Raw genomic sequence first — 58406 nt, 5'->3', positions numbered from 1 at the left:
CAGCTCGAGAACAGCAGTCTGGACGCGACCCAGAGCTGCCAGCGCGCAGGACCCGCACTCTTCCACTTCGCTCCACGCCCCTCCCCTCCCCCGCCCCCCTCGCTCTTCCGCCCCTCCCTCGCCTCCCTCCGGGGTGGCGGCCGAGCCACGTGGTGGGCCGGGAAACGGCGGCTGCCGAGCGCCCGGGCGGCTGCCCCAGCTGGGCAGTGCTGCACCGCGCCGCGCTCGGTGCCTGCGGGGGCCGCTGCGCGCTGGCCGGCGCCGCGGGCGGGAGGTGTGCCGACGGCCGGCCGCAGACAAAGGAGGCGCGGCGGAGCCCGCGCGGACCGGGCGCACCATGCACTCGGGGTGCGGCCGGCCGGCCGCGGCTCTGGGGACCCGGCCCTAGTCGCCGGCCCCGCCGCCCCGGGGCGCCATCGGGACGACGCGGCCCCGCGCGGCGCGAGGAGGAGCCATGGGCAAGTGCAGCGGGCGCTGCACGCTGGTCGCCTTCTGTTGCCTGCAGCTGGTGAGTCGCGCGGAGCGGGGTGGGGCAGCGGCGGTGCGTGGGCGCCACCCGGGGTGCGGGGTGGCCGGGCGGAGCCTGCCCCGCGCGGGCTGGCTTGTCCCTTTGTGTGCGCTCCTCGCCTCAGCCCCGCGCTCGCGCGCACGGTCCAACGCTCCCGGGCTGCACGCGTCCGTTCGCACTGTGTGCGTGAGCTCCCGCTGGGGGCTGCGCCCCGGGACTGTGGCTCCCTTGGGGCTGGGGGTGTGTCCGAGGCTGGTCTGTGCACTCGGCGAGGTCCCTGCCCGCATATTCCCCTCCAGATCTCTGGTTCCATGGGTACCTCATCCCTCTGGGCTCCGCCCCTGCGAGCGAGCGTCTCACATAAAGTCTCTTTCTGCCCCTGTGTATGTCTCTGGAATGTTTTTAGATCTCTGACCATTTCTGCTTCACGTTTGGGTGGTGGGACCTGAGACTCTTGAGAACCATCAGCCGTCCTTTGTGCTGCTTTCTTGCCTCCCAGAACCCTCCTGACCGGGTGGCCTGGGATGGAGAGCTACCTCCTTGAAGAGGGTAACTAGGAATTGATGTATCTTGGGTCAGCTTGAGCTGGCAGGCACCGGACCCACTCTGTAGCTTTAGTCTGGCTGCCGAGTCCTCCAGCGTCCCATGAGCCATCTGTTCTAGCAGCAGTGGGGTGGGGTCAGGTAAAGAGTTCTCTGGTCCCATTGGATGAGTGTCCTGGGAAGAATCAGAGCATCTGGGGGCTCTGCGCTGGCCCCAGTTTGAAGAAAATGAGGTCTTTGACTGGAGGGCAGCAGAGTGAATCCGGAGGCTAAGAGTAACTGGGGTCCTGGCCTATGTATTGGGAGGAGGGTGATAGAGGAAAGACAGGGAGGTCTCCTACCTCCCTTAGAACTGTGGTCCAACATGGCTTTGCTTCTCTAGACAGCGTTGAGTAGGAACCGCAAACAGCATGAAGTCTGAGGAGGAGCCTGGGGCACTTGGGCCTCACTCCTGTGGATCCCATGATCTGGATCTGCCTTCCGGCCTGCACTTGCCAACTGCTCCTCCCCACAGGGACAGAGGGTGGTGGGGAAGCTTTGAGTGGAGCAGGTGGCCTCTGTCCTCCCACCCTTCCTTGAGCCACCAGCCCCACGCCTGCTAGCCACAGCATTGTCCTCTTGGGCCACACCAGAACCTCCTCTCCCCCCGATATTGGTATCCTGGTGATTTCCCCCTCACAAGGCCACCTGGTCTGTCAGGCATCATTCTCAAGGACGGTAGAGGGGCTTAACCACCAGGTAGGATGAAAACACCAGAAGGGCAGAGGTAACTCATTTTGTTCCTGCTAAATCTCCAGCAGCTGGACAGTGCTTGACACCTCATTAATATCTGTAAACTAAACAAGAACCCGTTATTTGGCAGATCTGGGCTCATCGTAGAAATAGTCTCCTTTATCTATTTTCAGGACCGTAAAATGCCAAGAAATCTTTAAACTTTTTAGAGAATTCCTCTTCTTTATTCTTTTTTAATGTATTTTTTTTTTTTAATCTTGTTGCATCTGTCTGCATGTGTGAGTGCAGGTGCCCAAGGCATCCTGAAGAGCCATCCTGCCCGCTGCAGCTGGGGTTACTTACAGGTGCTGTGGGCTGAGACTCAAACTCAGGACCTCTGCGAGAGCAGAGAGCCTTCTTAACTGCTGAGCCGTCTCTCCAGCCCCCAGGATGTCTCCCTGTTTTTTGTTTGCTTGTTGTGTTTATTGTTCTCGCTTGTTTCAGACACGTTCTAATTCTTCGGTCCAGGCTGGCTTTGAACCTTCAGCCATCTTCCTGCCTCAGCCCCCCTGGGTGCTGGCTGGAATTACAGGAGGTCTAGCTTAACTTTGAAACTACATGTTTTTGTTTGTTTGTTTGTTTGTTTGTTTGTTTTATTTTGTTTCAAGACAAGGTCTCTCACTGTGTAGCCCTGGCTATCCTGAAGTTCATTCTGTAGACCAGGCTGGCTTCCAACTCACAGAGCTTTACCTGCCTTTGCCTCCCAAGTGCTGGAATTAAAGGCGTGCACCTCTACACCCAGCTTAAACTTCATTTTTTCTTTCTTTTTTTTTTGAACTTTCAAAACGAAGAGAGTGTGTTATGAAGTGAATGAGTACTCAGAGAATGGAGAATGGTGAGTTTTCTGCTCTCTGTGCCTGTAAGCAGTTTGTCCCTGGTTCACTCTCGAGTGCTGTTACTAATTCACTGGGTGCCAGCTACTCTTGGGAGTGCTTTTCCCTGAGTTAACTCATTTAACCTTCATTGTGACCCAGTGATGTAACTTGCTCAAAGGGATCCAGGAACTGAGAATCAGGCATGGGACCAGCCAGCCTCCTCTGTTGCCTTAGCTACAGCCTAAGTTGCTCTGGCCTTGGTACACTGGGGCCGGTAGGGAGATGCTCACCCACCTTGGGAAGCTGAAGTGGTACAGGGGGCTCTCCCAGCCTCTAAGCATTCCCAGCCAAGCGATGGCAGCTCTTCCACAGCACAGAGCTAGCTAGCTTAGGCAGAACCTGGGTGGGATTCCACTTCTCCCACTCTTTGCCTGGGTGGCTTGGGCAGCTTGTGCAGGCTACATGAGACAATTTAGGAAGTGCTGGGGGCAGGGGGGGGCTTGAAAATTGGTCTCTTGGCTCTGTTGCTCTGTCTGAGCTGATGGCAGAGAGGGTCCTTCCAGCTGTCACTAGTCCCCTAGAGCCCCCTGCAGCCTGGCAGCTTCCAGAATGCGCTCTCAGGATGGTGAATGTGCCAGCCTGAGGGGAGAAGGAGGCTCAGTGTTCTTACCCAAAGGGCTGAGGTATTAAGGAGGCAGTTAGATATTTTTCAGCTGAAAGCGTTAAGAGAAAGGATCGTTTTCGTTTTCTGATGGAGTTTAGGCATTGCGACGAAGCAAGCCAGTTGCAAGCCCTTCCGTACTGGGGTAGACTTGTTTGGGGCAGAGGGTAGAACACGGGGGATGGAGCATTGGAGGGAGTTGATCAGGACTGTGCCACTGATGTGCACAAGTACGGGGGAGTAATTGAGGCTCTGGGGTTTGAGCAAAGCCACCTGGGTTCCAGACCCCTCTGTCACCTAGTCACTTCCTGGCTGTGTGATCATGCATAAGTGTCTCTCTCTCTTTCTTGCTTGGTGTTGTTTTTTAATTGGTTTATTTAGTGTATGTGTGCAGACGCCACGGCATGCACGTGGAAGTTAAAGGACGACTTAGGGGAGTCGGTTCTTTCCTTCCACAGATCAAACTCAAGTTGTCAAGCTTAACAGCAAACACCCTTAGCCTTCGAGCCATCCCGTCGGCCTGTCCTTGGGGTTTTTTGGGTTTTGTTTTTGTTTACTTTGTCTCAGCGTTCCTCTGTGTAGCCCTGGCCATCCTGGACCAGGCTGGCCTCCAACTCAAGAGATCCCCCTGCCTCTGCCTCCAGAGTGCTGGTATTCCAGGCCTGTGCCACCACCACCACTCTGCTGCTTCCCTTCTCCAAAGCATAGCTTTGTTATCTGTCATGAACAGTTCCTGTGTGTGTGTGTGTGTGTGTGTGTGTATACGTACATAAGAGTGCACGTGTGTATGTACTATAAAGGCCAGTTGATGATCTCAGTGCACCCCTAGCCCCGTCCACATTTTCTATCTCATGGTGTCTCTCATTGACCCTAGATCTCACTGTATTGCTAACCCAGCAGGCCAGCAAGCCCCAGAGATGGCCCCGTCCCTGCCTCACACACACAGCTTCCCCTAGATTTTTCTTTCTTTTTTCTTTTTTTAAAGAATTATTTATTTTATGTATAGGAATACACTGTCGCTGTCTTCAGACACACCAGAGGAGGGCATCAGATCCCATTACAGATGGTTGTAGTTGCTGGGAATTGAACTCAGAACCTCTGGAAGAACAGTCAGTGCTCTTAACTGCTGAGCTCTCTCTCCAGCCCCAGATTTTTTTATGTGGGTATTGAGGGTTCAAATCCTGTCCTTTCACATTTGTGGCAAGCAATCACTGTATTAGCTGAGCTGTCTCCTGGCCTCCAAGTTCCTGATTCTTGGGGTTACTTATAGGGGCTGCCACACTGGAACTATGCCTCAAGCATTGCAGGGGTCGTGTGCGCCTTTTGCAGGAAGTGGCAGGTACTGGGACCATGAGCTGAGGGGCAGGAGGATTGGGTTCTAGCCCAGCTCTGACCTTGACGTTGGGGTGTCTGTGCATCACCCCTCCGCCGTGTCTCCTGCTCTGTTAAGTTTTTGTGTTTTCCCCATCTGTGAGGTGTGAAGAACTTGAAGCTTGGCTCCTGGGCTCCCAGCTCTGCCTGACTGGGGGACCTGAGAGGACATCTGAGCAGGTGTGAAGGTTTTGTTCTCGGAACCTCCCAGGACCTTTGGCTTCCTGGGTTCTAATCACTGTAGCTCGATGACCTTATTAATACAGCTCACTCCCGGATTCTCGCTCATTTGCATATTTCTTCTCCCTACTCTCCTCCTTCCCGGGCTCCCATGGCCACTCGGTTCTTCCGGTAAGGGAATGGGATGACCGGGGACGTTTGCCCCGGAGACTCAGTCATCGGTTTCTTCATCATCATCATTACGGTTGCCGTTTCAGGAGGCCTGTGCTAACCACTTCGTATGCATTACCTCATTTAAGCAAATGAGCTTACATATGTAAAGTGCTTGGCAGAGTGCCTGGTACATGTTAAACGATCAATAAACGCTAGCCATTTCCCTGCCTCTACCCTTCGCATTATCGTAATTCCGCGCCGTGGGATGGATGGCTTCATTATCCCCTTTTCCAGATAAGGATATTGAGGTGCCCAGGGGTGAGGAGGTTTGCCCGGGGTCACCAAGCTAGTGACAGAACTTGAAGGCCAGCCTTCTTCTGCCTCTTGGGAAAAGCTCACTATGTCTACAGTCCCAGTGCTCTGTTTCCTCGTCTTGAATGAGGTGTTCCCGTGGTCTCCAGCATAGCGCCCCACGGTGTGCTAACAACAGCTTCCTACTGCGGTGGTTCTTGTCCCAACCCTGTGTGACCTTGGACTGATGCGCTCTCCATGGGCCCCAGCCTCTAAGTCTCCTTCCCACCTCACAGAGTGGTAGAAAGGCTTTTGATTCCAGATGCCAGACACACAGTAGGTACTCAGAAAAATATTGGGACCATCCTTCCCCCTCCCCCTTCTGGAAAGCCATTCACTTTCCAGAAGGTGCTGGGTGGGTGAGGGGAAATAACTCGGCTTCCAGCTGAGCCGAGAGTAATGGTGTGAAACACGGTCCAGCTGATGGATGTCGTCATTAGCGGTAGTGATGGTGAGGATGGGGGGAGGCGGCTCTGGGGGCCTGGGCTCCACCACAGCAGCAGCTGTGAGCTCTTGGCTCCTTCTAAGGAGCCGACTCTTTGCCTGAGGCTTGAGGTCCTTGAGCTGGCTTCCGAGTTGGGGGTGTGAAATTGTCCGGGTCACTTCTGTTCTTTAGTCCCTCGTGGACGGAATGGAAGTTTTGGGAGATAGAGATGGGAGATGTACTCCCTTGAGCAGATGGATAAACTGAGGCCCTCCCTTCGAGGGGTAGGAATGGCAGGAGGCGGGAACCAGGCAAGTGTTGCTGCCACCCTCTCACCTATAAAGTGGTTAGGACAGCACTCTACAGCGTGGCAGTCTGGGGATGTGGTGACGGGATGTGGTGACAGTGTCCTGTGCGAACCTGGCGGGAAAGCGCACTGTGCACTCTGATGCTATTTAGCAGGTCACTTGGCTCCATCTCTGCCCAGATCCAAGGTTTTAGTAACCAAGGTCATTCCCATAAACAATCCATGTTTATCCAAGTTTGTCACGGTCCTCAACAGCTCTCTTTTCCTTTTTTTCTGGGGGGGGAGGGAGAGGGGAGGAAGGGTTGAGACCAGGTTTCTCTGTGTAGCCCTGGCTGTCCTGGAACAAGCTTTACAGAGACCAGGCTGGCCTCGAGCTCAGAGTGCTGGGATTAAAGCCACCGCTGGCCGCTCAGGTTCCTCCCTTTTACCTTTTAAAAGATTTATTTTTAATTCTGTGTATGTGTGAGTGCAGGTGCCCTCAGAGGTCAGAGGGGTCAGATCTGCCTAGGCTGGAGCTCAAGGATGTTGGGAGCCACCTCCTGTAGATGCTGGGAATCTAATTCAGATCCTCTGGGAGAATAACAAGTGTTCTTAACCACTGAATCATCTCTCCAGCTCTCCTCCCCCTCCTCCTCCCCCTCCCCCTCCTCTTCTTCCTCTTCCTCCTCCTCCTCCTCCTCTTCTCCTCCTCTTCCCCCTCTTCCTCCCCCCTCCCTCCTCCCCCTCCTCCCCCTCCCCTTCCTCGTTCTCCCCCTCCTCTTCTTCCTCCCCCCTCTTCTTCCTCCTCTTCCCCGTCCTCTTCCTCCTTCCCTCCTCCTCCATCCCCTCCTCCTTTCCTCCTTCCCTCCTCCTCCTACCCCCTCCTCCTCTTCTTCCTCCTCCTCCTCTTCTTCCTCTTCCTCCTCCTCCTCTTCCTCCCCCTCCTCCTCCTCTTCCTCTCCCTCCCCCTCCCCCACCTCCTCTTTCTGTGGTTGTTTGTTTGTTTGTTTGTTTTAATTTGGTTTAGTTTGGTTTTTTTGGTTTTTCAAGACAGGATTTCTTTATGTAGCTTTGGCTGTCTTGGAACTCACAAGCTGGCCTCAAACTCACAGAGATCCTCCTGCCTCTGCCTTCCAAGTGCTGGGAGGGTGTTTGTTGGTTTTAAGACAGGATCTCATGCATCCCAGGCGGACCTCAAGCTCTGATCCTCTTCTTTCCCTGTCCCAAACGTTGGCGTTATAGGCACGCACCATGCCCAAGTTGATTTCCTTATGTGGAGTCTGTGGGACTGGGTGGGGGAATAATTCTATGTGGTGTCTGCCCTGAGTCTGAGTCTGGCATTGTGTTAGATGCCTTCCCTTGGCGTTATCTGGTGTATTCACGACTATGCCAGTAGATACGTGATAGGTCACGACTATAAACTAGCACTCAAGAGGCTGGGACAGGAGGATTGTTGAGAGTTTTAAGCCAGTCTGCTCCATATCATAAATTCCAGGCCAGCATGGGCTATGGAGTAAGATCCTGCCTTAAAACAAACAAACATGGGGGCTGGAGAGATGGCTCAGCGGTTAAGAGCACTGACTGCTCTTCCAGAGGTCCTGAGTTCAAATCCCAGCAACCACATGGTGGCTCACAACCATCTGTAATGGGATCTGATGCCCTCTTCTGGTGTATCTGAAGAGAACTACAGTGTACTAACATATAAATAAAATAGGGGTTGGGGATTTAGCTCAGTGGTAGAGCGCTTGCCTAGGAAGCACAAGGCCCTGGGTTCGATCCCCAGCTCCGAAAAAAAAAAAAAAAAGAACCATAAATAAAATAAATAAATTAAAAACAAACAAACAAACATACGCACGCGCATGCGCCAGGTGTAATGACACCTGCCCTTAATCAGCACTTGGGAGGCAGAAGCAAGAGGCTGAGTCTGAGGCTACAGAGTGAGTTCCCGGATAGACAGAGCTACACAACAAGACCCTGCCTCAGAAAGCACCAAGCAAAACTCGACTTGATGGTACATATCTCTAATCTGAGCATTCTAGGAGACAGAGGCAGGAGGATCTCTGCGAGTCTGTAGCATAGCCAGCCTGGTCTACCAAGTGAGTCTTGTGGCTCTATAGCGAGACCCTATTTCAAAACGAAAACAAGACGACTATAGAAGAGGCCAATACGATGCCTCAGCTGGCAAAAGATCCCCAGTAACCACATAGGGGTGTAGAGAGAGAAATTAATTCCACAAAGTTGTCCTGACTGTCATTTGTCCCCCATGGCACATATGCCTCTCCCATCACATACACACACTCACACACACACACACACACAAATATTATTTTATTCTGTGTGTATCGGTGTTCTACCTACCTGTATGTATGTCTGTGAACCATGTGTGTGCTTGGTAACCACAGAAGCCAGAGGATGGCTTCAGACTCCTGGAACTGGAGTTATAGGTAGTTGTGAGCCAACACGTGGGCCCTGGGAGTTGAACCCACATCCTCCGGAAAAGCAGCCAGTGCTCTTAACCGCTAAGCCATTTCTCCATCTCCTACAATAATAGTATTTCTCACCAGGGACCAGTGAAACGGATCGTCTGGTAAAGGCATGTGCTACCAAGCCCACTGTCCTGTGCACATGAAGCCTTGGGTTCGGGCCCAGCACCATATAAACTGAATGTGATATGCTTTGCACACTTCAGGAAGTTAAGGTAGAAGAATCAGAAGCCAAGGTTATCCTTGACTGCCTCTGAGGCCAGCCGAGGAGGAGGAGGAGGAGGAGGAGGAGGAGGAGGAGGAGGAGGAGGAGGAGGAGGAGGAGGAGGAAGAGGAAGTGAGGAGGAAATGGAAGCTCCGAGTCATGGAGTATCAATGAGTGCCTGACTTCCCGGCCCGGACCTAGAGAGCAACGGGGCAGTATTCAGAGACTGATCCAGCGAGCCTCAGTACACACCTGCTCTCTGGGGACACTCACTTCTTCCAGCAGGTGGGAGTTTGAACACAGACAGAGGCTTGGAATGAGCTGATGGCCATGGGTGTGAGTTTCTGTCTCCTGGTCCAGCATCTCAAAGCTTGTGGATGTAAGGGGACCGGTATGGATTCGGGGAACACCGGCTTGAGGTCAGTCTGGGCTCTGAGTTCCAGTCTTGTCTTTCTGTAACCAAGGGCAAGACGATCTCCAAGCTTCCTCCTGTACTGTTCTAAACTGAGGTAATCATGACGTGGCCTCTGTGTCCTAAGGAAACCCCTTTGAGTGCAGAGAATCAGAGGCAAAAGGTTCTGCTAGTCTGAGGTGCCGTGGGGCAGGAAAAGCCTGTGCCCTTCCTTGACGGTGGAGGAGCAGGATGGAGGAATGGCTCTATTTGATCAAGTGGACTTGCCGAGGCGCTGCCTCCTAGGACTGCAGGACGAGTGGGACCTGAAGTGGGAAGTGCATCCTCAGCTGGGACCTGGAGTCCCGGTCTGTGAGATGGAAAATTGGAAGAGGGTATTGGACTTCATAAGTGTTTTGAGATTCAACAGAAGCCCCGCTGGAGTGGAGAACTGTGGGTTCAAGGGCAGCCTGGGCTACCTAGACCCTACCTCAACCTCATCCTGTGCTCTTCCCAAAAGAAGCCATCGGCCATCTGGGTTGGGGCTGGTAACCAGTTGGTGAATAACTTGTCTACAGTGGTGATTGAGAATTTGTGTGCAGAATGGGTAACTTCCTGGAGATATATATGTATATATGTATATATGTGTATATATATATATATATATATATATATATATATATATATATACACACACACACACATACTATTGTTTTTCCAAGACAAGATTTATCTATGTATTCCTGGCTATCCTGGAACTCACTCTGTAGACCAGGCTAGTCTCAAACTCAGAGATCCACCTGCCTCTGCCTCCCAAATGCTGGGATTAAAGGTGTACGCCACCATTACCTGGCCTGATATATATTTTATATATATTGGATATTGGATATGTAAAAAAAAAATCTAAAGATGACTCAGATTTCTGGAACCACCAGATGTTGGGTCTCGAGAGGACAGTACCAAGTAGCATAAAATGCTGTAAGAAATAGTGAGAAGTACATTCTTCGGTCCCTGAAGCCGTTTCTTCCTGACCCCTCTCTAACTCGGGGCCTGGTGGAGCTCTGGACTGTGGAATCAGAAGTGTGGACTTTTTCCCTTCTGCCTGAGAAGAGGGAACCCGGAGGTTCTCGGAGTCAGGTTAGCTCCTAAGTCTTCTTTGCTTTGGGGAGGGGGACATGTTCTGCAGCCCCAGCCTGAACCAGAGATGTGGGTTTTCAATTACACAATTAAATGCACAATTAGGCATAATTACCAGTGCTCCGAGCCCGAGACTGCTCATAACAGGCGTGTAATCTACTGCAGCCTCTGTTTATACTACGCCGCGCGCTCCCTAATGATGCTGAGATGCCTTCACACCGCACTGTTGCCATGGAGATGAGCCTGCCGCCACCAGGCAAAGCTGACAAATGGTACTGTAGTCCCGGACCCCTGGATGGTTTCCACAGCCTCTGCAGCCACCTTGGAAGTGCAAGGGCTAGCTAGGGGGGGGTCAGGAGGGTAGGTCAACTCTTCCTGTCCTCTAACAGTCCTCCCTGTACAATCGAGCATTGGATCCGTCAGGAGATCTCCAGTGGCCCTGAGCCACTAGGGAACTTCAGATCCCCTCCAGTCCTCCAGCCATGAGCAGGATGATCCAATCCTGTGGAAATCGGCTCTGGCATCTCTGAGTCATTGAGAGGCCAAGGTCTGGACAATCCTGATGTCGTGGGCTTTCAGATTATCTGGCTCTGTGAACTTAGACAACCCCCTACCCTTTCCCTGGGGCTCTGTTCCCCCACATAGGAAATGAACCACAGGGTCTCTCTGTAGAAGTTTACCAGGCATTTAGGACACACCGTGAGCTGTAAGTGCACTAACTGTTCTAGCCCATGGATCTACAGTGCCATGCACGGTGCACAGCTGTCATCCGAGGACTACTGCAGCCACACCAGGCAGCAGCAGGGCTGGGATCCAAGGCCAAGGCCTCGGGCTTCACCAGGGCCATGTCAAGTCGTTACTGCAGCTTTGTTTTCCCAGATCAGAATTCTATGAATGGGCAGAAGCACAGAGTCGCATCTGCCTGTGCCCAAAGCGGGGGTTCCACATGGTGGTTTCTTCTTTTTTTAAAAAGATTTATTTATTTATTATATGTGAGTACACTGTAGCTGTCTTCAGACACACCAGAAGAGGACATCGGATCCCATTACAGATGGTTGTGAGCCACCATATGGTTGCTGGGATTTGAACTCAGGACCTCTGGAAGAGCAGTCAGTGCTCTTAACCGCTGAGCCATCTCTCCAGCCCCACATCGTGGTTTCTTAAAAAAACCACCAAAAACAAACCACATGGGTATGAGCGTTTTACCTTTGTGCACCACATGCATGCAGCATCTGCAGAAGCCACAAAGAGGAGTCGGATCCTCTGGAACTGGAGTTACAGATGGTTGTAAACCCCTATGTGGGTGCCGGGAACGGACTCGAGTCCTCTGGAAGAGTAGCTCTTGCTCTTGACATCTGAGCCATCCCCCCAGCCCCTTATACTGTGTCTCTTAGCAGAAGTAAGAATAGGTTTGAAAGATTTCCTTCCATTACCGTGCGCCGAGGATCCCCTGGCCCAGCTGCTGAGAAGGTGAGACACCCAGCACTGTGCAGTGGTCATGGAAAAGAAAGTGGATGTGGTTATCCTCCCAGCCTGCCCTGCCGAGGTCACTAGAAGCAGAGCCTCTTTGTCTTTGTTGAGACCGAGTCTCCTGTAGCCTAGGTAGCCGAGGGTGACTTTGAACTCCTGATCGGCCGCCTCCTGCTCCCGCCTCCTAAGTGCTGGGATTACAGGTGTGTGCCACCACACCTGGCTTTTCCTTTGGGTTTTGCGTTCGAAGCATTATGATATATTTATTGTTATTGCATGTGCGTGTGTGACGTGTGTACACGTGTGCCACAGTGCACGTGGGTGGAGGTCAGAGGACAACTTTGTGGACAACTGGTTCTCTCCTTCCACCTTTGTGTGGCTTCAAACTCAGGTCACCAGACTTTTCCTGCAAGCACCTCTTCCTGCTATGCCATTCACTGGTTCAGGAACGTGTGTGTGTGTGTGTGTGTGTGTGTGTGTGTGTGTGTGTGTGTTAGCCTGCCTGAGTATATGAGTACCACATGCATCGAAGGAAACTGGGAGAAAGCATCTAATCCCCTGGAACTGAAATCACAGGTGGTTGTGTGCCAAACCGAAATCAAGTGCTCGTGTTAAAAGCTAGCTCTCGGGTTGGGGATTTAGCTCAGTGGTAGAGCGCTTGCCTAGCAAGTGCAAGGCCCTGAGTTCGGTCCCCAGCTCGAAAAAAAAAAAAAAAAAAAAAAAAAAAAAAAGCTAGCTCTCCAGCCTCCTCCCCACTCATAATATTATCTGTGAGCACCTACTAGGTGCTAGCTCCGAGGAACACAGAAGGGTTAGACAAAGTAGGTCACTTAATTCACGGTGTCGTATTGATCAGAGCCTTGAATCTGTGTAACTTGGATAGGGTATTGTTCGTTTGTTTTGCTCTGGGTTTGGTTTTGTTTGTTTTTTTCTTTTGTGCTGATCACTGAGGTAGACCCTGGCTCTACCTGAGAGCCACTCTCCCAGCCCTGCCCCTTAGTGGCCTGGTCAGTAAAGCAGACAGCAGTTTGTTGCTTGCACGGTGCTGGGTGTTAGCAATCCTATCTGGCGCTGGGTGCTGGGTGCTAGAGTGAGGCTTTCCTGCCCTTCTCTCAAACCTTCTCCACACATCCAGTCATTCCCACTCAATAGATGGAGCAGCTTGTGGCCCAGAGGCTTAAGCACTCTGTTCAGGGCCTCATAGCCCCTGAGGGGCAGAGCAGAGCAGACATCCAGTGACCATGTCTCTCACTCCACCAAGGCGCCATTTCTCAGGAACATCCTGTCAGCTTCCCCAGAGAACACAGCGTTTGGTTGGAGGGTCAGTTGCCCACCTGGCAAAGATCAGGACTGTTCTAAATTTACAAGTCCCTAATAGGAACATGAAAAACTGATCTCCCTCCCTCCCTCCCTCCCTCCCTCCCTCACTTCCTTCCTTCCTTTCCTTATTTATTTTGGAGTGGCCAAAACTCCATCCTGGTGCTAAGCAGGAAAACCAAAGCCTAGAGATGATTCGTGGTCTGCCCAAGATTGCCTTCTAAGTTAGGGGTAGCACTGAAACTGGAACCCAAAGTAACACTAGGACACTTGTCTGAGCCGTCCTCATAAGCCCTTCCGGTTTGCTATAAGATGAGGAGGATCTGTTGTTTGAGATGTAATGTTCTGTAGCCCAACCTCAAACTCGGATGACCTTGAACTCTCCATCCTCCAGCCTCAGCCTCCAGAGTGCTGGGATCGCTGGTACAGCCACCAGTCTATTACAGGGAAAGAGGAGTCTGTCACAGGGAAAGAGGAGTCTGTCAGTGGTCTATGTGTGTGTTTGTACACACGCCAAGCTGCCCAGGACTGCAGACTGAAGCATTCGTAGGGCAGACTCTGGCACGGAGAGATTTGTGGATCAATAAACATCCTTTTTTTGCTTCCTCCTTCTTCATTTATTCATGAACTCTGAACTCCCAGGCTCCCAAGAAACTGCCTGGAAGAAAGCAATTAGGACGGAATTAGAGCCACTCCTATGGCCAGCAGGGGTGGGGCGGCCCTGGGAGTTCCCTGCAGCCCGTGCAGTGCAGGCTCAGCTTCAGCTCACCCAAAGAGAGGAAACACCCTCGGCAGGGACAAGGACTGCTCTCAGAGGAACTAAAGCACTCAAGTGCTGCTCTGGGCTCGGGAGGAGGGCTCTCTGCATTGCTGTGCATCTCCGATGAGGAGTCTCCCAACGGTCTGTGTGCTGAGCTCCTGGGCTCACCCTATCAGGGATCCCCAGCCATACATTGCAAGGAAATGTAAAAGCCCCTTAGCGCCTACTTTCCAGCAAGCCCGCTTAGCACGCCATAGCGGATGAGGACTGCCAGGATGGCAGGACATTATGAATCGCCTGGAGGGAGCCATCTACCAGCCAAGGCTCCATTCACTGCCAAATGATTAATATTAATAATAAGCCGTGTGTGATGGTGTAAGCCTATAATCCCAGATCTCCGGGGACCAGGGCATGAGGATGGAGAGGTTGAGGCAGGTCTAAGCCATATAGAAAGACCTCGTCTCAAAACCCAACAGAGGAAGAGCTTGGGAGGTGGGAGCAGGAAGACCACAAGGCAAATGCCAGCCTCAGCTACGTAGAAAGTGTGAGGCCATCCTGGGCTACATAAGACCCCGTCTCTAAAGCAAACAGTTATAATTATAAATTGGCCAACACTTACTGAGCTTTTTGTTGTTGTTATTGTTTTGTTTTGAGATAATGTCTGGTGCTAGAGAGATGGCTCAGCGGTTGAGAGCACCGACTGCTCTTCCAGAGGTCCTGAGTTCAATTCCCAGCACCCACATGGTGGCTCACAAACATCTTTAATGGGACCCAATGCCCTCTTCTGCTGTGTCTGAAGGCAGCTACAGTGTACTCAAATAAATAAATAAGTAAATAAATAAATCTTTAAAAAAAAGATTGTGTCTCACTGCTTAGTGATGGCTGGCCTAGAACTTGATATATAGACATGGTGGCTTCAAACTCCCAGGGATCTGCCTGTCTCTGCCTCCCTAGTGCTGGAACTAAAGACATTGCATACCATGCCCAGCTTCTGAGACATTTCTGAGTTGAAACATTTCAGCTTCTAGGACATTTCATCTGCTTGTCACCTACACGGTGGCCCATTGGCGAGGAGAAGCCACCAGGATTCCATGCACCCACTCTGTGAGGAACAGAAGGACAAAGACAGAGCTGGCTGGCAGGACCCTTCACACTGGCTCCATTTTCTCACTTTTCTGGTAACCTTGGGTGATAGCACCATTGTGTAGACATTGACTCCCATAGACAGATGGGGAAACTGAGGTTCAGGACATGACAAAAACTGACGGAGGTTGGAACCCGAGCTTCCTTGCTGAGGGCCTTGGACACTGTTTAGTGTGCCCTTCCTTGGGACTGGCACATCCCTGTTCCACTTTCAATGCCCGGTGCCCCACCTCTGGCTTGAGTCACCATCCCCAGGCTGGCCGCTACCCTGACCCCAGCACTCTTGGCAAAGGAAGGCCAAGGCCTAGAGGATGAGAGGCCCTGGCCTCTTGAGGGGTGGTCACCATGACTACCAAGGTTGTAGCCATGGAGATAGCCCCCCTAGCCCATGGTCGGAGACCAAGAGGTTATTGCTTCCTGATGGGGAGAGAAAGGAGCCACCTGGGACCTAGATGGACAGCGCAGGTAATGAGCTGGATGGACTCGGGCTGGTAGTTAGTGGATTTCCTTTTGCAAATGGAAGGCTATGTTGGGGCACCTGGAGACAAGTAGCCTTTCTTCTCCCCTTTCCCTTACCTACCTTAGGGGAAATTGCCATGACAACCAGCTTCCCATCATTGACCTCTCTGCGAGACCCTGCCCCTTTTCTCTGAGTGACAGGTAGTCACCCTGGCAACAGGCCTTATGCCCAGCAGGGGCTGTGACTTGCCTTGGCCCCTCCCTTTCAAGTAGAGAGCTACATTGTGTAGCTGGACATGGCTCCAGCCAACAGGAGGTGGGTCCTCTACAGCTTACCTGCCCCCTCACTGTCAACCCCGGACCCAGCTGATACATCTTCACCAGCTCCTGGGGGATCTTAACGGATACCATATTGATCCTGTCCCCCTCTACCTAAGACCTTCCCTGCCTCCTCCTTGACTTCCTGCCTTCCAGGTAGCCTAAAGCTACCTTCTCAAGTCTGAGCGGGCATCAGGATTGCCCAGAGGGCTTGCAACTTTCTGAGAGGTGGGGTGGCGGTATAGGTCTGTAATCCCACATCTGGAGACAGGGCAGGACAATCTCCAGATGGCTAGCCTGGGCTACATAGAGTTCCAGGCCAGCCAGGGCTACATAGTGAGATCTTGTCTCAAACAAAAGATTTCTAGATCCTATCCCCTAGAGTTCCTGGTTTAGTAGGTCTGGAGTGGGACCCTTCCATCTGCACTTCTAATGATTTCCCAGGAGGCAGTGCTGAGGCTGGTGTCCAGGTACTAAGCAGAATCAGGAGTCTGGACTGTGGTCCACCCGGGCTGTCCCGCTGAGCCTTCTTCTCCGTTTACTTAGTCTGAACATGCTGGGGTGTGTTTGTGTGTCTAAGCTAATGTGTGCTCTCCGTGGCTCTGCTTGTGGAGGTCAGAGGACAACTTTAGCCAGTTGCTTCTCCAAGCATGTGGGTTTCAGGGATCCAACTCAGGCCGTCAGTCATTCTGTCCCGACAGCACGTGTCAGTCTATCTCACACCAAGCCATCTCCCTGGCCCTGGACTCCAGTCTGCACCTCCCACCATATCCCTGTCAGCTGTGCTCATCTGACCACAAGGTCATCTTGCCTTCGCCATCCCTCGATGTCCCCTCCTCATCGGCTAGGCCAGCCAATCCGTCTTTTTCTCCTCGACTCCCTGTTCCTACCTCCTCCCCAGGTTTAAATGGGATCCTTTCCCAGAGCCTTGGCACCAAGCATAGCCCGCTGAGTGCCTTTGATGATGATGGGGTCTGTGAGTGAAGGGCTTCATGGATCGTTTGGCTGGTGACTGACACACTGGCTGGTCACACTCTGTGCCAGGTGCCGGGGCTCAGAGGTGCCAATGGTAATGTGGAGATACCCTGAGTGCTGGACCAGGAGAGAGAGGGATGCAGGACAGGGAATGTAGCTCAGGCAGGAAGGTGCTTGCTTAGAGGATAGCTCAGCGTAGCATCAGTGGTAATCCTAGCTCTCAAGTGGGGGAGGCAAGAGGTTCAGGAGCTCGGGGTCATCCTCAGCTGCAACCCAGTGAGTTCAGAGCCAGCCTGGGCTTTGTGAGACTGCGTCACAAAACAAAACAAAGGGCAGGCAAGATGGCTCAGTGGGTAAAGATACTTGCCGAGAAATTTTGTCGTCCCCCCCCTGTAGTTAGGTTCCTGGAACCCAAGTACAGGTGTAAAGAGAGAGCCGATTTTACAAAGCTGTCCCCTGACTTCCACATGTGTGCCGTGTCACACGCAGGTGCCCTTCTACAATTTCGAAGGGAGAAAAAATGGAAATGAGAAGGGCTTCTTAGATGCTCAGGGTGGTCATCGTGGGACCGAGAAGTCTGTATGGAAGGAGGGCATAGACCCTCTCAGGCCATTGTATTCAATCCTTGGACCAACCACAGAGCCCACTAGACCATACAGGAGTTCTCTGGGCTGTACCTGTTCTGGGGAGGAGCTGAAATTTGAACTTGGTATTCTTGATGCTGAGCCCCAAGCTCTTCAAACCCTGCACTGCCCCCATGTAACCTGAGACTCTCCCCTGAAAGTGTCTCTGTGCTCATGGCAGACATCACAGTCCTTACAGGGGACCTGGGCGTTACTAGGAGACCTCCTCTGGCCATGCCCCTTGCTGTTCGACTAGAGCCTACTCACTCAACAGCAGAGCCAGCTCAGTAGAGGCAAGCCAGCTGCTAGGGGGTGGGGCAAGTCACTGTTGCTGACAGTTGCCCTGTGTATAAGGCTCTTTCCAGAAATGGCAAGGCTGCCTGAGACTGTCCTTCCCTAATATCCAGAGATGCCTCTTCCCCTGGGGCAGGACTTTACAGCTAGAGAAGTGGAGACTGGGCCTGGCTTTCACACAGTCTGTTGTCTTAATTCGTTACTTTTATTTCGGGTGTTTTATTAGAAAAGAGTCTTGCTATGTAACCCAGGCTGGGCAGGAACTTAGAATGAGGCTGGTCTCACACCTGCAGCGATCGTCTAGCCTATGCCTTCAGAGTCCCAGGATCACCGGCATGGTCCATTCCACCCCGCAGTTTGTAACTTAAACGTTCAGATACAAATAAATGTGTGGGCCTCTGTTGCTAGTCTTCCCCGAGATGTCAGGGAAGGGCTGGACTTGGGGGTACGGTGCAGGCATAGGCTCTCCCAGGGGCTTGATCAACCTCAGGCACTGCCAGCTGCTCAGCCTGTCACTGCCTGTCTGCTGGCCAATGGCCCTATAAGCCTCTGAGTGGACTGCTGTCCCCGAGCTGCCACAAGCTGTCATCCCCAAGACAGGCCACCAGGGACAGACATCCTCTGCTGAAGTGAGGAGCTGTCTGAGGCTGTGCTTGTGGGAGCCTGGGTTCATCCAACAGGAAGTGGGCATAGCAGGGGTGGAGAGGCATGGTCTAGGAAGGCTCACTAAGGTCCAGTGCTGGATGAGGGACCCACATGTGCCCCTTCCCCTGCCCAGCTTTTGCTCCCCCCCTCCTCCATGAGTGGCAGTCTTTGTTCAGCCTGTCTGAGCCAGTCCCTTGTCCATCAAGTGGAGGGGCTGATTAGCCACACCTGACATCTAGGTTTGTTTGTTTTTGTTTTTGTTTTTGTGTTTTTGTTTTTGTTTTGTTTTGTTTTGTTTTGTTTTGGGCTGGGGACCGAACCCAGGGCCTTGCGCTTGCTAGGCAAGTGCTCTACCACTGAGCTAAATCCCCAACCCCCGACACCTAGGTTTTGTCTTTTTGATTCAGTGGTTTTTGACTTTTATATTTATTTGTTTGCTTGCTTGCTTGCTTGTTTCGTATTGTTTTCAGTTAGGGTTACTGTTGCTGTAGTAAAACGCCATGACTGGGGAGGAAAGGGTTTATTTGGCTTACACTTCTACACCACTGTTCATCACCAAAGGAAGTCAGGACAGGAACTCAAGAAAGGCAGGAACCTGAAGGCAGGAACTGATGCAGAAGTCACAGAGGAGTGCTGCTTACTGGTTTCCTTATAGAGCCCAGCTCCACCAGCCCAGGGTTACACTGCCCAGAGTGGTCTAAGCCCTTCACCAGCAATCACTAACCAAGAAAATACTCCAAGGTTTGCCTACAGCCAGATCTTTTCCTCTTTAACTTTTTATTGATTATTTGTGACTTTCACATCTTGCACCCCAATCTCACTCATCTCCCCGTCCCTTCATATTCACCCTCTGCCCTCAGAGTGCCCCCCAAAAAAACGACAGGAAAAAAATCTCATTATGAAGCTGAAGTGTGTCACAGTGTGTCCCACAGAATACCCTTTTATCCACGCTTTTTTACTTGCAAATCTTATTGCAGTGACTCCTTGGTCTGGAGAGCCTGTGGCTTTGGGTTTGTAAGACAGGCCCTTGCACATGCTCCAACAGATGGATAGATGTTGGGTGGACCACCTCAGAGCCCTGGATCTGGGTCTAGGTGTCAGCTGAGGTCAGCCCACCAGCTCTCCTGCACCCGCACCACCAGGGGGAGCTCTCCAGCACTGCCCTGGTTAGCTCACCCAGTGCTGCAGCTGGCAAGGGACAGGGGCAGCTCTCTCACTCTCATGCCCTCAGGGCTGGCTCACCCACACCCACACCCACACCACCCGGGGTCAACTCTACTGTGTTGCCCAAGCAAGGTGGAGGGCCCACTCCCCTCACCACTGTAGGTGGCCAGGGGCAGACCCAGCTCTCCCTCACCTCAGGGGCCAGCCCTCCCATCTGCTGCCTGACTACCGCAGGTTGGGGTGGGGCATCTCTCCCACACCACAGCACAGCAGAGGAGAGAAGGCCATCTCACCAGCACCCCTGCCACCAGGGCCAGCTCCACTGTGCTATCTGGGGGAGGTGCAACTACATAGCCAGGTGTTGTGGAGGCATTTTCTCTGTTGAGTTTCCTTCTTCCTCTCAGATGACTATAGTGTCAAGTTCTCTCTCTCTCTCTCTCTCTCTGTGTGTGTGTGTGTGTGTGTGTGTGTGTGTGTGTGTGTGTAAGAGAAAAGGAATGTGTCATACATGTCATGGTGCGTATGTGGAAGGAAGGTCAGAGACAACTTGTACACATTGATTCCTCCTCCATGAAGGACCTGGGGATTGAACTCGGATCGTCAACCTTGGCAGCAGACGCTGCCATTTCTGAGCCATTTCTCGGGATGGAATTCTGTAGCCCAGGCTGACCTCTTGCCTCAGCCTCCTACGTGTTGGGTTATAGATGTGAGTTACCACGCCCAGCTGGCATTTAACTAAGGCTTTGCAAACAGTGCCTAGAGTAATCTTGGCCTTAATACACCACCACCACCAGGCTCTCCGAGGGATACAAGACAGCATCCCTGTAGCACAGGCCCAGAGAAGGGGACAAGATCCACCTTTCTCCTTTCCTCATTACTCCAGGGATGATGAGGGCCCTGGCATCAGGGGTCCCTTAAGGACTGTCCTAGAAAGTTCATGCCATTTCTTTTTTTTTTTTTTTTTTTTTTTTTCGGAGCTGGGGACCAACTCAGGGCCTTGCACTTGCTAGGCAAGCGCTCTACCACTGAGCTAAATCCCCAACCCCTGTTCATGCCATTTCTATTGAGATCCAGTTAAGAACACAAATTCAGACAATGACCTGAACAGTGGAAGCTCTTCTGGACGACTGGGCAAGAGTCTGCTATTCAACCTTACTCTGTGGTCTTGGTGCTCCTGGGAGGGTGCGTGGGGAAGGGCAGGTGGTCCACAGCCAGGAAGTCTGACGAAGAAGTCACAGGATCATAGATATTCCAGGGATGGAGGGCTCCAACCCACTGACACCTACGAACCCAGGAAGGGATTCCTGCAGGGAGAGAAGCTGGAACAGCTCACAGGGCAGTGAGTGTGATAAGAGCTGGGACTTCCAGCCAGAGACCCTGGTGGAAATCCTCAGAGCCCTGTGACCTTAACTGGTGACTCTGTGCTTCAGTTTTCCCAAGTGCAAAAGATCGGAGTCTGCCCCGCATGCCTGCGAGAGTTAAACGGACCAAGGCTTTCTAGAACCAGGAAAACATGGCATAGGGTGTTGGCTGTTACTGCCTCTTGGCATTCCGCAGCTGTAGTACAGTGCCTCGTGCAATGAGCCCTACTCAGTGTTAGCACACAATAGGCTCATGAAGTAGGCCTCCCTTACCTGCCTCCCTTTGGCCTCCTGTATAGCCAGCTACTTCCCCACCTCCAAATAGCATTCTGGCTCAGGGTCAGGAACTGATTGCAAGAGGTGGCTGGGCTTTGTCCTGTTTGCCCCTCTGGCACTCCTCATCAATCTCCAGGCCTGCCCAGGGCAGATTGTAGGCGTCTGGTTAAGAGCTTGGGCTCCGGGCACACCACCTGGCTGGCTGAAGATTGCCTCTCTTAGCCCTGAGATCTCAGGCTAGAGCCTGCCCTCCGTTGAAGGGTGGGGTGACGACCCTTCGTTTGTAGTTGTGCGGGCTGAACCAGACAGATAGGGTATGCATGCGCTTGGCACAAAGCCTGATTCCGGCAGCGCGTGCAGAATCTTAGCCTCTGTCATTACGCCGTGTTCAAGTTCAAAGCGGAAATCTGTCAAGCCTTCTCAGTGGGATATCCCCTTGGGATGCCCTGTGCCGCCCTCCCTTCTCCCGCAGCCGCATCTCACACTCGTGCACACAGACCCCAAATAACTTTTCACAGGGCCAGACTGGAGTGAAGCACCCCACCCCTCTGGCAGGTAGATAACCAGGGAAAGTCGCTGTGCGTGTGGGGGACACTCCCTCCGTTTATTCATGATTGAGTCCTTAATGCTAATGACTCGAACACCTATGCAAATAAGTCTTCAGCCTGTGGAGGGTAAGGGCTGTGCAAAAGAAAAGGTGCCAAGAGATTAGGCTCCCTCATCCCTTCAAGCCTCGATGCCGCTGTCGTCCATCCCACAGGGCTAATACTAACGTGTCCCAGAGCATCGGAACCTACAGTCTGCACCTTCAGGGCTGTCCAGATGTAGGTGTCTGCTGGGATCCCAGCCGGAGCTGAAACCATTACTTTGGAATCCTAGGGTGGAGGGACTTTTGTGTACCTTTGCCTGCCGGCTCCTGACACCCAGTGCTGTTGCTGGGCAGAATTCCCCACCTGGCTCTTAGGCAGAAGTGGTTGCTGTTGCCATAGCAGTGAGGCTGGTTTTCATCAGCATCTCCTTCCTGGGAGCCTCTAGACAGGAGGGCCACTGAGTCAGCCAGGGATAGGGCGCTTTGTTTCCCTGCTCAGGTCATGGGAAGTGTGGCATCAGCCAGGAGGGGTGACCCCACACCAGGTGACTGATGTTTCCAGAGTGGCATTTAGCCCCAGACCCAGGCTGCTTCCGGGCTCTGCCAGGCTGGTCCTCCAGACACAATAGCCCTTCCCATTGTGTGTGTTCTCTATGCCCCCCGGCTCTACCCAGATGGGTGTGTTCCAGGCTCTCCCCAGGACCTCAGTGTTAATCCATTGCCACCTCACTCAGGCAAGCCGGCCTTCCTGACCACGCCCACTGCAGCTCTCTTCCTGGACTCTTCCTTCGGAGCACTGAGCAGAGTCATTTTGCTCACGAGGGGTGTGTGTGTGTGTGTGTGTGTGTGTGTCCCGTGTGTGTCTGAATCTGTGATGAGTCAGGATATTTCTTTGTGTAGCCCTGATTACTCAATTTGTAGAGCAGACTGGTCTTGAACTCACAGAGATCCACTCTACCTCTGCCTCTGGAGTGCTGGGATTGGGGGGGGGGTGCTGCCACCCGCTCATTACATTTTTTAAAAATGTCTTTTGGGACTGAGAATCATATAGCCCTGGCTGGCTTCAGACTGGCTCTGTGGCTCAAGGGGGCCTTGAACTTTGCATTCTTCCGTCTCAGGTCCTGTGAGTTCATTTTTGGCTGCTTGTGACTTGGGGATCCTAACAAAGGATCTGTCATCTAATCCAAGGTCACGCGTTTGTTTTGTGTCTTTTGAGATAGAGTTGCGGAACTCTGGCTGTCCTGGAATTCACTCTGTAGACCAGGCTAGCCTCATACTCACAAAGGTCTGCCTGCCTCTGCCTCCTGAACGCTGGGATTAAAGGTGTGTGCTACCATATCTTGCTAAGCCTATGTCTCTTGTACTCTCCCCTGGGAGTGCCCGGTGCCCAGGCATCACCGGCCGGCACACTTTCTGGGAGGAGGCAGGGCAAAGTCTTCTGAAACTGGGGAGTCCACCGTGGTTTCCAGGGGCGTCTCTGGGGACTGTGGGGGTCTGAGATCTGTGTTTTCCCTGGTGCCACGCAGAGAGAAGGAGGCAGAGAGGAATCTGATCTGATTGAGAGCAGAGAACTGGAGGGGCTGGCGGAGAGAGCCTTCCTCAGGAGTCTTAGGCTCGGCCCTTTCGTAGACGACCTTCCCCTTGGTGGTCCTCAATGAAGCAGCTCTCTGAATCAATCTGTTGTGGTAGATGTAAGCACATACACTTTATTCAGGGTGAACCAGAGATTATGTGTAGGTTTATGGCCCTGCTCTGTGTGCTCAGTTCTCTCCTCCCACCTTATGTTAAGGCTTGTGCTCAGGCTGTTGGGCTTGCGTAATCTGGCGGGATGCATGACTACCTGCTAAGCCATCTTGCCAGCCTCAATTTTGGTCTTTTTTTTTTTTTTTTTTTTAGATTTATTTATTTATTATATATGAGTACACCGTAGCTGTCTTCAGACACACCAGAAGAGGGCATCAGATCTCACTACAGATGGTTGTGAGCCACCATGTGGTTGCTGGGATTTGAACTCAGGACCTCTGGAAGAACAGTCAATGCTCTTAACTGCTGAGCCATCTCTCCAGCCCCAATTTTGGTCTTTTTAAACACTAATGATATTTAGGCTTCCTTAATACCCATATGATTTTTTTTTAAAGATTTACTTATTTTATGTACATGAGTACACTGTAGCTATCTTCAGACACACCAGAAGAGGGCATCAGATCCCATTACAGATGGTTGTGAGCTGCCATGTGGTTGCTGGGAATTGAACTCAGGACCTTTAGAAAAGCAGTTGGTGCTCTTAACCCCCGAGCCATCTCTCCAGCCCCCCACCTCCCCCAATATGGTTTTTAAGACCAGTGTATCCACTTCTTTTATTTTTTGAGACAAAGTTTCACCGTATAGCTCTGGCTGGCCTGGAACTCACTATGCGCTGCCCTGCCCTGGGCCATCCCTGTTTGCCCTTGGGGCTTGGAGGTGAGGTGGTGCAGAATCAACAGCACAGACTCCAGAAGCAGTGAGAACATGGACCAAGCCCAAATGAATTCTACTGCAAACTTGTTTAATAATCCAGACGGGTGCCCTTTATGCCCTCACCCCTGTCCCATTGGTCCCAAGCAAGCATCTCTTCCAAGCAGCTGTCCCTGATTGGCAGGCATTGTCTCTGTCAGCAATCCTTAGTCTCTCAGGCAGTCTTCAATTAGGTCCTCCTGCAGGAGTTGCCTCTGCGGCTGCGTGCCTCCCCCTCCCCCCAAATCCCGTTTATGAAGAGGCGGTCACCACCATTCCTCCTACAACTATGTAGACCAGGCTAGCCTAAAACTCGTAGAGATCCACCTGCCTCTGCCTCCCAAGTCTGGGATTAAAGGCGTGTCCACCACTGCCCAGCTCCCTGTCCATTTCTTTCTTCCTTCCTTCCTTTCTTTCTTTCTTTCATGTATGTGAGTACACTGTCTCTGTCTTCAGACACACCAGAAGAAGGTATCAGATCTCATTACAGATGGTTGTGAGCCACCATGTGGTTGCTGGGATTTGAACTCAGGACCTCTGGATGAGCAGTCAGTGCTCTTAACCGCTGAGCCATCTCTCCAGCCCCTGTCCATTTCTTTAAAAACAAAGGTTATGGTGTTTTAATGGAGACTGGGGAGAGTGTGCAGTTCAACTTGGAAAATATGCTATCGTAAGGCTATTAACACACCCTCCCAGCCATGTTAGATGGCCGAGATCTGTCATTTACTGGCCATGTGGCCTCTGGCAAGTGTTAAAACCCTCCCTCGGCCTCCATTTCTCATCTACAAAAAGGGGAAATTTAAAAACTGGCCGTTTTTGTTCCGGGTTTCCCCCACCTCATCTCCACACCACTTACGGCTCCTGCAGTCCTAAACTCTGCCATAATTAATTCTGTGCCTAAGTGCCAACTCCATTAAGGTACTTTCTGTCAGGAGTTTTTGGCTTAATTATAGGGTGGTGCGCATTGTACTTAGTCAGAGAATCTGATTAATCACCGTTTTATTTATCTGAGTGTTTGTCTGTAGCCAGCATCTCTTGGGAGGTCTTTGTGCTGAGTTTTCCTGGCTTAGAAGATTCTCCCACTCCCCCTGCCTTCAGGGCTCCTCTTCAGAGGAGCCTTTCCTGCCTGCCCCAGAGCCTGCTGGGAGCCTGCATCAGGAAGCCGAGCCTTGAGAGTCCTCATAGTCTAGTTATAGGAAAATAAGCAATTGGGCAACTGCCGGGAATGGAGAGTTCTGGGAGAGTTGGACGCCAGGCCTGAAAAAGAATTCTGTATGTTGTTGTCCTCAGCTTTCCAAGAACACCCTACACTTGTTCACCCCATCTCCCATCTCCAGTCCAGCCTCCTCAAAAGCCCTAACTTCCTTGGTTGTCTGCTTAGAATTTTTCTGCCTCAAGAGAACACGTTAGGTTCCCAGCGTCTCCGTCAGATGGCTCACAGCAGCTTGTAATTCCAGCTACTGGAGACCACACCCTCTTCTGGCCTCCATTGGTACTGCATGCACATGTGTACACACATACCTAAAATAAAATCTCAAGGGAAAAGAAAAGGTTTCTCTGCCCCTTAGACCATCAGATAAGCCCTTAGCCTGAGGTCCAGCCTCAACTTCTCCTTCATGTCACCACTTGTTGCACCCATCCAGTTATCTGTACTGTCCCAATGTCATCCATTCTATTCCAATTTGCCCAGAATGTTGTTTAGCTCTAAAAGTGCTTTGCCCCAAGAAACCCCATGATCCAAGGTAATCTGGACCAGTTGCTGCCCCTGCCTCAGGTTCAGGGATTCACCTGCAAATGCTTGTCATCTATTGCTTTCTTAATGTCATGCCCTATTTTTGCTTCCTTATGCAAGATCACCCCTCAAAAGAAAAACCCTGCAGACTGAGCCTCAGACCACACCCCTGTCTTCCCTCTTTTCTCCTCTACCCAGAAGTAGCCTCATACTGCCCATATATGTCTGCAGCCTGCCTCCCATCAGGCACATCCCGCCCTCTTCTCAGACCCTCTTGTAGTGGCTACACTGTATCCTGTCATGTACAAGCATGGTGCTCCACCATATTCAAGTGACATCTCCCCTCTAAAGCCTTCTTGGACTCTCCAAAGGGGTTCCAGGGTTTTCTCTTTCTGGCCATGGTCCTTTCATTGTGTGGGGCAGCCAGAGGTGTTCAATCTCAAGTGTTTCCTAAGGCCCCGTCTACCTTGTCTGTTGCTGTTGATTTGTTTGTTTTAATATGATCTCCTTTTTAAAAAGTTTTAGGAGGTTTGCTTGCTTTTATTTTATGTGTATGGGTGTCTTGCCCATGTACAGGGGCACCATGTGCATGCGACACCATCAGAAGCCAGAACGGAGTGTCAGGTCCCTTGAACTAGAATCCCAGACTGTCGTTAGTAGTGATGTGGGTGCTGGGAATTGAACCCAGGTCCTCTGAAGAGTAGTCGGTGCTCTTAACCACTGAGCTATCTCCCCAGCCTCCTACCTTGTTTTTCTGAGTCGGGGGTCTCTCACTGGGACTTGAGGCTCACTGTTAAGGATGGCCCTCGAGCCCCAGGGATCTGCCTGTCTCTACCTCTTCAGCCCTGGAATTGTGAGTGTGTACCGTTGGACCGGAGAGATTGCTCAGTCGCTGGGCTCACAACTAAAAGGGTGAGCATTCGCCAGGATGCTCAGCTGTCTACATAAGTTCTGGGTGTCAGACTAGGCCTTCATCCCTGTGAAGGAAGGACCTTCTAGACTGAGCTATCCCTACCCCGCCCTAACCCTCCCTATCACCATCTTTTTTTTTTTTTTCTTTTTTTTTCCAGAGCTGGGGACCGAACCCAGGGCCTTGCGCTTGCTAGACAAGCGCTCTACCACTGAGCTAAATCCCCAACCCCCCCTATCACCATCTTAATAAGAATGTAGTGGACTCATTTAATTTCACAACTCCAAGAAGTAGGGAGGCCAGAGGATTGAGAAGCCGAGACTTACAGGGCAAAATGAACCCAGGCTCACACAGCGGGCATCAGAAACCAGAACAGTCTGACTTCAGAGCACCTTCTGCCTCTCACTGTCACAGTAAACTGCTTCCTGCTGTCCAACGTTAGTGGTGCTGTGGCCGGAGCAGAGTTAGGGCCCTCTGCTCCATGGGGGGGGGGGGTTTGGTAGCAAATGTGCTACCTCCAAGGCACAGCCCATAGCAGGTATCCAGGAAGAAGTCAAACACACAAGTTGGCAGTCAAGTTTGAATCCATCATGGCAATACCCGGAAATGAGGGTCCAGGTCCAGGCAGGAGACATCCAGGCAGGAGGTAGGGGCATTGCAGCTCCAGATTCCAATGCAAGCTGTATAGGGCTTCTGGGGGCTTTTCTGGGTACAGAGTCGGTGACAGAGGTGACAGTTGGGTAGTCCTGGAGTTGGGAAGTGAATCTAAGTGCTTCGAGGTGCGTAACCTTGTCTCCATCTCCAGAGGAGGAAACTGAGTCACAGAGGCAAGTCTGAAAACCCTCTGTGCCACCTCCCTCTGCAGCCTCTAAGGGTTTACCAGATGGTGAATGAAGAAACAGGCCCCGTGAGGATAGGGAGGGGTACTTTGATTTTTGTCGCTTTTCCCCTTACAGTCCTGCCCTGGGCTGTTCTAGGGTTTATGTAAATTAATGTAGATGTATGTTAATTGTATCACTACCAGTCTGCATGCTCTAATGGAGCTGCCAGCTCAGAGATATAGTAAGGCAGAATTGTCCAGAAGGGGCCTAAGAAGCCCCCCAGCTGAGAACGGGGTACGGGTCAGTGGCCACTGAGATGAAGGGCTAGGGTTGCCATGGATACAGAGGCCAAGGCCCTGCCTCTTGACAGAACCAGACTGGCCAGATCAGCCTGCTGGGCCTCACAGAAGCTCCAAGCTGGTCTCTGAGGATTAATTATCCGGAAGGTGATGGCCAACTGCTTTCTAGCTCCCCCCATGACCCAGTCCAAGTGGAGGACTGGGCCACAGCAGGAGGGCCAGAGGACAGACAGATGGCTGTCCAAGGTTTGGATACAGAGATCTGAAGTGAGAAAGAGAGAGCCTATTTCCAGAGCAGAAGGACCCCTCCAGCAGGCCTCTTAAGGCACAGGATTCTAAAGGGGAGCGGATGGGCGGGCTCAGTCGCTAAGCCCAGAGAGCCTGTAGCACGGAAGCTTAAGCCAAAGCGCGTCTAGAACCCAGCTTTCTTTGGTGTCTTCATATGTGAGCCTTCCACAGCTCTGGGGCCTCAGTCTTCTGGTCTGTATCTTGGGATGGGAATGTAACATGGACATGAAGATTAATATATGCAGCATCGGGCAGCAGCTCAGTGCATGAGAGCACTGGTCACTCCTCTAGAGGATCTGGGTTCAATTCCCAGCACCCACATGGCGGCTCACGACAGTCCGTGACTCCAGTTCCACAGGATCCAAACCTCAGGTGTGCATGTGGTGCACATAACTGCATGCAGGCAGAATACATAAAACAAATAAATCTTTTATATACGTGTGCACATATCTGTATAACATGTGTATATGTGTTATATGTGTGTGTGTGTTATACATACATACACAGCAGGTACTTAATAAAGTACTACACTAAGGTACACTTTTGAGGTTGTCTGTCCTGGAGTCTTTGTCCCTTTGTAGGAGGACACTACATTTGTCCATGGTCCTCAGTCTCTTTCTCTGTTTGGACATGTGGTACTAGTGTTCTTAGAAAAGACATGAGCAGTGTCCCCAAGATAGGAGCTGAGCTAGGTTTTCTCCAGTGAGTGTCTAGGACTTGGCCCACAAAAGGCACCGAGCTGGCCCAGCAGGTCATGCTGCTTCCTGCCAAGCTTGGCAGCCCAGGTTCGATGCCCAGGAGCCTACATGGCAGAAAGTGAGAACTGATCTCTGAAAGTTGTCCTTTCACACACACACACACACACACACACACACACACACACACACTCACACAGAAAGAAAGGAAGGAAGAAAGGAAGAAGAATTGCAATATTAAAAAGTAATTTTAAGGATTGGAGAGATGGCTCAGTGGTTAAGAGCACCCGACTACTCTTCCAGAGGCTCTGAGTTCAAATCCCAGCAACCACGTGATGGCTCACAACCATCTGTAATGGGATCCGATGTCCTCTTCTGGTGTGTCTGACAGCTACAGTGGGCTCGTATAAAAATAAATAAATGTTTTAAAAAAAGTAATTTTAAGGCCAGGTGTGGTGGGGTGCACCTTTAATCCCAGCACAGAAGCAGGTGAATCTCTATGAGTTAGGGCTAGCCTGGTCTACAAAGTGAGTTCCAGGACAACCAGGGCTACACAGAGAAACCTAGGAAAAGACTAGAAACCTAGTCTTGAAAATAAATAAATAAATAAATTAGAAGAATCATCTATAGAATGGATGGATGAATGGATACCACATACTGTGCCTTGGGGACAGCGTGTCTGGAGAGGAGCGACTGTTAGTGGCAGGGTGACTCAGGAGATGCACTATGGTCTGTCTACTCTGTGGCCTCCCCCACACAGTCCAGAAAAGCAGTGGATGCAGGAGCAGCATCTAACGTCAGCCACCTCCCATCTGAGTAACTTGGGAAGATCTGGGTGGCCTGCAGCTCCTCAAAGAGAGGAGGGGGATGAGTCTGAAGGAAGTCAGCCTGGAGGAGGCAGAGTTGTGAAGGCCAAGAAGACACTGGAACAGACTGGTTGCAGTCACATGACTAGCTTGGCAACAACCGCTTTACCCAAAGAGCTGTTGATGTCACCAGCCCAGCTCATTTGTTTGTTTGTTTGTTTTATATATATATATATATATATATATATATATATATATGTATATATATGTAGCCCAGGCTGGCCCCAAATTCAATATGTAACTGAGGCTGCCCTTGAATTCCTCATCCCCTTCCCTCTACCTCCCCAGTGCCACGATCACAGGTGTGTGCTACCATACCTGGCTTTTTAGAACTTTAATCTCAGCACTCGGGAGGCGGAGGCAGGTGGATTGCTGAGTTCTGGGCCATCCTGGTCTACAGAGTGAGTTCCAACACAGCCAGGGTTATACAGAGAGACTTTGTCTCTAAAAAACCAAACCAAACAAACAAACCCCTTTTGTGTCAGTGTTGGGATTTGAATCAGACTTATACACAGTAGCTCTGTCAGTCAGCCGTCTCTTGGGGTTTCACTTTCTTAAACACATATCTTAGTTGGGAACCAGTTCACAGCTCAAGATGTGTGTGTGTGTGTGTGTGTGTGTGTGTGTGTGTGTGTGTGTGTGTGTGTGTGTGTGTGTGTGTTTAGAGCCTCCAGTCTCCTGTCTCTGTGCTCTGCTCCCCTGAGACAACCCCTCCTAAGTGTTGTCTTTCCCAGCTCCTGAAACTGCTTTACTCTCACAGACTTTTTCCCCCCACAGTGGACTTGTGTTGTTCTGTGGCCAGCTTTTTTTCTTTACTTAACAGTGTTAGCCTGGGCTGGTTTCTAGTGGGATCTGAGCTGGGAGGAGGGCTGCTGAGATTCCGGAAAGAAGCAGGGGACATGGTGTACGCTCATCCAAGCACCAGGAGTCCCCAAAAGCAATGGACACAGGGGAGAGAGATCTCTGTATAGTCGTCCCCAAAGTCCACCAGACCCAAAGACCACCAGAGGCCCATGACCTGTTTCTCTTCTCCTTTCCTTCCTTCCTTCCTTCCTTCCTTCCTTCCTTCCTTTCCTTCTCTGTCTGTCTTTCCTTTCTTCCTTCTCCTCCCTGTCCCCTTCTTCCTTTCTTCCTTCACTTTCTTTGAGATATGGTTTCAGTATAAGGCCCAGGCTGGCATAGAACTTACAGTAGCTCCTCCCGCCTCTGTCTCCTAGGTGCTGGGGTTACAGGTGTGCCACCATAGCTCCTTGGGCTTGGACCCCTGCTTTCACTCCTGCACATCCCCCTGTCCCTAGCCCAGGGGCCAGGCACAAAAGGTGCTTAAGAAATCTATTCATGGATTAAGTCCTCTCCAGGTCCTTGTTAAAGACCCTCCTGGTCTCCGCAGTCTCCTTTTGAGTCAGCCAAAATATTCGTTCAGCTGACACACAATGGTGCTGGCCCCAGGTGGAGCCCGGAGGTGGGCCCATCTTTGGAGTCGGGCAGCCCCCTCCCCTCAGGCAAGTGGCTGTCCCTCCCAGCTGTCGCCGGGCTGAGCCCTAATGAGGGCTGCACCAGCCGATCTCCGGGGCTCCTTCCAGCCTGCGGCATCAGCTCCAGCCCACCCCCTCATTTCACGGATGAGGGGCCTGAGTCGAGTGTAATTTCGTCAGCTGCTTCAGAAATCCTCTGGGAAGGGGGGCTCGGAGGCACATGGAGGGCTGCCGCCTTGTACGGAGGACCAACTATGTCAGACACCCTGCCAGATGAGTGCTTTATGAGACAGGACACATCACCAGCTAGGAAACCGAGGTTCAGAGAGGGAGAGGAACCTGCCCAGGGTTTCGGGTCTCTGAGGCTTCCACTTTAGTCAGCAGGACCCCAGAGGGGGAGACTCACACCTCAGTCAGTCAGAGACCGAATTGGACTGGACTTTCCATTCCTCCCCGATCTTCAGGGTGCCACCCTCCTCCCCCTCCCCCAGACAGCCAGACTTCGGCAATGAAGGCATATGGTGGCACGCTGGAATATTGGCCAGGGAAGTAGTTAACTTGTAAAATTGATGGGTAGGGGCTGAGGTACCAGAGGCTTCTTCCTGATAAGTTCCCTTTGCCCCGCCCCTTCCCGGCCTCTGCCATAGGCAGCTTCTGGGGCTGGGGTGGATCCATCGTATCATCCCCCACCCCCACCCCAGCTCCCACCTGGGATTGGGCTCCTGGGGTTGAAGTCTAGACAGACAAGAGCATCCTACTGAGACCAAAGGGAGCCCTGACAAGGGGCTGAAAGTTCCCATAGCAACAGCATCCCCCTCAGCTGGCAGCCACCCGATAAATAAATAATCAGGGTTTGGGGGTGGGGAGCTAAGGGCAGCCAGGCAGACTAGGTCTTCACTCTGGAGAGGAGATGGGGGGAGGGAGTACTCAGGTGTCAGGCTTCTAATAGTCGAAAGAAGAGGATTGGAATGGCCAGGTGAGAGAGGAAAGATGGATGTTGAAAGGTCAGGTGGGAGATTTGTCCCATTAGTAACCCCTGGACTTGGGGACATTAGCGAGCAGGCAGAAGCTTGAGTTAGAACTGAGGTTTCTAGTTCTTGCATCTGGACACATCAGGGGAGTGGACCCTGGAAATGGACCGGGTTAATATTATGTATGGTGGCCTAGGTTTGTAAGCCCAGCACCCTGTAAGCTGAGACAGGAGGATCTCAAATTCCAGCACAGTCTGTGCTCCATAGAAAGACCCTGTGCCCGCCCCCCAGCCCCCAAAAAAGCAAAATTGTTTTCAGAGATGGCAACATGGCCAGCAGAGAAAGTGGTGAGGTAGCCTCGGGGCAGCATGGGAATCCAAAGATGGTCAGTGCCTCTTGAGGCCTTAGGAGCATGGGAGGAAAAAAGAGAAATAGATTTCCTCCTGAAGAAGATGCTGAAAAGGTAATGTGAGAGTAGGGGGTGGTGGAGGGCCCAGGGCAGGAGATGGGAGAGACCTTGTCAGGAGGTGCATGTGACCCCATGGGCTCAAGAATCGGGAAGATGAGGTTTTGAAGTTTGGGTGACTTGTCCTTATCTGTGATGTGATCATTCTGTCCTAATACCAGGGCACTTATCCTCTGGAGCTGGGCTCCTGCATGGCCTTGGTGACATTAGTGTTTTTAGAGGTGTTAGAGGAGGTTGTGTGAGTCCACCCCAGGGACCTGCCTTCTGTTTCCATAGGAAAGGTTCAGAAGGCTGTTCCACCCGGCTAGTAGGCTGGGCTGACCACATTAGAAACACCCTTGGCTAGGTGAGGAGGTGCATAACGTCAGGAGGTAGAGGCAGGGGGAACTCTGAGTCTGAGGCCAGTCTGGTCTACAGAGTTCCAGGACTCCAAGAGGAAACACCCTTGAGGCTAGCTTTTCCCTCCGCACTCACTCATCTGGAGTCGTTGGTTAGGGATGGGGTTGCAAAGTAACAGATACAGAGAAATTGCTTAAGGCTTCTTTCTGGTCCAGTAGCCTTCCCTGCCTTCCACCACCGTTAGCTGTATACAGCAACAATTTGGTGGCACATACCTGTGATCCCAGTATCTCTGAAAGGAAGTCAGGACTGGAACTCAAGCAAGGCAGGAAGCAGGAGCTGATGCAGAGGCCATGGAGGGGTGTTACTGACTGGCTTGCTTCCCCTGGCTTGCTCAGCTTGCTTTTTTTTTTTTTTTTTTTTTTTTCGAGCTGGGGACCGAACCTGGGCCTTGTGCTTGCTAGGCAAGCGCTCTACCACTGAGCTAAATCCCCAACCCCTCAGCTTGCTTTCTTATAGAACCCAAGATCACCAGCCCAGGGACAGCACCACCCACAATGGGCTGGGTCCTCCCTCCTCGACCATTAGTTGAGAAAATGCCTTACAGCTGGGTCTCATGGAGGCATTTCCACAACTGAGGCTCCTTTCTCTGTGGTAACTCCAGCTTGTGTCAAGTTGACACCCAAAACCAGCCAGTACACTGTGTAACCCCAACTGGCCTCTGACTTGGAATCCCTTCGTCTGAGCCTCCTAAGTTGGAATTGTGGGGTGTACTAACACACCTAGGTAAAAAGCCGGTCTGCACACCTGACTTTCTCAGCCTTGGTCCTGTGACTGGTGACGTGGGCTTGTGCTGTCAGGTTTCTGTCCCTCTATTTCCAAAGGGTGGGGACCTTGGAGTCTGCACAGAGGTATACTAACTGTTCTGAGATGTGGGGACGTGAGTGGACAGAACACGCTGAGGTCAGGCCAATGGTGAATTGGTCAGAGCTGGCTGCTGGAGTGGGTAGGGACGGCCCTGTGGGGTAGGGGCAGCAGCATCCAGAGGTAGAGCCACGGGGGCCTCTGACCTATGGAGGGTGAGAGTTGAGGTGCGTGTCTGTAACCCAGGAGGGCTCGGGGAAAGGAGAGGAACTGGAGGCTTCAGTTCCAATTTCAGTTGCTCAAAGGATAGACATCAGAGGACAGCAAGATGGTTCTGCACAGTCACCTGGGACCAAGCCTGACAGCTGAGTCTTCTCCCCAGGACTGACTCCTGAAAGTTGTCCTCTGACCTACACACACACACACACACACACACACACACACACACGCACACGCACGCACACACGCATACAGACACATACACCTATACACACACATATACTCACACACACCATACATGCATACATACATATATACATATACATACACATAAATGCATATACACATGCATACACACATAGGCATACATACATATACATACACCACCCACATACATGCATACATACACCACACATGCATACACACACATACACCTATACATACACCACACAATGCATATACACACATACATACACCACCCGTACACATGCATACACATGCGTATACGTACACTATGCATACATGCATACACACATGCATACATACATACATCCGTATACATATACCACACACATGCACTCAAACACACACGTTTGTTTTTTTTTTTGTTTTTTTTTTTCGTTGTTGGTTTATTACCTTTGGTCTTTTGCTTTTGCTTGGCAAGCTCTTTTCCACTTTGCTTATTTTTCAACTTTTTTTTTTTTTTTTTTTTTTTTTTTTTTTTTTGGTTCTTTTTTTCGGAGCTGGGGACCGAACCCAGGGCCTTGCGCTTCCTAGGTAAGCGCTCTACCACTGAGCTAAATCCCCAGCCCCATGTTTTTGTTTTTAAGGCAAAGAGTACACAGTAAGGAAGAGTACGACAGAGCGTTCTCTCCCCAAGGTCAGCGAACCACCCGTCAGGGCTGGATTGTGGAGTCCACCGATCATTGTGTACACCTGAGGGAGCCTAAGACCCAGCAGGGCAGGTGACCCTTCCAAAGCCCCCCAGCAGACAGCCACGCTCCCGACTCCACCTGTGCTCCTCGACTCCTCAGCCAATACCCGCTGGGAAGCATGGCACCTTGGTACGCAGATGAGACAGGTGGCAGAGAAAGATCGGTTCTGCCACCTGCCTGCTGTGTGACCTTGGGCAAGTCATTTGTCCTCTCTGAACTCCATGTTCTCTTTCCTCAAGATGACGTAACGGTGCCAGGGCTGCCTCTCTGCCAAGGCATGTGCAGGGAAAGATGAACGTGGGACGCCTCTGACCATCTGCCCGGCCCTGTGAGGGTTGTCACCAGCAGGAGGCAGATGGGAAGGTGCCAGGCTTGAGCCTGGCACTACCAGGCTCCCCTTGTGTCCTGCCCAAGCCTGCAGCTTCTTTGGTCTCTGCCCAAGCTGTGCCATCTGTGTGGTGGCATCAGCCTGTACCTTCCTTCTGCCCTGGCAGGAAGAGACCCTGGGATCTCTCACTTGACCCAAATCCCCCCACACCCATGGCTGAGCAGACCCTCTGCTCCGCTTTGAGGGGTGGTGGTGGTTGTTGTTGTTGTTTTCAGTGCTGGGATCAAACCCATGCTTTCTCATGCTAGACAAGTGCTCTTGCACTGAGCTCTATTCCAAGTCCCATTATAAAATAATTACGTTTATTTATTTTGAGGTAGCACTTGGGCTGATTGGAGGACACATTGTGGGATCCAGTTCTCTCACCTTCTGGGTGATCTTAGAGATCAACCTCAGGGAGCGGGGTTTGGTGGAAGGTGTACCTTTACACACACACACACACACACACACACACACACACACATTCACACATACACACACACATTCACACACACATATACACACACATACACACACATACACACACACACACACACACATACACACACCCACACACACACATTCACACACATACACACACATACACACAAACATATTCACACACATATACTCATACACATACACACATACACATATACACACACATACACACACATACACATACACAAACACAAACACACATTCACACACACACACATTCACACACACACACACACACACACACACACACACACACATACACACACACACACACACACACACACACACACACACACACACACACCACACACACATACACACACACACACACACACACACACACACACACACACACACACACACACACACACACACACACACATTCACACACACACACACACCCATGCACACACACATTCACACATACACATGCACACAGTCACACACACACACACATACACACACACATACACCGAACACACACACATACACACACACACACACACACACACACACACACACACACACACACACACACACTGAACACCCTGAACTGTTTGTTCCGAGAGATGATGTCACTGGGTTACCCAGGAGGGGCTGCCCAGCAGGGAGGAGAGGGCAGGACCCTGACTCAAGTTCTCACCCCTCCCCCAAAGCTACGACCAGGCTTAGAGGCCTTTGATGTCCTCCTTGCCTTGCCTGTCCCTTTGGGGCCGAGAGAGTGGGTGGCTTCAGGGCAGTGTGTATGAAGGTCGCTGTGGTAGGAAGAATGAGTCTCGGTCCTGTTGGGTGGCGGCTGTCTCAGCCTGTCTCTTCTACAGGTGGCTGCCCTCCAGCGGCAGATCTTCGATTTCCTGGGCTACCAGTGGGCTCCCATCCTGGCCAACTTCCTGCATATCATGGCCGTCATCCTGGGCATCTTTGGCACCGTGCAGTATCGGTCCCGGTATCTCATCCTGGTATGTTTCTTTCTTGCCCCTGTCTCTCCAGACATAACTGTTTCCTACCCATAAAGCCCAAAGGGACACAAATACCCAAACGTCCTAAGTATGCACTCAGAACCAACCAGGGTACTGTGTTTCTTTAGAGACTCTTCCCAGAGGAGGCGGGCTGGGCAGAGGGCGCAGTTCTACATCTGTTTGCCACCATTACAGCAGCCCCACCACCTCCTCTGTGCAGTGAGGGAGCGAGGCTCAGTGTGGTTAAGTCTTCCTAAGGTCACACAGCTAGGAAAGGCAGAGCCAGGCCTGGAGTGAGAGCTCCTACACTGTCACCCTCCTGCTGTGGGGACAAAGAAAGATCATATAGCCGTGTTCCCGGGAAGGCAAGGGAGCATCAGGAAGTCTTGGGTTCTGTCCCTACTGCCTGACATTCACTGAGGACATGGTCTACGAGGCGTAGTGATGCATAACTGTAATCCTAGAACTTGGGAGACAGAGACAGCATCATCGTGAGTTCAAGGATAGCCTGGGCTACACAGTGAGACCCTCCCTATATTTAAAAAAGAAAAAAGACGACATGGTCTGAACGCACTGGTAGTGTGGCTTTCTCTCCACTGCTAATGGTCTTCTGGACACCTCGTCTCCCACATCCTTGGCCTGCTGCAGTTCCCTGCTGGCCCTCGGTGCCTCTTCAGGGGCCATCTCCAGGCTGCTCAGCAGATTACCCAGCATCCATACATGGTGCCTGCAGTAGGACAGATGCAGTGCCACGCTACGGATGACCCACTCATGCTCATTCCACGCCAGCCATCTCTCCACTCCTAAAGGCTCGGCTCCACCTTGCTGGTTCTACTGGCAAGTGCCCTCACCCGCTGAGCCCCTGCAATTAGCATTTTTAAGATTTTGTTGCCTAGCAAGCGCAAGGCCCTGGGTTCGGTCCCCAGCTCCGAAAAAAAGAAAAAAGAAAAAAAAAAAGATTTTGTTCATTTATTTTTAATTACGGAAGGGATATACTTGAATGTGGTTACCTGAGGAGGCCAGAAGAGGGCATTGGTCTCTCCTGAACCTGAAGTTACAGGTCTGTATTTGCAAGGGCCCTCGGAACTTGTCATGGCTGAGCCATCTCTCCAGCCCCAATTTGTAAATTTCGGAGGCGGGGGCGGGTTTCGAGACAGGGTTTCTCTGTCTCTGACAGCTCTGGCCATCCTGCAACTTGCTCTGTAGACCAGGCTGGCCTTGAACTCAGAGATCTGCCTGTCTCTGCCTCCAGTGCTGGGATTAAAGGCGTGTGACACCACTGTCCAGCCCCAATTTGTATTGTTAGCAAACTCCTAAAGTAATTGCAATGTATCGAGAGGAGGTCTCTCCCTCTCCAAGGACCCGGCTAAGGGCCAGCCCTGCCTCCTAGCTGTGTGATCCAGAGAAGCTCAGCCTGCCCTCTGTGTCTTAGTGGAGGGTTGCGAAGGATGGGTGTAACCTCCACTCTCCCTTGAAGTCCGGCTCCACTGACTGTGCCCCACCCCCACCCCTGCACCTCCTCCCTTTACTCACCTCTGCTTTCTGCAGTATGCAGCCTGGCTGGTACTCTGGGTCGGCTGGAATGCCTTCATCATCTGCTTCTACCTGGAGGTTGGACAGCTATCCCAGGTAAGCCTGGGGCCTGGTGGTGTGCAGAGCACACACTACCTAACCTTTGCCATCTCTACTGGGGGCCGGGACATCCTCTTTTCCACACCCCTTTCTCCCTCCGCACACTCCACTAATGTGTGCAGCCCGCTTGCCCCCCCCCCATTTTTGTTTCTGGTCTCTTCTGTGCTTCTTAAAAACAAGGATGGCCCGGATGAGGCTAAAGGGCATTTGCTGGGAAGATGAACCCAGGGCTCCATTGACCACAAGCTCAGTGAAAACCGAAGTGTATGCCGGCACACGATGAAATGCTCAGAGGAAGGTGAAAATGTCCCACGCGCACGTTTTATTGCTTATACACAGAGACGCGCTGGGTCCGATCGATATTTTTCAGAAAGGAAAGAGACTAGGGTGGCATTTGTTCAGGGGAGAATGAACAAACCGTGTCGTGTGGAGAAACAGCTAAAGAAAGCAGGGGTGTGTACCTGGAAGAGGAGCAAGCCCAGAGAGGCACAACCTCTATTTTTAGATACAAAGGAGGACAAATACAGGAATAAAAACTTTGGCATCGTGGCTTGACCCTGCTCCATTTAAGTCTCGGCTGTAATGCTGCCCAGCAGTTGGACACTGGGAGAACGGCTTGTTCTCTCTGAGCTTCAGTTTGCTCTTTCTTATAAATCTTTTTTTTTTTTTTTTTTTTTCCGGGGCTGGGGATCGAACCCAGGGCCTTGCGCTTGCTAGGCAAGCGCTCTACCACTGAGCCAAATCCCCAACCCCCAGTTTGCTCTTTCTTTAGATGTGTTTTTACTTATTTATATGTAGGCCCGTGTGGTGGCTATTTTTTTATTGCTGTGATAAAATGCTACAACCAAGGCAACTTATAAAAGAAAGCGTCCGACTCGGGCGTCAGTGGATCAGAGTCCATGATGGCGGAACAAGTGCTTGGCAGCCGAAACAGCTGAGAGAGAGCTCACATTGTGAGCCATACCCCTAAGGCAAAGAGAGAGATCACTGGGCTTTTGGAACCCCAAAGCCTGTACCTCTACCCCATGACACATCTCCAGTAAAATCACACCTTCTTTTTTCTTTGTTTTTGTTGGTTTGGTTTTTTTTTTTTTTTTTTTTTAGAAAGGGGTTCTCTGTGTAACCCAGGCTATCCTGAAACTTGCTCAGTAGACCAGGCTGGTCTATAACATAACTCAGAGATCTACCTGCCTCTGCCTCTTGAGTGCTGGGATTAAAGGTGTGCACCACCACAGAGTGAAGCCACACCTTTGCATCCTCCCCAAGCAGTCCCACCAACCGGGCACCAAGTATTCAAACACCTGAGCCTACAGGGGTGGTGCGGGCGTCCTCCTTCAAACCACCACAGGGTGCATGGTCTGCATGCATTTCCCTGCACCATGTGTGTGCAGTGCTGGCAGAGACCAGAAGAGGGCAAATGAACCCAAGGAACTGGAGTTACAGACAGTTGTGAGCTCCCATGTGGGTGCTGGAAATAGAACTCTGGTCCTCTGGAAGAGCATCCAGTGGTATTAACCACTGAGCCATCCCTCCAGTCCCACCTCTTTTTTTTTTTTTTTTTTTTTTTAAAGACAGGATCTCTTTTAACCCAAGCATGCCTCAAGCACTATGTAGCTGAGGATGACTTTCTGAACTCCTGCTCCTCCCAAATGCTGGGATTACAGTTATATACCACACACATGGTGCTAGGGAGGGAACCCACGTTAGACATGTTAGACATTCTACTGGGTGGTTCAGTTGGTCAGAGTGCCCGCTATGCAAGCATGAAGCCCTGAGTTCAGATCCCCGGCACCCACATAACACTTTCTAGTGGCATGAATCTGTAATCCCAATACTGGGAGGGGAGCTGGAGGAGAGAAAGATTTCCTAAAGGTTTTCAAACTAGCCAGTCTAACCAAACTTGTGGACTCCAGGTTCCCTGAGAGACCCTGTCTCAAAAAAAAAAAAAAAAAAAAAAAGGCGGGGCCACAGAGGTAGCTCGGTGAGTGTTTGCTTTGCAAGCCGGATGACACAAGCTCAATCCCAGATTCTGTGGCGGAAGGAGAAAACAGAGCTAATTCCCAAAAGTCGTATTCAGACCTCTGGACGTGTTCTATGGCTCATATGTACACACAGGCACACACACACACCGCCGCCACCACCACCATCAACAACAACAACAAGAATTAAATTAAAAAAAAAAAAAAGGTGGGGGGCTGGGGATTTAGCTCAGTGGTAGAGCGCTTGCCTAGCAAGCACAAGGCCCTGGGTTCGGTCCCCAGCTCCGGAAAAAAAAAAAAAAAAAAAAGGTGGAAGGGCAATTAAGGAAGCCACCCAGTGTACGTACACACACACACACACACACACACACACACACACACACACAGAGAGTAGAAGCTTTAAGACCAGCGTTTTGGAGGCAGAGGCAGGCAGATCTCAAAGCCAGACTGTTTTACAGAGCAAGTTCCAGCATAACCAGGGCTCTATAACACAGAAGCCCCGGTGGGGTGGGGGTGGGGATTGGAGGATGAACCACAGCAACTCCATGTGGTTACTCGGGCGATGACGCTTGATCACAGGCCTGTGTGCTTGGTTCCTGGTCAGTGTGGCGAGCCTCAGTCTGACTGAAGGAGTGAAGGTGTTGTTGGGTACAGGGCTGCACACTGTCTGAACAGCTGACCTAGCCCAGCTCCTTCTCCATCTAACAAAAGGGAGAGTACAGACCGAGGAGAGGAGTCACATGCAGAGCAATGGGAACCCATTGGGTTATACGGGAGCTTGTATTGCGGAGTTCACCTATGCCTGGGGAGTTAGATCCTGTCTCTATTAGTGTTCTTTTAAGTCTGAAATTCAGAGGCTCCAATATAGGCTCAACTCGAACCCTTTCCAGCTCAGTTGATAGCAATGTGAAGTCTACATGATCGTCTGCTGCCACCTGCTGGCCATGTTTAGACTTGCAGGGGCCGTCATTTCCCTTACAAATCAACCTGGAGAAGAGCAGACTATGTGAATCCACATGGTAGTGGGCACCTGGGGAGTCCTCCTATCCCTCTCCACCGCTGAGTATCCCAGGCCCCTCTGCCCCCCAGGACCGGGACTTCATCATGACCTTCAACACATCCCTGCATCGCTCCTGGTGGATGGAGAACGGTCCAGGCTGCCTGGTGACTCCTGTTCTGAACTCCCGCCTGGCCCTGGAGGACCACCATGTCATCTCGGTCACTGGCTGCCTGCTTGATTATCCGTACATTGAAGCCCTCAGTAGTGCCCTGCAGATCTTCCTAGCTGTGAGTCCTATTCATCACCCAACCCCATGTCCCCAGAAATGCAGATTCCAGACCATCCATTCTTTATCCCCGTTGGAGAGATGACAGGCCATATATAGACCCACAATTCCAGCAGGCAGGAGGCAGAGGCAGGAGGGTCAGGCTTACAAATTAGAGATCAGCCTAGATTACATAGTGGGTTCCATACCCAACCCTGTCCAGAAAAAGAAAAAGAAAGATAAACCTATGTATTCCGACCTCCATTTGCTCCAGCATTCTGTGACGCCTCCCTCCTCCTTCCATCACCCATCTCCCATCCCCCAAGAAGGGCATGGGTAGGTTTCATGAATGGGATGAGCCTTCAGGCCAAGTCCTGCTGGGCTTAGAAGTCTAAGACACCCCTGGTGTTAGCATTCTGTCTAAGCTCCACCTCACTGTTACCTGGCAACAGCCAGCTGCTTGCCCCCCTCCTCTCTCTCTTGCTCTCTCATGCATTCCTGCTCCCGCTCTCCCCCCCATTCCCCTTCCCCCTCCATGTGCTCATGGCCAGCCTCCTCTACCTCCCCCCCTCTCTCTCTCTCTTTCTCTCTCTCTCTCCCTCCCCCCCTCTGCCTTTCTCTGTCTCTACTACCCTTTCAGCTCCCCTCCCCCATGCCCTAATAAACTCTATTCTGTACTATACCATTGTGTGGCTGGCCCCTCAGGGGGAAGGGACGCCTCAGCATGGGCCCACTGAGGCACCCCCTTCCCCACACCTCACCACACATTCAGCAAAACATATCCCCCTCTCTCTTTATCTTTTTTTAAACACATCACCTGGGACCTTGGACAAGTCATTTGTTTTTCTTAAGCTCCCTTACTTTTTTGCATAGGAAGGACAGTGCCAACCGTACAGAGCTGAAAGAATAAGAAAGGAGATCCAGCCAGGCATTAGTGGCACAATACATTTATCCCAGCACTCAGGAGACAGAGATAAGCCGGTCTCTGAGTTCGAGGCCAGCCTGATCTACAGAGCAAGTCCCAGGACAGCCAGGGCTACACAGAGAAACAATCAAACAAGAAAGCAAAGCAAAGAAGGCGGTTCAAAATAGGGGTCACAGCCAAGCATGGTGGTACGCCTGTAACCCCAGCACTTGCAAGTCAAAGTAGGAGGATCCAGAGCTCAAGGTCAGCCTGGGCTACTTGAGACCATTAATGGGAGGGCCAGCCCTGTCTTAGGAACTTTACACAGACAGGATCATATAATCCTTTCACCTAACAGTCCTGTGACATGACACAGGCCTGAGGGGACAAAGCTTTGTCAGTCACAGCCTTTTTTTTTTTTTTTTTTTTTTTTTTTTTTTTTTCCGGGCTGGGGACAAAGAGGTGACCTGTTGTCAAATCCCCAACCCCCTGTCACAGCCTTTTCAAGCAGAGGCATTTAACGTAAATGTTTGCTTAGACAAGGCTTTGAGTCGAGTCGGTGGGTAGAGGGGACAGGGACAACTCTTTCCCTTCCTGATTGTTATCCCCTCTCTCAGCTGTTCGGATTCGTGTTTGCCTGTTATGTGAGCAAAGTATTCCTGGAAGAGGAGGACAGCTGTAAGTGTCTCCCCACAGAGAGATGGCCGGGGGGTTGGGGTGAGGGTGGGGGTGTTTTCAGTACCTTGGACAGGGCCGCCTCCCCTGGGGCTGGTTTGTAAGGGAAGAAGAGAAGCTAGGGATGAATGGTTAAGACCCACATGGCTAAGTACTCAGCCCAAGGCCCCAGAACCGCTTTTTTTCCCCCATACTGGATCTAACCCTATAGTTCAGAGCCTTAGGGCTTTCCTTCCACCTGACCGCCTGCCTCTCTTCGCCTGCTGAGGGAGGACAGGAGCAACACTTAACCTTACCCTCTCCTACTCCTGTGCACAGCCCCGCCCTCGGGTCCACGTCCTAGGCGTGACTGTTCCCGGCCCCACCCACCCCTTCTCAGGTTGGGCTACCCAGGAATGGGTCTGTGTCGCGAGGTTCTTCACCTTCAAGACCCAGCCTTCAGTACTCACCCCTTCTCTTCCGCAGTTGACTTCATCGGTGGCTTTGACTCCTATGGATACCAGGCGCCTCAGAAGACATCGCATTTACAGCTGCAACCTCTGTACACGTGGGTCCTTGGCGGGAACTGGGTGTAACTGGAGGGTGTAACTTGGTGTTGGTGGAAAGAAGTGCATGGAGAAGGCGTGGGCATCCGGGTCTCTCTGCCCACCTACTCGCAGACCTGCAAATACACTTCTAACCTGCTTTTGTTTCCTGCAGGTCTGGGTAGCTTCTGTTCCACACCCACCTCGTACAGCTCTCTGGACCTCTGGAGCCTGAAGCAGCGCTGTCCGGAGGCTTGGATCACGATGAGCAGGCGCGCCCCCTGGTGGCGCTTAGGCTAACTGCAGCTCGTACAGCCTCCTGGATCTGCAGCCCCTGGAGCAAATGCGGACTCACTCAGACTTGAACTTGGACCTGACCCTAGCCGGACTTCAGGGTTGGGGCAGGATGGGGTTGGGGGGAGGGGGAATCGCTGGGTTTGTATTTTTTTTAATCTCAGCCTTGGTACATGCCAGGGTCTTCCTCTTTCTTCAGCTCTACTCCTTACCTAGTATCTTGCCCTCAGTCCAAACAGCAAGACAGACGAACTCACCCCATCTCACCTCTCATTCACCTGCCCTGGGGAAAGATACTGTGAACTAGAAGCAGGAGTCCTAGGTTCTATCACTGGCATCCTGTGTGACATCGGGCAGAGTCTTTGCTCTCTCCGGGGCTCAGTTTCCCCACCTCAAATAATTAAAATAATCCCTTAGCAGATGATACTCCTAGCACTCTGGTTTGACTTTTCAATTCCCTGGGCTACGGGGCAGATATGGAAACTAAGGCCCAGAGATGTGAGGTGACTTGCTTGAAGCCGCACAGTAAGGTTTTAGCAGAGGCAGGCTTTGAATCCTGTGTGTTTTAGTTCGAGACTCTCCAATCCAGTATCTGGCCCCTGGATTTGGTTTCCAAGCCCCGCTTCTAGCTCGGGCAATCCCGCACACTCACATATCACCACCACAACACACCAGCTCCACTCTTAAAGCAATATACCAGTTCGTTCTCTTGGGAACCAGGCAAACAGAGCCTAAAGCCTTGAGTTCAGCCTGACCCACAGGAAGCCTTTGTAGACTCAGCCTGCTCATCTTTGGTAAACTTCTAAACCTCGTCCTCCACAAAAGCAGGACCACGACTCGTCCACCAGGTCTCTAAGCCGGGGTCCCTATCCCAGAATCCACTCCCCCCAAGCAATCCCAGTAACCCTCCATTCTTCCACCTACTTCACCGTCGTGGTCCCTGAGGGAGAGAGGATGGTGATCCAGAAGCAAGCCTGGGAATATGAAGGGGCAGAATGAGTGTGGATGACTACGGTCAGGAGGACTAGAACCCCACCCTTTCCTGAGAACAAGCAGAGAGGAGGGCTTTTCTCCATCTTCTTCCTTCACAGAGGCCCTGAGAACCCCATGTCCTCAGTAGGTAGGGCTTGGTGAGTTACGTACAGAGAGAACAGACAGCGGTGCCTCCGATCTGTGAAGCGGAAGCAATCGGAAGAGCAGCTAAGAAGCAGAGGGACCTAGCAGGGAGCTTGTGCGGGAGAGACAGTTTACACCGCACTGAGGTGAACGCGCAGGGGAGACAGTTCACATCGCACCAAAGTGAATGTGCAGGGGAGACAGTTCACACCGCACCCAAGATGAACACGTCGAGGTGAACACGTCGCTCTCCAGTCTTTCCTGAGCTAGAGCGGCAAGCCCCACTCCACTCCAACCAGTGTGCCACACAGAATAGCCACGCCCAGGAGTTCCTCTGGCGCCCACAGGTCCCTGGGTGGTGAGCCTAATCAGAGAGGGATACGTTTCCTTTAAGTCAGGCTACCTCTTGCCACTGGGTCACTTCCCACCAGCAACACTCACTTCTCCCATCCCTTCCCGCAGGGCTCTTTCTACTCAAGGGTTTAGCCACGGATGCTTCGAAGCCTTTTGGTTTTATAAGCTGGGTTTTACAGGGGGAATCTGGGTTTGCTTCTCAACAAAAACTTGTGGGCTGAGACCTCCCAGGTATCCATGCAGGTTGGTTGATTTAAAAAAAAAAAAAAAAAAGTGTTTTCTTCACTGTGTGCCTGTCTTGCCCTCTTGATCAGAAAGGTCTCCTAAGAGAAAAAGGGGGGTTGGGGATTTGGCTCAGTGGTAGAGCGCTTGCCTAGCAAGCGCAAGGCCCTGGGTTCGGTCCCCAGCTCCGAAAAAAAAGAATAGAAAAAAAAATGGGTGCAAAACTGAGTGGCCATTTCATTTTTAATATATATACATACATTTATTGTTTGTTTGAGACAGAGTCTCGCTATGTAGACCTAACTGATCTAGAACTCACCATATAGCCCAACTGTGGCCTTGAACTCATAAAAATCTACTTACCCAACATTCTGAAGTGCTGGGATTAAAGATGTGAGCTACTGCACTTGCCCTTCCTTTTAAAAATATCTTATTTATAATTGTTCTGGGGGGGGGGCGTGTATGCCACAGTTTATTTGGAGGTTGGAGAACAACTTTGTGGCGTCTGTGTTCTCTGTCCACCTTTTTTTTTCCTTTACTGTATTTATTTGTGTGTGGTGTGGGGGTAGGGATTGAACACGCATGCCAGAGAGTACACGTGGAGTCAGAGAACCATTTGCTGGAATCAGCTTTCTTCTACCATTTAAGTCCTGGGCATCGAACTCAGGTTCTCAGGCGCCTTTGCTACTGAGCCAACTCCCCTCTCTGTGTGTGTGTGTGTGTGTGTGTGTGTGTGTGTGTGTTGAAACTAGGTTTCACTGTGTAGCCCAGTCTGTCATTGAATTTGTAATCTTCCTGCTTTAGCCTCTCAATGTTAGATTGTGAGTGGGCACCACCAAGCCTAGCCTTTATCATACATCAGATAGAAGTTTGAGGCTAGCCTGGTCTACAGAGTGAGTACCAGAACAGCTAGGGCTGCACAGAGAAACCTTGGGGGCAGGGGTTTGACGGGAGGGATGCAAAATGCTCTCTGTTTTATCTGCTCTCTCTGATGATGTTTCTGGGTCTCTTGTATCTTTGCTCTTCTCTCTTCTTGACAACTGTCTTAGTCAGGGTTTCTATTCCTGCACAAACATCATGACCAAGAAGCAAGTTGGGGAGGAAAGGGTTTATTCAGCTTACACTTCCACATTGCTGTTCACCACCAAAGGAAGTCAGGACTGGAACAAAAACAGGTGAGGAAGCAGGAGCTGATGCAGAGGCCATGGAGGGGTGCTGCTTACTGGCTTGCTCAGCTTGCTCTCTTTCTTTTTTTTTTTTTTTTTGGAGCTGGGGAGAACCCAGCCTTTCTTGCTAGGCAAGAGCTCTACCACTGAGCTAAATCCCCAACCCCTCAGCTTGCTCCATAGAACCCACCAGGGATGCCCTCCTCGCTTGATCACTAATTGAGAAAATGCCTTACAGCTGGATCTCACGGAGGCATTTCCTCAAGGGAGGCTCCTTTCTCTGTGATGACTCCAGCTTGTGTCAAGTTGACACACAAAACCAGCCAGTACAGCCACTGAGTCCCTGGCTTTGAATGATCCGAGTCTCAGTTACTGTTCTATTGCTGTGAAGAGACACCATGACCACAGGAACTTATTAAAAAGAAACCATTTAACTGGGGGCTTGCTTACAGATTCAGAGGGTGAGATCATGGCCGTCACAGCTGGGAGCATGGCGGCAGACAGGCAGGCAGGCAGGCGTAACACTGGAGTGGTAGCTAACTTATATCTGATCTGTAAGTTGCAGGCAAAGAGAGTGAGATCGGGCCTGGTGTGGACTTCTGAAACCTCAAAGCCCACCCCAGTGACATGCCTCCTCCAGCAAGGCCACACCTCCCAATCCTTCCCAAATAGTCTACGGACTGGCAACCAAACATTCGAATGGATGAGCCTGGGGGGAGGGGGGGCTGTGCTCATTCCAACCACAAGCTGTCAGACAGTGCTTTCCACATGGATTCCTCCCTCCTGCCCTTGACCTTCTGGATCATTCTGGTGACTTAGCTCAAAGAACCAGTATTTCCACTGTGAATCATGGAATCCAATTGATTGATTGATTGATTGATTGATGATTAAGTTAAAGAAAGTTGGGGCTGGAGAGATGGCTCGGTGATTAAGAGCATTGACTGTCCTTTCAAAGGTCCTGAGTTCAATTCCCAGCAATCACATGGTGGCTCACAGCCATCAGTAATGGGATCTGATGCCTTCTGGTGCATCTGAGGACAGTTACAGTGTACTCATATACATAAAAATAAATAAATCTTAAAAAGAGAGAGAGAGAGAGAGAGAGAGAGAGAGAGAGAACTGACTGCTCTTCCAGAGGTCCTGAGTTCAATTCTCAGAAACCACATGGTGGCTCACAACCATCTGTAATGGGAACCGATGCCCTCTTCTGGTGTGTCTGAAGACAGTGTACTCATATAAATAAAATAAATAAATCTTTTTAAAAAAAGAAAAAAGGGGGGTTGGGGATTTAGCTCAGTGGTAGAGCGCTTGCCTAGCAAGCGCAAGGCCCTGGGTTCGGTCCCCAGCTCCGAAAAAAAAGAAGAAAAAAAGAAAAAGGGAAGTTAAGGAACCATATGCTCCCAAAACAATGTTTTCTGTTTCTGGGGTGCCATGTCATTAGACCGGTGCACTCAGGTCATCAGGACAGCTTCCCACCTTAAGCTCACTCATCACATCTGATGCGTCAGAGTGGTCCATGCCTGGGTTCCAGGGATTGAGTAGGGAGGGGCACTCTGCTTCCTAGGTCATACTGCCCCAAGTGTCAGATAGAACCAGGGAGGGCAATGGGATACCATGGAAGAATTCTGCTCACAGACGGCACGGCCCCTTAGAGATCCAGCAGGGCTTCCCAAGTGAGTTGGAAGTGTGGAGCAGTGTTATGTCTGTAGGAAGCTAATCTGTGCTGGAGATGTTTATATGTGATGGCAGCTCCTTATGCATAAACGGGAGAGCCACCAGCACAGTGGTGGCCAGCATGACAAGCAGGCAGGTCTAGGTCCCCAGTGCAAGGACGGAGCTGACCTGCTAAGGAAATGCAGTGCAGTGTCATCGATGTCCATCCCAGGCTGTCACTCTGAAGCCTCTGCATATTCCAGTAGCCCAGGTACAGCTCCTGGAGCGTGGCTCAATTAAAGTGCTTGCCTCCCATGCACCAGGTCCTGGATTTGATTGCAAGTACTGTAAAATCTGTGTGTCAGGCACACTTAGCATCTGCCTGTTATCCCAGCACTCAGGAGGCAGAGACAGAAGAACAAAGTTCAAGGCCAGCCTGGGCCACATGAGACCCTGTCTCTAAAGGAGTGGGGGGGGTAGCTGATGAGATAACTCAGTGGATAAAGATGGCTGCTGCTAAACCTGACAATGTGACAGGATGGAAGGGAGAACTAACTTCAAGTTCATCCTCTGACCTCCACATGTGCACTGTGGCACAAGCAGCAGACGCTCAGCCTCTCCTCTAACCTGTGTCCACTCTCTCTCCCCCTATGACCTCAAGATTTGAAAGCTCAGGGGCTGGAGAGATGGCTTAGTGGTTAAGAGCACTGTGCTCTTCCAAAGGTCCTGAGTTCAATTCCCAGCAACCACATGGTGGCTCACAACCATCTGTAATGAGATCCGATGCCCTCTTCTGGTGTGCCTGAAGACAGCTACAGTGTACTTACATATAATAAATGAATAAATCTTAAAAAAAAAAAAAAAGATTTGAAAGCTCGGGGGCTGGAGAGATGGCTCAGTGGTTAGGAGCACTGAGTGTTCTTCCTAAGGGCCAGAGTTCAATTCCCAGCAACCACATGGTGGCTCACGACCATCTGTAATGGGATCCAATCTATAAAGAGATCCGATGCCCTCTTCTGGTGTGTCTGAAGACAGCCACAATGTACACATATACATAAAATAAATAAATCTTAAAAAAAAAAAAGAAAGAAAGAGAAAGCTTAAGACTGGGCACAGTGGTGGTGAATGCTGTAATTACATGCCACCATCCCTGAGGTAAAGCCAAGAAGATCAGAGGTTCAAGATATATAGTTAGGGGGTTGGGGATTTAGCTCAGTGGTAGAGTGCTTGCCTAGCAAGCGCAAGGCCCTGGGTTCGGTCCTCAGCCCCGAAAAAAAATTAAAAAATATATAGTTAGAGACTAGCCTGGGCTACATAAGACCCCGCCTCAAAAAAAAAAAAAAAAAAAGGAAGGAAGGGGGAGAGAGAGAGAGAGAGAGAGAGAGAGAGAGAGAGAGAGAGAGAGAACCTGGAGTATATTCTTCCTGGTGAATGTGGTTCATGGATGGAGATTGGGGTGACATGGCATCCCTTAATAAATGCTTAGGGAAGAAACTGCTGGAGGGATTGCTGTAACCAGTCTCCCAGGTTCATCCTGGAGATGTGTACTGAAGTCTTTGTGTGTCCTCTAAGCAAAAATGGAGAGGCTGTAGTTACAGTTAACCTGGCTCTGGAAAAGCCAGCCGCAGAGTAAAGCAGGGGGTAATTGGAACATAGATAAATAGTCTGTATCTCCAACAAGGACATGTTCAACACTCATGCCATCCTACTGAAGAGCTCTGAAGAGGCAGCATAGTCCTCACCCTATCAGCAGCAGCTGGCCCCAGCATTACCTTTAGCATGCATAGCTTCAGAGGGACCTCTTGGGCAAACCACAGGAAAAGGCATAGATTTCTCCTGATCAGAGTTTTGCAGACTCGGCACTGACATGCTGGGTCACCATTAGTTGTGATCAGCTGATCTGTTCACCAAGGATACTTAGAATCATCCCTGGGTGCCACTCACAAGATGTGCCTCCCCAGTTATGACACAAATTATCTATGGGCATCGCTAATGTCACTCCCAGTCAACACAGAATCAAGTGAGTCAAGTCATTACAGGGAGACTTTGAACAAATAAATTAAAAAGTAAAACATAATTTTATGTGTGTTTGTGTACATATGTGCGTAGTACCTGTGACAGCCAGAAGAGGGAGTCAGATCTCTTGGAACTGGAGTTACAAATGTTTGTGAGCCAGCATATGGATGTTGGAAATCAAACTCCCGTCCTCTGGAAAAGCAGCCACTGCTCTTTACCACTGAGCCACTGTACTGACTGGTTTTGTGTGTCCACTTAACACAAGCTAGAGTCACCAGAGACTAGACATTGAGGAAATGATCCCATGAGATCAATTCGTGGTGAGGGCCCAGCCCATTTTGTGGGTGGGGCTACCCCTAGGCTGATAGTCCTGGGTTCTATAAGAAAGCAAGATGAGCAAGCCAGTATGCAGCATCCTTCACAGCCTTCTGCATCAGCTCCTGCCTCCAGGATCCTGCCCTGTTTGAGTGCCTGTCCTGACTTTCTTAAGTGATGAACAGCAACGTGGTTCAACTGATGGCATCCTTTGGGGTTAAAGAGGTAATCCAAGTTACAAGAACTTGCTATAAAGATGGTGTTGTTGAACAACAACAACAACAACAACAACAACAACAACAACAAAAAAGAACTTGCTACGCTTGCAGAGGCTCCAAATATGATTCTCAGCACCCACACGTTGGCTCACAGCCATCTGTAACTTCAGTTCCAGGAAATCCAATCCCCTTCTCTGATTTCTACCAGCACCAGGCATGGAAGTGGTACACAGGCATACATGCAAGCATAACACTCATAAAAATAAAAATAAATTCAAGGGCTTGGGGATTTAGCTCAGCGGTAGAGCTCTTGCCTAGCGAGCGCAAGGCCCTGGGTTCGGTCCCCAACTCCGAAAAATAAATAAATAAATAAATAAATAAATAAATAAATAAATAAATAAATAAATTCAAAAGGAAAGAAAGAAAAGAATACCTTGTTAGGCAAGGTAGCACACACCTTTAATCCCAGCACTCAGGAGGCAGAGGCAGGCAGATGTCTGTGAATATGAGGCCAGCCTTAACTACAAAGCAAGTTTCAGGACAGCCAGGGCTGCTACAGAAGAATCCTGTTTCTAGGGGGAAAAGTTATCAGGTATTCTCTGATGCCCTGTCTTCACACTGATCTCGCATGGTGGTTTGAGTAGGAATGGCCTTCATAGATTGGTGGGTATTGATATGTTTGAGTACTCAGCCATAGGGAGTGGCACTGATAGGAAGTGTGGCTTTGTTAGAAGATGCGTGTCACTGTGGAGGAGGTCATGTATGCTCAGTGTATGCCAGTGTGGCACACAGTCTCCTGCTGCTTGCTAACCAAGATGTAGAACTTGGCTCCTCCAGCACCATGTCTGCCTGCACACTGCTATGCTTCCCACCATGACAATAATGGACAAAACCTTTGAAACTGTAAGCCAGCCCCAATTAAATGTTTTCTTTTATAAGAGTTGCCATGGTCCTGGTGAATCTTCACAGCAAAGAAACCTTAGCCAAAACTCTACGTGAAGCAACTGCTGTGTATACTTCCCCTCGGACAGAAAGGAAAGGAAACCCAGAAATAATGATGTGGGTGGTTAAGTTCTTGGGAGGATAATTCCTGCTATATTTTCGTATGCTCGTAGTTTGGGGGCTGGAGAGATAGCTCCTGGGTTGAGAACCCTAGCTGCTCTTGCAGAGAACCCGATTTTAGTTCCCAGCACCACATCGGGCAACTCACTACTACAGCTGCCTGTAACTTCAGCTCCAGAAGACCCAATCCCTCTGACCTCTATGGATACCTGAATTCACTTGCATAAGGCCACAAAGAGAAACGTAATTAAAAGTTAAAAAGAGGGCTGGGGATTTAGCTCAGTGGTAGAGCTTACCTAGGAAGCGCAAGGCCCTGTTCGGTCCCCAGTTCAAAAAAACCAAAAAAAAAAAAAAAAAAAGTTAAAAAGAATAAAATACATTTTTTTTATTTATTTTTTATTTTTTTTCACTTTGCATAAATTTTTTATTAATACTTCCTTTTCATAGCTCAAAAAAGATATTACAGATTATTCAGCAAAACATCTAAAACAAAACGTCACCTCTACAGAGATAGCCAGTGTGTAGACTTTAGTACATAGGCACATTCTTTTTAGAGTTAACTGATTTTACATAAAACGAGCCACAGTAGTGCAAGAAGTCACACTGAGTGGGGATATAAAATACATTTTAAAGTATATGATTCTACATGGGACCTTGAACACTCGAGGACTTATTATGCCTCTGTTTCTTTTCCTTTCTACACGAGGGGAAGTATATATAGTAGTTGCTTCACAAAGAGTCTTGGTTAAGGTTTCATTGCTGTGAAGATTCACCATGACCTCGGCAACTCTTATAAAAGAAAACACTCTCCAGGAGACTTTGGACACTCAAGACCTTAGTGCGGCCTGCAGGGCAGGAGCTTGCGTCCAGATTCTTCCAGGCAGTCTGCTTGCTCTGGCCTCCCTCCTGCCCTTCCCCCACACAGAGTCGCCGGGAACTTTGAACCTCTGGGTCTTATCGCTCCCAGCCTCAGTCTCGCCCATCAGGCCAATTTTCTTCTCTCCGAGTCCGTGCCTCCTTAGTGCAGAGATCTAGCCTCCCGCCCACCTGTGCCTCCGAAGACAGAGCACCATCCTCCAAAAGCCTCTCTCGATCTCTCGTAGGTCCCTACCCTTGGTCCGCTCCAAGAATGGAGGACACAGACAATTTCTGGCCCTGGTCTCCAAGACTGTTCAGCAATCAAACCTGTTTCATCTATCTTGGCTCCGCCCATGGCGAGGCCCCGCCCGTCTGTGTACAGCCACGCCCCCAATAAGGCCCGGCTATCCAATGCACTCGCTAGTTTATTAGGTCCCTCCCCTTTGGCCCGCCCACGACCCCCTCTTATGGCCCCGCCCTCTGTGAGGCTCCTGCTCCGCCCCTGGCTCGGCCCCGCCTAGGTCCCACTGCGCTTCTTCTTTGTTCCCGCTGGGAGCCGCGCCTTTGCAGGGAAATGCGGAATTCTCAGCTTGGCCGGTTTGAAGTCCAGTTCTCGCTGGACGCCCGGGTGCGCTCCGGGTAAAAGGTGTGCGCGGGCGCTGGGCCAACACTTCCTTTGTTCCCTGCAACATTCTTTTGCCCAGCCCTCCTACCTGTGGAGTCCGGATTATGCAGCATGGAAACTGATCGCCTTGTGACCCCTGGCCTGAGCCACTTGCTTCCAGCTGCAGGTGGGGGCAGAGAACCTTGTCCCGGAACCCAATGTGCTGGCTGCCGGCTTCGACCTTCGCAAGATCTCTGTGGAAAAAGCGAACTCCTGCCCTACGCCCCCACATGTCCCTCATTGCACCTCTTCTCTCATCCCACAGTTTATGTCCTGTCTTTGTCTCACCCCCTGTCCTTGATTTCTCAGACACATCCACACCCTTACTCAGTTACCCTAAATTCGCTTCTGAAATAATCCCTTACCGGATTTTTCCAATTACTGTTTTAACAATCGAGCCATAATTGGACTGGAAAAAAATGCTCTGCGATTAAAAGCACTTGGTGCTCTGGCAAAGAAGCCTGGTTCGGTTCCCAGTACTCATGTTACAGGCTCAGAACATGATTATGCGAGTTTTCCCCTCCCGGGCACTTTGTAACTTGGTTTCTCTTATTTTTATTTCTAATGTCTGAGGTGTTGGGGTTCATACCCAGGGACTTATGAATGGACTCACATCGCTGAGGTACATCCTAGCCCCATTTTTCTTCACTTTGTGCATTCTTTATCAAGGGTAGGTAGGAAGCCAGAAGAGGTGTCAGATACCCTAAAACAAGTAACAGACCCTTGTGGATGCTGAGAACCAAACCCTGGTCTTCTGCAAAAGCAATAAGTTTTCTTAATTGTTCAGCCATGTCTCCAGCCCTCACTCCTGTTTTAAAAGTGTAATTAATGCATTGCACATGCCTGTTTGTAGGGTGCAGTGGTATCTCAGTACACACGTATATCATGAGTCTTATGAATTCTTTACAAGTGAAACTTCCTATAATTCGTGTCCTTATAAAAAAAATACAGGAAAATATCCAAAAATTAAAGTAAATAAATTACTTGGGGCTGGATAGATGACTGAGGTTTGAATCTCAGCTGCACACATGATGTGTCTTTAGTTCCACTTCCAGGGGATCGGATGCACTTTTCTGGTCTTCTAGGGCACTCCATGTATGTTGTACACACACATAAACACCCATCCACATAAATAAAATGAAACCTTGAGATCTCTTTTCAGTGACTCTGCACCTCCATCCCCTGCTACTCCTCCAATATGTCACCATAGGATAAGTTGTCTTGATTTTTTTTTTTTTAATGTATTTATTTATTATATATGAGTACACTGTAGCTGTCTTCAGACACACCAGAAGAGGGCATCAGACCTCATTACAGATGGTTGTGAGCCACCATGGGGTTGCTGGGAATTGAACTCAGGACCTCTGGAAGAGCAGTCAGTGCTCTTAACTGCTGAGCCATCTCTCCAGCCCGTCTTGATTTTATTTTATTTTATTGTTACATTTTTGAGACAGAGTCTCTCTACATTACCCTAGCCGTCCTGGAACTCACTATGTATGTAGTTCAAAGTGGCCTCAAACTTGTAGAGCCTGCCTCAGAATGCTGGAATTAAAAATGTGTATCACCATAACCAGCAAGGTTTTTTGTTTTTGTTGTTTTTTTTCAAAAAAGAGTTTCTTTGTGTAGCCCTGGCTGTCCTAGAACTCAATGTATATGTAGACCAACCTGGCCTCAAACTCACGAAGATCCACCTGCCTCTGCCTCCTGAATGCTGAGCACTGGGATTAAAGATGGAGACCACCACAGTCCCACTTCGAGTTGTATCTTTTTTTTTTTTAAGATGTATTTATTTCATGTATGTGAGTACACTGTCGCTGTCTTCAGACACACCAGAAGAGGGCATCAGATCCCATTACAGATGATTGTGAGCCACCATGTGGCTCTGGGAATTGAACTCAGGACCTCTGGAAGAGCAGTCAGTGCTCTTAACCACTGAGCCATCTCTCCAGCCCCAAGTTGTATCTTAATATAAATGGAAAGGCAGATGTTTTAAGTTGGCATGGTAGTGTCTGCATGGAACCCCATCACTCCTGAAGCCAAAGTAAGAAGATTTTCAGTGTAAGAACAGTCTAGTCTACATAGAAGGATTACTCAAAGAAGGAAAGAGGAGATTGGGGTGGGAAAGCTGGAGAGATGGCTCCAGGGCTAAGTGTTCTTGGTGCCCTTCCAGAGCCAGCTGACAAGCATCTGTAACTCCAGTTCTGAGAGATACAACACCCCTTCTTTGTCCTTCAACAAATCCCTGTGGCATTTTTCTCACGTGGACACATACACACACACACACACACACACACACACACACACACACACGCAAAGTTTTGTTTTGTTTGTTGTTTGTCTTAAATAGGCCTGGAGAGATGGCTTGTAGATTAAGAGAATGTAGTCCAGACTGGAGAGATGGCTCAGCGGTTAAGAGCACCAACTGCTCTTCCAGAGGACCTGAGTTCAATTCCCAGCAACCACATGGTGGCTCGCAACCATCTGTAAAGAGATCCGATGCCCTCTTCTGGTGTGTCTGAAGACAGCTACAGTGTATACATATACATAAAGTAAATAAATAAACAAATAATTCTTGAGAGAGAGAAAGAGAGAGAGAGAATGTAGTCCACTTGCAGAAAGCTCATGTTTGGTTCCCAGCACCCACTCAGTCAGCTCACAACTCCCTGTAACTCCGGCTCCAGGGGCAGCAGCGCTCACATGCACAAACCCACAGACAGGCAAACAGACAAACAAGATAGATAGATGCGTATTTAAAAGTGGTAAAGCTAAATCTTATTTAAAAGTTGCTTTTTATTTCTCTTGCACAAAAGCAGAAAGGCTGGGTCATGGGGTAATTGTGTGTGGTTTTGTCAAGAGCTGCCAAACAGCTGTCTGAAGTGACTGCCCTTTCCCAGGCTCAGCAGTGCCTGACTGTTTTCCCTTTGCCAACACCCTTGTGAGCAGTTGGCATTGCCAATCTTCTTTCAGCAGGTCTCCTGGGTGCAGCTAACTCTTGATGGCATTGGCTTCCTTTCTCTTTCTGTCTGTCTGTCTTTCTATGTGTGATCGGTGAGTACACATTCACCTGGGTATATGGACACCTGCGTTTATGAAGGCCAAGGGTCAACGTCAGTCGTCTTCCTTGCTCTCTGCCTTGCCTTTTCTTTTCTTTTTTAAATTACACTTATTTATTTATGTTTAGGGATGGGACCTGTGCCAGAGCACAAGTCCTGGAAATGTGATCAGGTCATGAGGGCAGGATTATCCACTGCACGGTTCTGCTACCCATCTTATTTTTCTGTGTCTTCGTTGGTTTTCGAGACAGGGTTTCTCTGCGTAGCCATGGCTGTCCTGAATCACTTCGTACATCAGACTGGCCTTGAACTCATAGAGATCTGCGCCTCTGCCTCCAGAGTGCTGCAATTAAAGGCATGTGCCACCCTGCCCAGCCTCATCGTATTTCTTGAAACGGCATCTCCTGTGGAACCTGGAGTTCATCCTTTGGGCTAGACGGACTAGCCCATGAGCTCCTGGGATCCTCCTTCCTCAGCTTCTCCAGCTCTGAGTTGGGAATGCCCTCAATGCCAGGCTTTTATGTGGGTAGGAGGATTAGAACTCATGCTTGTGTGGCGGGCACTTTACCAATTGAACCCTCTCCCCAGCCCTGGCATTATTTTTAAAAAAACGATTAATACAGGCCTGCAACTGCAAGTGCAAAAACAAAAAACAAACAAACAAAAAGAAAACTACTCTAAAAATGGCTCCCCCATCCCCCCACACCCCCAAAGGTGAGTTTCAGGAGACTTTCATTCCATTAGAAGCCAGCTTTGTCTTTGGCTGTCAGCCCTTCTAGAGCCCCAGGAGGAGAGAGACTGCCTGGGGTGTTCACAGCTGCTCTTCTCCACAGCTAGTGAAAGCTAATAAACATTGTTGAAAAATGTTAGGCACCATTCAGAAAGTCTCAGCTCCTAGTCTTTATTTTATTTTATTTTATTAGATATGATCTCACTGTGTAGTCTTTTTTTTTTTTTTTTTTTTTTTTTTTTTTTTTCGAGCTGGGGACCGAACCCAGGGCCTTGCACTTCCTAGGCAAGCGCTCACCACTGAGCCAAATCCCAACCCCCTCACTGTGTAGTCTTGGCTGAAACTTACTATATGTAGGGCAGGCTGGCCTTGAACTCAGAGATCAGATCTGCCTGCCTCTGCTCCCCAAGTGGTGAGATTAAAGGCATTCACCAGTACATGGGGCCTTTTCCCCAACCTCTTTCTATCTACCTACCTGCCTACCTACTTACCTATCTATTGATTTAGAGACAGGTTTTTCTCTAGCTAAGCTTGGCTTTGAACTCCTGATCCTTCTGTTTCTATCCCCTGGGTTCTGGGATTACACACACCACTTTATTACATTTTAATTCAAGAGAGCAGCAGATCCCTTTGGATAAAGCCCGCAAATGAATGATATCAATAAAAATTTGTTAAATGAATAAACGACGGTGAAGGAAGGTCCTCAGGGGCTCCCACGGGCAATGCATGCTGATTTATTTCTGCTGGTTTGCTGTTTTTTTTTTTTTTTTTTTAAACACTTCCTGTCTGTCAGCTGCTGGGCAAACACTGAAGATGCTCATCTGTTATTCTTGT

At 50.4% G+C, this 58406-nt stretch overlaps 1 protein-coding gene across 1 annotated transcript; it reads left to right on the top strand.

Moving 5' to 3' along the window:
- Positions 1-355: 355 nt before the first annotated feature.
- Positions 356-44577, top strand: Nkain1 (sodium/potassium transporting ATPase interacting 1). The gene is made up of 6 exons (XM_032896991.1): positions 356-508; positions 36735-36872; positions 38421-38501; positions 41573-41770; positions 43270-43330; positions 43793-44577. Exons 1-6 carry the CDS (start codon positions 455-457, stop codon positions 43900-43902), a joined length of 642 nt encoding a protein of 213 aa, XP_032752882.1. The 5' UTR covers positions 356-454; the 3' UTR covers positions 43903-44577.
- Positions 44578-58406: the final 13829 nt, after the last annotated feature.

This window comes from Rattus rattus, chromosome 1 (genome assembly GCF_011064425.1).
Source record: "Rattus rattus isolate New Zealand chromosome 1, Rrattus_CSIRO_v1, whole genome shotgun sequence".
NCBI classification, from domain to species: Eukaryota; Metazoa; Chordata; class Mammalia; order Rodentia; family Muridae; genus Rattus; species Rattus rattus.
Note: the sequence above shows the minus strand (reverse complement) of the source record. Positions and strands in the feature narration are given on the sequence as shown.

What these genes read in the sequence shown, in the direction of transcription:
- Nkain1 (XM_032896991.1), top strand. Translation starts at nt 455, where the DNA reads ATGGGCAAGTGCAGCGGGCGCTGCACGCTGGTCGCCTTCTGTTGCCTG. An exon ending in AGGTTGGACAGCTATCCCAG is followed by an intron (nt 38,502 to 41,572) that starts GTAAGCCTGGGG and finishes TCTGCCCCCCAG; the next exon opens with GACCGGGACTTCATCATGAC. An exon ending in CCTGGAAGAGGAGGACAGCT is followed by an intron (nt 43,331 to 43,792) that starts GTAAGTGTCTCC and finishes TCTCTTCCGCAG; the next exon opens with TTGACTTCATCGGTGGCTTT.